This window comes from Quercus robur, chromosome 6 (genome assembly GCF_932294415.1).
Source record: "Quercus robur chromosome 6, dhQueRobu3.1, whole genome shotgun sequence".
NCBI classification, from domain to species: Eukaryota; Viridiplantae; Streptophyta; class Magnoliopsida; order Fagales; family Fagaceae; genus Quercus; species Quercus robur.
Window position 1 is genome coordinate 41,473,486 of NC_065539.1, and position 71,436 is coordinate 41,544,921.

General features: G+C 36.5%; 6 protein-coding genes across 11 annotated transcripts in view; 4 read left to right on the plus strand and 2 right to left on the minus strand.

The window, feature by feature from the left end:
- LOC126688793 (uncharacterized) overlaps positions 1–1,011 on the minus strand; it is a 2,818-nt gene extending 1,807 nt beyond the window's left edge. Inside the window, exons 1-2 of one of the 3 annotated variants that reach the window (XM_050383629.1) lie at positions 773–991; positions 547–670 (exon numbers count right to left, since the gene is read on the minus strand). In XM_050383629.1, coding sequence (XP_050239586.1) covers positions 547–670; positions 773–871 — 223 coding nt within the window. In that variant the 5' untranslated portion in view covers positions 872–991. Of the gene's footprint in view, positions 1–546; positions 671–772 lie in introns of all 3 variants that reach the window. The other 2 variants (XM_050383630.1, XM_050383631.1) reach the window with 2 other exon arrangements.
- Positions 1,012–27,045: 26,034 nt separating this feature from the next.
- Positions 27,046–27,837, minus strand: LOC126690201 (uncharacterized). Its single transcript, XM_050385326.1, has one exon. It carries the CDS (start codon positions 27,835–27,837, stop codon positions 27,046–27,048), a length of 792 nt encoding a protein of 263 aa, XP_050241283.1.
- Positions 27,838–33,330: 5,493 nt separating this feature from the next.
- On the plus strand, positions 33,331–38,471 carry LOC126688794 (CMP-sialic acid transporter 2-like). The gene is made up of 14 exons (XM_050383632.1): positions 33,331–33,612; positions 33,688–33,800; positions 33,905–34,016; positions 34,128–34,207; positions 34,539–34,614; positions 34,719–34,819; positions 35,258–35,329; positions 35,690–35,738; positions 35,858–35,899; positions 36,153–36,274; positions 36,452–36,511; positions 37,335–37,383; positions 37,839–37,933; positions 38,141–38,471. Exons 1-14 carry the CDS (start codon positions 33,586–33,588, stop codon positions 38,187–38,189), a joined length of 1,047 nt encoding a protein of 348 aa, XP_050239589.1. The 5' UTR covers positions 33,331–33,585; the 3' UTR covers positions 38,190–38,471.
- Positions 38,472–40,320: 1,849 nt separating this feature from the next.
- LOC126688795 (cysteine protease XCP1-like) lies at positions 40,321–42,354 on the plus strand. Its single transcript, XM_050383633.1, has 4 exons — positions 40,321–40,834; positions 41,052–41,287; positions 41,388–41,528; positions 41,810–42,354. The coding sequence occupies exons 1-4, from the start codon at positions 40,369–40,371 to the stop codon at positions 42,023–42,025; spliced, it is 1,059 nt and encodes a 352-aa protein (XP_050239590.1). The 5' UTR covers positions 40,321–40,368; the 3' UTR covers positions 42,026–42,354.
- Positions 42,355–47,210: 4,856 nt separating this feature from the next.
- LOC126688796 (uncharacterized) lies at positions 47,211–52,430 on the plus strand. 4 transcript variants are annotated; one of them, XM_050383637.1, is made up of 4 exons: positions 47,211–47,389; positions 47,866–48,215; positions 48,498–50,418; positions 51,855–52,430. In XM_050383637.1, exons 2-3 carry the CDS (start codon positions 47,869–47,871, stop codon positions 50,389–50,391), a joined length of 2,241 nt encoding a protein of 746 aa, XP_050239594.1. In that variant the 5' UTR covers positions 47,211–47,389; positions 47,866–47,868; the 3' UTR covers positions 50,392–50,418; positions 51,855–52,430. The 4 variants fall into 4 exon arrangements, with proteins under 4 accessions (XP_050239594.1, XP_050239591.1, XP_050239593.1 ...); XM_050383634.1 differs by having other exon boundaries at positions 51,858–52,430; XM_050383636.1 differs by having other exon boundaries at positions 48,498–50,414.
- An 18,312-nt stretch (positions 52,431–70,742) lies between these two features.
- LOC126689723 (late embryogenesis abundant protein D-29) overlaps positions 70,743–71,436 on the plus strand; it is a 1,024-nt gene continuing 330 nt past the window's right edge. Inside the window, exon 1 of the mRNA XM_050384914.1 lies at positions 70,743–71,436. This exon is cut by the window's right edge and continues 330 nt beyond it. Within this exon, the coding sequence (XP_050240871.1) occupies positions 70,811–71,436 (626 nt within the window). The 5' untranslated portion in view covers positions 70,743–70,810.

The window sequence follows — 71,436 nt, forward strand, 5'->3', positions numbered from 1 at the left end:
GATGTAGCCGTTAATAGTTTTCAATTGTGGACATAGGCTGTTAAATTAACCTACTTTAATTCTTATGTGCTTCTGCTTTCTCTTACTTTCTCAATCCTGTAAACAATTCTAACATGAACAATCCAAAATTACTGCCACAACAAGTGATGCCAAGTGCAGAGCAACTTATGTAAATTCATTATTTCCCAAGGCATTCCCAATTACCACTATATAAACGATGAAGATGCCTGAAAAGATTTCCCTGCGTAGAGAATATCATGAAGGCTTCCTAGCATTTCAAAGCTTCCCTAGGGTCCTTTGTTTGATTAATATGTCCTATAAGATAAGACTAGCCATTCATAGAATAAGAAACCAGTTTCCACTTTCCTCAATTGGGATTTATTTGTTGAAATGTTTACTTTGTTGTGTTTTTGTCTAATTATAATTTTGTTCCAAGAAAATAAATATACGAACATTAACAATTCCAACTAAGAAAACAAAGCGCAGAAGCAGCAACAACAAGAAATGAAGAAAATTGGTAAATGGGGGACCCAGAAAAGAAAAAACCTGAATAATGGGTGCCATCATATGCTATAACCAAACGCCACTTAAAACCAGAAGAAGCAGCAACTGTTACTGTTGGCTTCATAGTATTATGGTTAGGGTCCTCAGCACCACAACCCGTGTTCTGCTATAGAATATAAATTAACAAGAGTTCCACATCACACACAACACAGAGACAGAGGGAGAGAGAGAGAGTAAAAAGTAAATGTCAAATTTTTTTGTCAATTACCGAAGTATTATTGGGTGAAGGAAGAGACCCATTTGGATTAGGATTAAGAGGAAGAGAAGGAACAAAAGCTGACCCTACCACAACCGCAGCATAGCTCATCTCTTTGCTTTGCTAAGACTCACTGTGCTTCTTCTTCGAATTTGTCTGCTCAGCTGTGCAGTGCTATGCTAATAATGCTATCTTAAAAAATTGATATCGAAACGAGACGTTTTGTCCCTTGACGTACTATACAAATACATGGATTTTCCTAGGACGATGTCGTTTCATGGTCAAAGGCTGTTCTCTCTCTTTGGACTTTCTCTAGAAAGTTCTCTCAACTAAAGAAATTTTTGCTCCAAAATTTGGACTTTCTTCAAACTAACCAAACACCACAGGCACTCCTTATTCACCAAATTTTTCCTGTTCTCAAGTCTCTAGTATTTTGAGATATGAGTTTATGCAATGGATTCAGGTTTTTACATCAACCACATAGTGACTATGAGGCAAGACATATTATAATTTGGACAAAATTTAGCTACAAAATTTGTTGTAGTCTAAGACTATAACCTTATTCAATAAAATAGACATTACCACATATTTTAAAAATCTAACCATTGAATTGCATGTTCTTTACACTCTTAATACACATGTCAAATTTGTGTCAATCGAATATTATTTACTATGTGATTTATAAGCTTATATTTAGTACATAATTTTAAACTACAAAAACTTACAATTTAAACAATTTATTGATAACATAATTATTGATATTTAATTTTCCAAAAATTTTGTAAACTAGAAGAATATGTAATCTTTTTTTTTTTGAGAAACCCGTAAGCGGGGAATATTATTAAGGAATGAACTGAAGATCAACATTGTAGACATCAGCCGTGTCTGGAGGAACAGACTCCATCCAAACCTCAAAATTGTTAGACAATGCTCTTCTAGCCAACTTGTGGGCTAGACCATTACTTTGTCTTTTAACATGCTGAAAAGAAATACAACTAAAAAAAGAACTAAGGAATTTTATGTCATGAAGAATATGCCCAAACTCGGAGTGATCCATACTATTGCCATTGATGGAGTTAATAATGGTTTCTGAGTCTCCTTCAACCACCACTCTGTGAAAATCCAACTCTCTTGCAAACCATAGGGCTCGACGTGCTGCTAGCACTTCCACCATCTCTACCGACATAGGCAGCGGAATCTGTTGTGACAAAGCAGCCATAGCTAATCCATATTCATTACGGATTATTACACCTAAACCAGCAATATTTTCTTCAACAGAAAGTGCACCGTCAAAGTTGATCTTTAGCAGTCCCGTTGGAGGAGGGCGCCACCTTACTGATCTGGCTGTTCTGGGGATAGCTTCATGCGTGGGCCGGAGTTGATTATACTCCTGGAGAGCTTTCTGTGCCAAGGAGCTAATTTGGACTAATGGCGCCGTGGATTCCTGCATGCGTATCTTGTTCCTGCGCATCCAAATTAAGGAGGACGTCCAAGCAAACAGAGGAAAGCGCGACCAGTCCTGTTGAGCGGCTTTAATAACGTCCAGAAAGTTTGAAGCTGAGATAGAGGCTTCTCTTAATTCGTCGAAGTTGGCCCGCCAAACCGAATCTAACTGAGGGCAAGTCCACAGGGCATGAAAGGTATCTTCAGGTCTGGCATTGCACTGAAGGCACAGGTTCTCTGTTAGAAGCTTACGACGAAAAAGATTCACTCTTGAAGGGAGCGAATCATGTCCAGCACGCCATAATAGAAGTCGGATCCTATTTGGCACCTCCACTTGCCAAATTTTCTTCCAAGTGGACTTCGAATCTTCTAGATCGGATGAGTTAAGGACATGGTCACTTGTGTGTTCTGTTTCCATTAGTAGCTTGTAACCGGACTTCACAGAGTATACCCCATTATGGTTTCTTGGCCAAAATATCTTATCCCTTCTGTGAGAAAAGCTCAGTGGAATAGCTTTAATAGCAGCAGCCTCCCCTGGAAGGAATTTCCTGTCAACTTCATAGTCTTTCCAACAGCGCCGGTCTTGGTCAATCAGCGATGCCACCAATTCAGCTGGATTGCTGTCTAGACTGGGAGAGGTTACTCTACCATTCTCAACTGTTAGCAGCCAACTGTCTTGGTAGATGCGGACTAAAGAGCCATCACCGATTCTCCATCTCATACCACGCAAGATAACGTCTCGCCCTTTTAAAATGCTTCTCCACGCATAGGATCCATTTTTCTCCTTGGCGTCAAAGATTGAACCATGGGGGAAAAATTTTGCCTTAAAAAATCTGAAAAATAGGGAGTCTTCCTCAGTGGCCAATCTCCAGATTTGTTTGGCCAGAAGCGCATCGTTGAATTTTTGTAGATCCCTAAAACCCATGCCACCGTCAGTTTTTGCCCTACACAGCTTACTCCATTTAACCCAGTGCACCTTCCTCCTATCACCCCTTTGGCCCCACCAAAATTTTCGGATCATAATTTCAATCTCATTGCATAAAATGCTGGGAAGTTTAAAGCAGCTCATAGAGAAAGCTGGGATTGCTTGGATCACAGCTTTCAAAAGAATCTCCCTTCCGGCTTGGGATAATAGTTTCTCCTTCCACCCTTTCATTTTTGCCCACACTCGCTCCTTTATGTATTGGAAGCTAGCCTTCTTTCTCCGACCCACAAAGGAGGGGAGACCCAAGTACTTCTCATATTGCTTGATCTCCGGAACACCTAGCAGTGAGATAATAGCCTCTTGTAAACTTTGGTGCACATTTTTGCCAAAAAATAGAGTAGTTTTGTCTCTATTCAATTGCTGGCCAGATGCCTTTTCATAAGTCAAGAGGATGTCTTGAATATGCTGACATTCTTGGATAGAGGCCCTACAAAAGAGTAGACTGTCATCTGCAAAAAATAAATGCGTTAGTCTTGGCCCATTTCTACAAATGGAGATGCCCCTGATATCACCAGCAACCATAGCTTGATTCAATAATCCATGAAGACCTTCAGTACAAAGGATAAAGAGATAAGGTGAGAGGGGGTCACCCTGTCTAATACCTCTGCTGGGGTTGATTGTACCTGAAGGTTCCCCATTAATCAAAATGGAGTAAGAGACAGTGGTAATGCACTCCATCATCAAAGCCACCCATTTCTCATGGAAACCCAACTTCCTCAAAAGCTCATTCATAAAGCTCCATTCCACTCGATCATAAGCTTTACTCATGTCGAGTTTAAGGGCCATAAAGCCTGTTTTACCCGCTTGATGATTTTTCATATAATGGAGAGTTTCAAAGGCCATCAATATATTATCAGTGATTACTTTCCCTGCCTGGAAGGCACTTTGATTTTCAGAAACAAGGTAAGGTAACACTTTTTTCAACCGGTTGGCTAGCACTTTAGACAACAATTTGTAAATGACATTACATAAACTAATTGGTCTAAATTCAGAAATAAGCTCAGGACTCTTCACTTTAGGGATAAGGGTCACAAAAGTATGATTAAGATCATGAGGGATACGACAATTATTGAGACAATCAAGCACAGCAGAAGTAACATCATCACCCAACACAGACCAAAAAGATTGGAAGAAAATGGGAGGCATACCATCCGGGCCCGGGGCCGTTAAAGGTTCCATGTTTTTTAACGCAAGATCAACTTCTTCCCTCGTGAAAACTTTAGTAAGCTCCAGGTTCATGTCCGCTGTCACTTTCGGTTCTATAGCTTCCATAACCTTGTGCATATCAGTGGGGTTTGATGAGGAGAACAAGGATTCATAAAACCTTATGACAATCTCTGCAACTTGACTGTCTGAGGTGCACCATTCATTAGCACTATTCTTCAGTCCCTTGATACTATTCCGTCTGTATCTATGCGAAGCCCTGTTATGAAAGTACCGAGTGTTCCTATCCGAAGATTTGAGAAATAAGGAACGAGCCCTCTGCTGCCACATCAAGTTCTCTCTTTCTAATAGCTCATTCACCTCAAGCTGTATGGCCCTCACACTGTCTGAATCAACCCCAGTAGCTGCTGCCCATTCTGCCTTAATCAAGTCCCTAGTTTTCTCCTCCAATTGCCGCCTAATGCTGCCAAATGATTGCCTACTCCATTCCGAAAGCCTTAACCCACAGTTCTTAATTTTTTGAGACACCATAGGCATTGTGCTGTCAGCTGAAGACTCACCCCAAGTAGCTTTTACCGTCTCCCCACAATCTGCCTCCCTTAGCCACATTTGCTCGAACCGGAAAGGTTTGTTTCGACCAGCTGTGATACCTTCCGGTTTAATAATAATCGGGTTATGATCTGAAGCATGGGCTCTCACATGTTGCACTCGAGTTGCTGGGTTTTGCTCCAACCATGCCGTATTAGCGAAAGCCCGGTCTAACCGTTCTAGCACCATCCCTCCTGATCGTTTGCCTCTCCAAGTGAATTTGTGTCCACAATACCCCAAGTCAACCAGCTCACATTCATCCACTATGTCACGAAAAGCCTGCATGTCAACTTCTCTTCTTGGCGGACCTCCAAGTTTCTCATGCCCCCTTAGAATTTCATTGAAGTCACCGGCGCAAATCCAAGGAAGACTGAATTTTTGATTCAAACCACGTAGCAAGTCCCATGTTTCTGATTTCCTACTAGTTTCTGGAATTCCATATACCCCCGTGAACCTCCAAGCATCCTCCTTGTTCTTGTTTATGATGGCGTCAATATGATTGAGAGACGCCGAATCGACATCGATATCTACTGAATTTTTCCAGAGGAGAGCTAAACCACCTGCTCTTGTGATGCGGCCTACCACCCACACCTCGTCAAATTGTAATTCGTCACATAGTTTCCTCAGCCTAGCTTCATCTGCCCACGTCTCGGCCAGGAACAGGACAGAGGGGTCTTGCACTCGCACAAACTTTGCAAGCTCGTGAACGGTGCGTTGGTTCCCAAGCCCCCGCACGTTCCAACATACCAGACTCATGGCTCTCGGCGGGGCTGGATATCAGCCGCCGCCGTTGGATAATCGTTATCAGAACCAGAGCTTGCATCCTGAGCCCTGCGTTTCTGAACTGGTTGATCATGAGTTGTGAAAGAGTTGCTGCGTTTACCAAGTAAGTCACCCAGCGAAATTGTATCCTGGGGGGTGATGGGCCTGTTAATCCTAGTCCATTTAGTGGGCTTGCAAGTGTAGACTGATGGGATCAGGTCCGGCCCATTAGGGGAAGGATTGGAGGACGTAGCATGGGAGTTATTGTTTTTGAGCGTTGTGAGTACGTCGGGGCTCTCCTCTGTATCAATGCCCGGATTTAACTCCACAAAATCCTCTTTACCGTTATCCTCGCTTAATTGCACTGAGTCATTCACGGGATTGCAATCACGACGAATTAAGGGAGTAGTAACGTCTGCATTAAATGGTGTCCCCTGTTTTTCGCTACCAGTTTCAGGGGACTCCGTGGCTTGTGGTCGTGACGGCGGAATCTCCCTCGGCGCTGGTGGTTTGCTACTGCTCATGGGTGAGGCTTTGCCTTGTTCCTTTTTTCTCCCCTCAAAAAAACCCGGGACATGTACTACATTCTTACTGGACTGGTAGACCGGCTTCGCACGGATACTAGAATCGTAGTTCTTCTTACTTGCATCCAAGCTTCCTTCGCTTTGCACCCAAACCTCACAATCTTTATCATCGTGATCCAGCCGACCACACCAATAGCATAAGTTTGGCAGTCTTTCGTACCTGAAGGAAATCCAGATTTTTTTCCCATTTTCAAGAGTTACAACTCTTCCACGGCACAGGGGTTGAGTCACGTCCACAATCACTCTAACCCGAATGAACCCCTCACCTCCAAAGTCTTTGTCACCCGTCGATTTCACCACCTTACCTATTTTTGAGCAAATTTCTTCTGCTGTGTCTCTGTCCATGTATCCCAACGGGATGTTGTGCACTTGTACCCAGAAAGATGCTTCATTCAGAGCATAATCCTCACTGACCGTATTCTTGTTGTAATGTTGAAACACTACTAGGTGTTTGTCAAAACTCCATGGTTCATTCTGCAGTACTCTCTCCACATCCGGTTTATTATCAAAAATAAACAAGAGTTTGTGATCACCTAAGTTCCGTATCTGAAATCCGTTTTGCGTTCTCCATAGAGGGGAGAAGGTTCTTGCTATCGCATTGATGTTCAGAGTTCTACTAGTTAGAAATCTAGCTACCAGAGAGAACTCTTCTTTTGGGCCCTTCTTAGTGAGTGCCAAATTATCTTCTTCTCTATCCAATAGCGAGAGACTATTCCACCCTTGAGTGATTTCGTCCATTCTTGGTAAATGCCACCACCAAAAGTTGATCTCTCACACTGTTTCCCCACCCCTGAAAAAAAAACCCCACAAGCCCTAACAATACACTTGGTAAAGTAGGGAACAAAAATCTTGCCTTTCTAGAAAGGTACTTCAATTCTACTCTCGTCTGTCCAGAAGGGATTTTGGGGGCCTATCTTTCTAAACGAGAGAGAAACGAGAGGAGTTTCTCTCTTTTAACATATCATAACTACCAGTATTTGCACAAACACCTGAAGAATATGTAATCTAATGATGGATTTATCAAAATTCACATTCAATAAAAAGATATTGAGTAAGGTTGTAATTTTAGACCATAACCAATTTTGTAGCTAAACTTTGTCCTTATAATTTTGGCAAAATAACAATTTAACTGGTGACTTGGTCCATCACAATTAGCCTACAAACTTTAATTAATAACTCTAATGATTTTATTTTCGTCTAAACCTCATGCAACAAAGCATAAAAATTAAATAAACCACTCCTTATCTCATCGAGTATAATAAAACCCACTGTACAAATTTTAAGTTCATATTTTAAACATGATTGCAGGCAACTGAAACACTTGTGGGTTGAGAAAGTAACAGCACAATATGAGAAAGAGGGGAGAAAGAAGATTGCTATAAGTCTATAACAAAGTGCATAGTATACTTAGGAGAACACTCAACTTCAAAATATAGCACCAAACAATGATGCAAACTTTGAAACGAATACATCTTTGCTTGAAATGTAAAGAAATCGCAACATAAAATCCACTCCAAACCAATGAGATTAGTGGATTCAATCACCAATACAATTCTTGCTTTTATATATATATATATATAGACACACATGTAAGGACTTTTTTTTTTTTTTTTTTTTTTGAAAATGCAATAATTAGGACATAAGAGCTTTTTTTTTTTTTTTTTAAAGCACCTTCTTTTTGTGTACAGAGCTTTAAAAATGAAAACCATAATATGTGATTTAAATTTTTTTAATGACTCATATGGGGTGATGTGATAATTTAAGGAACGTTGTGAATTTTTATTTTGTCCTTAACATTACTCATATTTTTTTCTAATTTTTCAGTTTCATACTCTTTCTATAAACCTAAATTACTTCAAGAATAAAGAAGAAATCTTTAATTCAAAGCATTGAAACATTAATACAATTTTATAGATATATTGTTATATTTTTAATTCTCTTAAATTGATTTATTTTCTCCATTAATTTTAAATTAAATATTATGTATTTAAATTAATTAATCTTTTAATTTGATTGTTATTATTTTCTTTATTTTAATGATATAACATATATATGAGTAGTTAATTGAGTTTATGAAGAAACATGATTATAATAATGAGCATTGAGGTAACATTTAATCTTGCCCCCTCATTAGTTGAAGTCCTAACTCCGCCATTGCCAACAAGGACTAGTTGAGATATAAGAACTTACAAGAGATAAACACCAAAATTTGACATGCTTTTCATCAAAAATAAAGTTAATTTACAATGATTTTACAACTAATAAAAAGAAGCCTTTTTTTAAAAGCAATAAATTTAATTTTATTACATTCACTTCATGAAGATTGCTCGTTATCGTCAAGCCAAAACACCAATTTTTTGTGTAAATAGAATTAGTCTCTTATTTGACAAGAGACTAAATCAATTGAATTAAGTAGAACCCGATCAACCTGCCATAAACATTTAAAGCTCTATCACACCAATATTCAACCCCTTATAGAATCACCATCTTCTTTTTGAAAGACCCCAAGAGCTTGTTTGGATATCATGAAAACTAAGTGATAACACTCAGTTTTCATGATCCATCATCCAAAATGAGTGGGTCCCACAGATGACAAACTGTTTGGCTTGGTTTTGGATGACTGTTTCCATCACTCAAAAACTCAAAATTTTGAGTTCGGATGATGGAATATGAAACAAGATTTTGGTGTTTTCAAAAGTTGAAAACTAAAACTCAGTGGCAAATGTGGTAAATAAAATGACTTTGTGGGCCCCTTATCAGTGCGTTGTCACATTAGAGTCAGGTTGGGTTATTACCGTTGCAACTCCCTTGTTTCATTTCATTTCTCCCCCAAATTTTTCGACAAAACTTTTCCCTCTTCTCACTTCCCTCTCTCAGCCTCCTCTCACATCAAAGTCAAGCCTCTTCTCATTTTCACTTCCCTCTTCATCCCCAGCAAGTTAGCTTCATGACAAACACTCTGTGATCGAAGCACTGAACCAGGCCTGAGAAGAACACTGCATGATCGAAGAGACCATTTTTGAGGCAAATCTGAATCTTCACCGGCAAGTCCATACTGGGCTCTATCATTGGCGAGTCCATACCAAGCTCCGTCACTGTGTCCATACCAAGCCTTTTGTCGTGATATTCTCCCACATGCAATATATCTCTCTCTCTCCCTCTCCATTTTCCATGTCCATTGTCTGATTTGGGTTTTTTGCTAGTATTATACTTTGGATGTGAAAATGGGTTTTTTTCCATGGATTGATGTTGATGACCCTTTTTGTTTATACTAGTAATTACTTGCTCTATGTGACAATCAAAGGACAATAAACTGAAACCAGTCCATTTTATCTATCTATCCTTGCATATCCTTTGTTTGATTCTATAGGAAAAAAAAATGAACTACAAAATTTTTTGTTTTCCTCTTTCAATTTATGATGTATATATACAAGAAGTGTTGAACAATCTGATGTCAAAGGGGTAGTATGACTCCCATCTGTTATTAGCACTAAGCTATTTAAGGGTGGTGTTTTGGTAGAAAACCTTTAGTTCCACATCCCAAAATCTTGTATGAGCTAAGTAAGCATTTATATATAGTGAGCTATAACATTGTTATGGAGAAGATGCTTTTTCATTGGGAGGAGGTTATAACACACTCAGATTAAAAAAATATTTGATCTCATTTATATACAATGAGCTATAACATTCTTATGGAGAAGATTTACTTTTTCTGATATTTTATAACCTGCTACTCTGGAATAAAAACTAACATTCTGATCTTATGTTGTATAATATGTAGTAATTTTGCCAACAATTTCACTACAAAAAGTTCAAACAACAGGTTAAATTTCTCCATGCTACATTTTCTTATTGTAACGTCTGATGTGGTGCTTATGATGTTTTCACTCACTGGTACAACAGGTAGTGGGAGTAAGGTGGTTCAGGGAAGACAATTGCCCTCTGCCCCACAAAAAAAAAAAAAAAAAATATATATATATATATATATATATATATCTTGTCCCTCTAGAAAAACCTATAAAAACATATTTGATCCTCCCCAAACAAGTCTTGCCTTGCCCCAACTAATAGTAAGAGTCATGTTGAGAATCTGTTAGAGTTATTATTTGGGTGTTAAACGACTGCGTACTGTGTTAATTGCAAGAAAGTGCTGAATGAGTGAGGATACAATTAGAAGGTTGCTCAGCTGCATCAAGTAGTCCGTCTTCTAGGCTTGACTGTGTTTCTACTATAATACCTTTGGTGTTCCTCATCTTCTTGTTTATGAGCCACTTAAGTTGATGCAGTACAAATTTGATGCAATATTTGCAGCTCATGTCCATGCTTATGAAATTATAGGTTTTCTTGTCTTCTTCACTTAATTTGAGTGGTTGGTTAGAGATTCAAGTGGCCCATTCATAAAACTATTAATATACATATGTATTAACATATGCAATTGTGTTGGGAAATTTGTATTAGATGGCACAAGAAACTCAGGATGTTGACGACAAAATGTGGCCTCTCCACATTGAACAAATTTTCATTGACATTATGGTCGATGAACAACAAAAGGGGAATATGGAACATGGTGTCTTTAAGGGTAAAACTTACCCTAAATAAGCAAACTGGGAAGAGTTTCCTCCCTAAGCAAGTGAAACATAAGCATAATAGGCTCAGGCAAAAACAGAGTAAGTAGGGCCAACTTTTGAGGCATACCAAGTTGGGGTGGGATGAGACAACCCAAACGGTTATCGCTTTTGAGGAGGTGTGGGCTAATGTGGTTGCGGTATGTTATATTTACTACCCTAATTCTTTGCATATTTGTTTGTAATTTTCAATTTCATATTAACCGGATTTTAATGTCTATATTGTCATTTCAGGGGTATCCTAAAGCACCTGCATTACTGAAGAAAGGATGTTCTAATTATGACAAGCTGAGGCAACTTTTTACCCTTAATACTGCAACCGGTTCCCTTCAAATATCTTCAAACACGCTAGTCCCAAATAGTGATGAAGAGCATGCTCTGGAGGAGAAACTTGCCAATGAGGCACGTCGTACTTAGTTGGGTAATGATGATTGCTACAATCCCAACATGGATGGCATATCCCAAAACGATCCCCTTGTTTCTAAGCAAACCCAACGTGTGGAAGATGTCCCATCGAATAGCCTACTACCAAGGGGAAGAAGGTTGCCAAGAAAGTGGATAGAGCTAGTGAGATGACGATGGCTCTTCAAGAGTACACTGCGTTGGCAAGAGAAAGGTTTTCCAACAAAAAGGGAAAGTCTAAAGGTAGCTCTAAACATGTTGCACAATCTGCCAATGGTGGCGATCCTTGCTCGCTTGAGAGAGCTTTAGAAGTGCTCAACCAGTATGAGGATCTTGATGATGACACCTATGTTAACATCGCCGAGGTTCTCCAAAAGAAAGTGAAAGGGGTGTTGTTTATGGGCATGCCAGAGCATAGGAGGAGGAGGTGGATGGAGCATCATGCTTATCAGTTGGATAATTAATATAGATTGCTTTTGTAATGTTTTTTTATTGTGATTTCGATGTGAATCACTTGGTTGTAGTTTTTAAGTGATATTTAAGGACTTTATGTGTGTGTGCTTGGACAATATTCGACATTTGGTTCTATTTCTCTTATTCAGTTGAACACTTTTATTTAATGTAGTTTTATTGTAATGTTAATTGTTGTGAACTATGCACGTGAATTTGATGTTATTTAAATTAGTATGTGACCTTTGTTACTTGGTGCTCTGTAGTTGACATTATTAACATAAAGCACTATGTGTTTGGTAATTGTTGTTATGTACTCGGTGTTTTTTTTTATAGTATTATATTTTTTTTTTAATATTTGTTATTTAATTCATGTTACTTACATTGTAATGTGAGTTCAGCTAACATTATTGCAATTCCCTTAGTACTTTATATTAATTTGTCCGTTTATATATTGCAATATCTCTTAGTTCTAATGCTTTGGTTTTTGCAGGGTATAGGGTATAATGGTCTCCCCAGTGATCCTTTCTGGCAGTATGATTTTGACGATGCTTATTTTGACTCCGACAATGAGATATGGACATTGGTGGATGTGGTGATGACCTGGATAGTGGTTTCAGTTGTGATGACATGGATATCAGTGACTGTGATGATGACATGACCATTGGTGCAAACACAAACTCAGAGTATGACAGTGATGAGGAAGAGTTTTGGTTTGTATTTCCACTTAATGGCGAGATGATGGCATATTTCCAGTGACATTACGACTAGTGCCCAATGCATACTAGCATTTTGAGTGGAAGAGATTATATGGCTGAAGTGAGAGATGGCAATCCTACCAATTTTCATGACATGTTCCGCATGACATTAGATCTATTCTATCACTTGGTTGATGAGCTAAAACATCATGGGTATTTGAAAGAAGGGAAGGGGCGTGTTAACGTGCAGGAGTCAGTGGCCATTTTCTTGTACATTGTCAGCCATAATACACGTATGCGACCTATGGCAGATAGATTTTAGCATTCCACTGAAACTGTGGACCGCAAGTTCCGTAAGGTGTTGCGGGCTGTCCACACATATGGTCAACATTTAATCAAGCCCGATCCGAATGTGGTAGGCCTTCCAAAGCATTTGTGGGGGAACAACAAGTACTACCCTTGGTTTGAGGTAAATGATTTCATAATATAAGTTCTTCCAAAATGGTTGTTCACATATATTACTGTATATTATTTCAACTAATCATTGTAAAGAAGCATAAAAGCTATCGACGGAAGACATATTAGTGCTCAGCCTTCAACGGAAAGAGTCTAACCTCACAGGAGTAGCAAGAGCACTATTACAACCAACGTTATGTGTGCATGTGACCATGACATGCGGTTTACGTATGTCCATTCTAGTTGGGAGGGAAGTAGGGACGAACGCAGGATTTTAAGCCGGGGGGGGGGGGGGCCGGAGATAAGCAAAAAAAAAAATTTCAAATACGCATCCATATAGTATTAATAAACTATCAACCAAGACAAATACCCAAAAATCATTGTTTCTTAATATATTAAGATACAATCTACTAACAAAAACAAAAGATACGAAACACTATTGTTTCTTTATACAATCATCTATGAAAAGGGAACTCGACGCTCTTTCAAATCTTCAAAATCATATACTATTGAATCCAAACTAAATGTCGAAGCTATATCCTTTTCAATGTATAACATCAAAGAGTCATTCAAAAAGTCATCTTCCATTTTGTTTCAAAGTTCAGTTTTGACAAGTTTCATAGCTGAAAATGCTCGCTCTGTAGTAAAAGTAGAAACTGGAAGAGTAAGCACAAGTCTCACCATTCTATAAACAAGTTTGTAGTGTTCTGAATTTCTAGTTCTCACTAACCATTGAGACAACTCAGATAAACTTTTCAATTTTTTGAACTCTGGATCTTGGACTACATTATGCTCAAAATTATAAAGCTCTTTCTCCAACACTTGTTTGTCATAATCTGTGAAATCTTGTGGATAGAAATTCTTTACCAACAAACAAAGATCACTAATTCTGAAAGATTTTAATGCCTCTCGAGGTTCTAAAGCCGTGCTAAGCCTAAGTAACTCCATTGCATCTTCATTAAATCGATAATTTAGTTCCTATAGTTGAGAATCTATTGTAGCATAAAAAATATTTACTCGATAATGATGCTCATTTGTAACGTTATCTTGTTGATTACGAGCTCGACCTCGCTTCACAACATAACGAGCATTCATATCCAGGACATCAATGCGATGCTTCTCACAAAATGATATCACAGTGGTGAGTAAGCCATCCCATCCATCATCTCTAAATTTTTGGATAAGTGCTTTAGTAGATGAAACTAAATGCATGGCATTTAAAATGTCTTGAGATTGACTTTGCAAAGCTTGACAAAGTTTATCAGTGATCTCCATAGTTTCCTTCTCAAGATGCAAGATGAAAATAAATTCAAATGAAGTTAAACCTTCATAAGCTGACTCTCCTTCTGCCCGATTTTCTCCATCAATTGCACCATCAATTATATTTTGTAAAACTTCAACAGTTGAACTAAGCATCCTTAATAAGCTAAAAACTGATCTAAAATGTGAACTCTAACGTGTTTCTCCAGGTCGTTGTAAAGTGCCAATTTGATTAAGTCCACTTCCAGTCTTAAGCTCTTCAAGATCAATCAAACGTGCTATTTCATTAGCATTGGCAACTTTCAATTGCTCATTGTGCTTGCATGAAGCATTACAATTTTGATCAGAAAAAGCAATGTAAGAAAAAAATGACTAATGGGAACAACTTGTTTTGATGCTTTTACTAATGCCAATTGTAAGCGATGTGCAAAACAATGGATATAGTAAGCATATGGGCAATCATTCAAAATCAAAACTTGTAATCCATTCCACATACCTTGCATGTTGCTTGCTCCATCATATCCTTGCCATCGAATATTTTGTATATCTAAGCAATATTGAGATAACAAAGAATATATCACCTTCTTTAGAGTCAAAGCTGCAGTGTCAACAACATGAATAAGCCCAAAAAAGCGTTCTTTCACAAATCCTTCTGCATCAACATATCTAAACACCACAACCATTTGCTCTTTCATGGACTCATCACAAGCTTCATCAACCATTATGCAAAACATTGTATCACCAATTTCTTCCCGAATGGCCTTCTTCACTTTGGCTGAGAAAACATGTAGAATTTCCTTTTGAATCCTAGGTGATGTGTAGGTTGCATTTTTTGGAGTTTTTTCTATTATTTCAGCAACCTTCTCATTCCAAAAAGTCACAATACCCAATGATTCATGAAAGTTCCCACGATTTAATGAACTAAAACTTTCATCTCGACCTCTAAAAGTTATAGCTTGAAAGGCAAGATATCGGACAATAAAAATTGTGGCCTTTAGTTGTAACCGATTATTTGCAATTTGTTCAGTAGTGAAATGATCAACTACCCTTTACAAATGCTGCGATTGGTTCATCAAATCCTTACACATTTGCTTAGCAACTCTATGAGCTGAGTTAGGATCTTTTCCTATATGAACTTGAAAAGAACAATCTTTGCCCCCAACCTTTTTACAATTTCTAAATCCACCAACAATAAATGTATTTTGTCCCACAACCATATTTGGATTATGAAAGACAAAGCAGGGTAGACAATAAGCTGCATCTGTTGTAGGAGAATATTCAAGCCATTTTGAATTATTTCTATACCAAGAAGCTTGAAAGCTACGATTGCGCTTTCCACTTTTTTTGAATGTCTCTAGAGGAGGTTGGTGCAAACCTTTTTTAATGTAAGCCCGTCGAATTTCATCACGTTGAATAACATGATATTCCCATATTTGTTTGCGTGTTCTGGGATCATAATCCAAAGAATCAAGGTCAATTCTTTGAAATTGTGTTTGAGAGATTGGAACATCTGTATTTTCTGGAATTGGAACATCCACATTTTCCGGAATTGGAATAGCAACATTAGTTGTTGGCAATTCCACGTTGACTTCGGAAGAATTTGAAGTTGAACCTTTTCTTTTGAAAAAATCAAGCATTGTAGTTGATTTTTTCATGATCTACAAATAAAATAAAAATTATATAAGAATCACCGTTATTTTTTTAAATTTGTGTGACAATTTTTTATATTATATGATTTAGTTTTTTTCTTTTTGTCTTTGGTCTGCCTTTAATGTCTTTGTGTTTGGACTGCCTTTATTTATGTCTCTGTGTTGTCTCTTCCTTTATTTATGTCTTTTATGTCTTTTGTATCTTTGTGTTGTCTCTTGTCTTCATCTTCCTAATTCTGACCCACTAACCCAAATACCCAATGAATCCCACTAGCACTACTAACAAAAACTTTTCTTAACTTTACCTTTTTTTTTTTTTTTTTTCCCTATCACTTGCTTGTTGCCCAACAGCAACTCCACTTTTCCCTATTATTATGTCCAACTACTAGTCAACAAAGAAAAAACCATCTGACTATCACTACAATCTCTACTCTCTCTATCTATCTCTTTTATCTATATAATGCAAGAGTCATAAACACAGAGTCACAAAGCCAAAAAGCTAAAAAAAAAAAAAAAAAAAAACACCACAGGCAGCAGCTGCAGCACAGATTCAAATCACCAAATCAGTTCAGTTCATCAGTAAAAACACAAACAAGAAACACCACAAGCACAGTTTCTTTGATTCTCAAATCACAAGGTTTTGAAATTTGAAGGAAAAGATAAGAGTTAAAGAGTAAATACCTGTAAACTGTGATTCTGTGAAGGCTCAAAGCTGGGCTGGGCAGATCGGGCAACAGCAATCGGCGGCAGCGGTGGCAAGTGGATCTTGTCTCGCGTGGTGGTGTGGGTCTCGTTGTCGCCGGCGTGGGTCTCGCTCGAAGCTGGGTTCGCACTCTCTCGCTCTCATCTCGCTCTCTGTCTCTCTCCGTCACGGTGACACCGCTCTCTGTCTCTCTCCGTCACGGCGACACCGACCTGGGCCTCTGAACTGATCACTGTACTCTCTATCTCTGTCTGACTGTCTCGCTCGCAGCTCTCGCCTCTCAGTCTCTCACTTTCCTTTCTTTTTTTCTTTTTTTTCTTTTTTTTCCTTTGTTTTTTGCTTTCTTCGTTTGGTTTTGGACTGCTGAGAGCTGAGATTTTTTTTTTTTTTTTTTTTGGATTGACATGGGTTATGGGCTCTGCTCTGAGCTGGCCGGATGATGGGCTAAGGGAAGGGGGGTTCATGATTTTTGGGAGGGGGCCAGAGCAAAAATTTCAGGGGTGCCCAAGCCATTTTTTTTTATTTTTTTGGAAAGATTTTACTTGCTAAAATTTTTTTTTTTTGGGCCCAGGGGGGGCCCGGGCCCCTTTAGCCTTCTACCTAGGTCCGTCCCTGGAGGGAAGTGCCAACGACTCAAGGGTGTTTGAAGAAGCTATTAAAGAACTAAAGCATGGATTCTCATGGCCACCAGAAGGTTGGTATCTTTAACTTAAATTCTGCCTCATATGTATTGCAACCTTTAAATTTTTACTACTACAAGCAAGCAACAACTATAAAATGCCTTTGTGACCAAGCTGTGCCCTTAGGCTTTAAAGATTGAACTTTAAATCTTAATTTCTGACTATTGCTTCTATGAATTGAGCTGGTTGCTAGGTGTTAGTACTCTATATTTATTGTTTTTTTTATGCTTTGACTGTGTTACATTCATGATTTCATTCATGCAAAGAAATGGCAAACCAAAAATGAAAGAGATTGTTCCTTGAAGTTTGTCAGCTTTGGTTATTTCACTATGACTATGAGGTTCCACTAGTGTAGAGTACCATGCAATGTCGGTTGTCTTTCCATATTGGCAGCACCAATAAAACATGACAAAAGTCACAAAACAGGGTAATGAGTCGTCAGTATTTAATGAGTAGGGTGCTCAATGTATTTTGTCAGGTGCTACAATGGCTCCTATCTGTAAGGTTGAATAAGCATGAAACTTAGAAAGCATAATTATGAATTTATATATTTGTTGGACTGGAGTTCTGGTTTTAATTTGTATATTTGTTGGACTGTCTCTGGTACATGGAAAATGCCTCTAGTAAGTAACTTAGATGGATGTCATTGATGGAAAATGGGATTAACTTAATTATATGGGTTGCAATCTCAGCCTTAAATCAGGCAATTTACATGTAAGAGTGCTGAGATCAAATGGAAAAAAAATAATAAGTTCCTATTTTTAGTTTTTTCTACCTTTCACTGCTAAATGCTAAGTAACTACAGAATTGCATGAAGCCCATAGATAACCATTTTTATAATCATGAAAATTATAAAAATGGTTTGAAACTTGGCCATTCAAAGCAGCTTAGGTGGACTTGTCCATCAATTTACTATATGTCTAAAGAACACACATTTGCATGTATTTTCATTAGCTATCATTTGAAAAAGTCTAGAGTAACTTCTTAAACTAGCTAGAATGGTAACTTGTCAAACTAGCAAGAATGGTTACTTTAGGCAAGCATATCATGGTCTTCAATAATGATCTTTATTGAAAATATATATATATATATATATATATATATATATATATCATGATTAAATTTATAATGACTTGTGGCTGTTATGTAATATCATTTTTATTATGATCCTAAAACTGTCTTATGGATGTCTTGTGGCTGAACCATCTGTTGCTACAATAAGAATGGGTCACATTTGATTTAATTTGTAATATCATTTTTATTATGATCCTAAAACTGTCTTGTGGTTGTCTTGTGGCTGAACCATCTGTTGCTACAATTAGAATGGGTCATATTTTTATTAGACAGACCATCTGTTGTAAGCTGTCTTGTGGCTGAACAAGTAGAACATCTAGCTTTGCTGGTACCTGAATTAGGATATAGAGACGCTGCTAATTATTACTGATTTAATCCCCTGATTATTATTAATCTATTACTGATTTAATCCCCTGATTATTATTAATCTATTACTGATTTAATCCCCTGATTATTACTAATGTGTTACTTTTAGCAATATGTGTAATTTTTATTATTACTAATTTAGATATGACATTCTTGTAGGTTCCTATTACTTGGTTGATTCGGGGTATCCCATTGGTGCATCATTTCTTCCACCACATAAGGCCACCCGATATCATGCCCAAGAATTCAGAGGAGTAGTAGGCAAACGAGATCGGGGAAAGAGTTGTTTAACTATAGACACTCTTCATTACGCATGTTAATTGAGAGGGCTTTTGGAGTCCTGAAGGCTCGCTTTCCCATCTTGAGTTGCATGGCAAACTATAAGCAATATCGTCAGCGTTTGGTTGTTTCTGCGTGTTGTGCGTTACATACTTTTATATGCATCAATAATCGAAGAGATGTAATGTTTTAACACATGGGAGAACCTTGACGTTGATAGGGATGATATACAAACTGGAAACAATGAGAATTCTTTTGAGTCAAGTGCAAGTGCCAAAAGGAGGCATGTAAGGGAGATGTCTAATGTGGCGAAGAGAGCAATGGGTAAGTTCAGGGATGATATGACTGAACGCATGTGGGAGGAGTACGTGCGACGTCAAGGTTAATGGTTGGCATGTCTAAGGATTCACTGCTTTTTGTTGGGACTTTTGTATAAAGCTATTACCCATTCCTATGACTTTTTGTTGGGACTTTTGTATAGGTCTAGGTACCATGACTAGAAGTCACTTAGCATGATAGGTGATGCATTCTTTTGGACATTACGATGCATTTTTTGTAAATTTAGATTAACTGTGGACATGCTTACATGTAATAGCTAATGTCAATAACCTATTGACATTTATGATGTAATTCCTTTTAGCAATCTTAGAATAGGTATATATAATACCTATTGGTAATGTAAGTACAGGTAGACATGCTTATATACAATTGTATGTAATATCTTTTGGCAATGAAGTATTTATCAATGACCATAATTGTGTATGTGATATAGTTACAGGTGGATAATTATAGACAGTAATATATTCTAGTGATATTACAGGTGGACATACTCATATTCTTGTGATATTGTATATGTCATATGATGATATTATGAATTTCATATACCACCGTCTTTGTTTAAGAAGATTGGAGTTTATACTAATATGGAATATTATGGATTTGATATGTAAATAGGTGTTCACAGTTAATACTATTACGCATTCCCCCTTACTCATTCATCCAAGAAAGATAAAATTCATTCCCCTAGTAGTTAGTTTTAGGGGTCCATTTTGGTGTACCACAAGTAATATAATAGAGTTTACAAATCCATTTTAAATAAAGTTGAACATTCTCAACATACAATAGAAGTACAACGTCATACATATCATAACTTTTATACTTACAATACAAAAGAAAACATCACATTGTACAGTTACAATACAAACGATCTTAAATGTAATAATACAAGTTATTCAGGCAAACATCTTTGTCTGCTCCTAACTTCCCCAAGTCTAGTAGACAAAATAAGTAGTACTCCAAACATCACCCATGATAATACTAGAGCTATCTTGAACTTCTCTGTTTTCTCTTCAGAAATCCTGCGCACAACCTTGGCTCTTTCAACCTTTCGTTTTGCAGCTTGCTCTCTCTTGAATGATGCTTCTCCCATGGCGCGTGATTGATGGAACTCGAGTACCCAAAAAATGGTATATCCCTAAGTATTTCCGAAGCAGTGGTAGATTGATATATATTTCGGTAAACAGTGCTATTGTGTTATTTTGGCCAAAAAATTTAAGTAAATCCCAGAAAACATGATTTCCCAAAACACGCTTGTTTGGTTGTGTTATTTAAACAACAATTTTCGTTGTTTAAACAACAGAACACGTATTTCCACAACACTTTTTCATCCACACGTATTTTTATTTTTCACAACATTTAAACCAGGTTACTTAGAACAAAGCTACCAAATGGGGTTCCAAAAAAAAGTACAACTTTGTGTTATAAGACTAAAAAGTAAAAACTCGAGAAGTATCTTAGCTTAGTGGAGAACAAAGAAGTCTTGGGCACGCTCCTCCATTTTACCACTGAATGCATGCACTAGTGATAACTCTTCGTCCCTATATAAAGAGAAAGGATTCCTTGTCTCTCTTTTCTCTCTCTCTCTTTGAAATGATAAAACAGGTCACAACACACTGCCACTGACACTGATATAACAAGTCACAGTAATAAGAAGGGTTGGTACGTATATAATTAAGTGGCAGAGACATTTCAATGGCAGGCTTGTGACTTTGTTTAATAGCCTCACCGTCACTATAACTAAAGTAGATTCTCAAGGACGAGAGATAGTTCAGAGAACAGCCAAAAGCAGTGATAAAATGGGAAGTGGTTGGAAATGAGAATATAGTCATAAACAGAGTCACAGAGATGTAAACACTGGTCCATCATCTTGGTCAGTGGACAAGAAAGTTGTTACAGGTCCATTTTAAACTGTAGTAGGTGATCTAGTATGCAAATACCGGCCCAATATTTTTTATAGGGTCTGTTTGGATTGAACTTATTGTTGCTGAAACTCAAAACTAAAAACACTGTTGCAAAATATTTTTTAAATGTGTGAATAGTGTCGTGGGATCCGTGAACAGTGCGTGAACAGTACATAAACAGTACGTGAACAATGTTTTTTCTCATGAACAGTAAATTTTGTCTCTCCCTTAAACGCGTGAAAGCAAAAAAAAAAAAAAATAAATAAATAAAGAGGAAAATGCGACGCAGGATTCAGCGGAAACGTTGAATCCAAACCCACACAGTCTTCTTTTTCCTGAAATATATTTTCATCCATAAAATTTTATCCTTCAAATTTTGAAAATACAACTTTATTCTTACAACAATGAATTAGAGCTACTATAGAAGTTGATATAAACTGAGATTTTGAACCCTCATTTGTTAGTTTGGATGGAAGATGTTCCACTAGACGTTCTATCTGTATTACAGGCTGATTTAGACGGCCTTTCTTAATAAAATGCCGAGCCTTTTTCTCAAAAAAAAAATAAAAAATAAAAAAGTCAATTGTATATTCTACAATATTTAAGGATTTAGCTTGGGTCCAAACTGCATCCTGTTCACCTAAAATCATTTTATTATAATTAATTTTAAGTCATATATATAGTATGGGAACTTTTTTTTGAGGAAACTGATAAGGATTAAGACTATGTAAAATTCTTAGAGTAAATTTATCTTAAAATTTTTAAAACCACGTCAATTCATTATTGTAAAATAAGAATGTTAAATTTTGTTATATTATTATTTGTTAATGCAATTGATCATACGGTCTAATTTACACCCATGGACAATAGAATATAATTAGGATTTGTTTGGATACCATTTATTACTGAAAATTGAAAACTTATTGTTAAAAACACTGTAGCAAAATAATTTTTAAATGTGTGAATAGTGTCGTGAGACTCCGTTTAAAGTTAGATTTGTGTTTTTCCGTACTTACGAGTCCCATGAACCGTGCACGGGACCCAGCCAAAAAAACACAGTCGCACAAAACACCACTCCTACCGCTATCCAAACTCAACTTTTTTTTTTTTGAGAAGCAAATTGAATCGACTATTATTAATATGTAAGGTTAGCCGGCGTCGGCTAAGAGTACAGGTAAAATGTGGGATGGAACCTCCTCCATCCAAACTACTAAACCGCTAACATGTCTAGCATGTCTAGCAAGGCTATGTGCTACAGAATTCCTATTTCTTCTAACATGAGAAATTCTAAAACTGAGAAAAGATTCTGCATGCAATTTTATCTCCTCAATGAGGTTACCATCGGAGGCTAGGGACTGCTCCTCTGCTTGAATTGCTCTGTTGATGACTCCGAATCACCCTCTAAGATTATCGAGCTAAGGCTGAGCTCCCTTGCAAACATGATGGCTCTTCTTGCAGTTGCTACCTCCACATCTGCCACTGTCTGAGGAAGAGGAATGTTCTTTGCTAGTGAGGCAAGCACCTCTCCCATACTGTCACGGACCACAACTCCTAAACCTACACTGTTTAAGTCCCGGAACACTGCCCCGTCATAGTTAATCTTCAGGAATGGACTTCGTGGGGGAGATCAGTTCACTGCTGTGTGGAGATTTGCCGTTTCAGTCGCTGACTTCGCTGGTTGCACCCAGCTGTAATCTTGCAACTGCTGTCGAGCATTGGCAGCTATATGACCGAGCGGAGTTGCTGAGTTACTACTAACTTTGATTTGGTTTCTTCGATGCCATAACAACCAAACAACCGTGGCAAACAATTCCAAGTCAAGCCCGACCTCATGAACATGCAGTATGAGTTTTTGGAAATCATCCCAATGGCCTGTGTTCCTGAAGTTCCAACACATATCCGTTTCCCAGACTTCGTTGAAACAAGGGCACAACCACAAGGCATGAATCACGTCCTCTGAATGTGCCTTGCAGTGATCACAGATCTCTTCCTGAAGCACCTGTCGTTTGACCAAATTGGTTTTAACAGGGATGGCATTTCTTGCAGCCCTCCACAAAAAGTTTCTGACTTTTGGTGGTACCGAGAGGCTCCAAATGATCTTCCATAGTTTCTGTGGTGGGGCAGGATTTGTATTAAGAGGGTCTAAATTCTCCTTCTCCTTTGAAAGTAAATTATATCCTGATTTAACCGTGTAGGTTCCAGATTGTGTATGAGGCCATACCATTTTATCTCTAGCTGAAACATCACCAAGTGAGATGCCTCGAATCAATTGGACCTCTTCTGGCTTGAATAAAGCATGCAGCAAGTCCACATCCTAGTTTCGTGTTTGGGCATTGATCAAGGAATTAACCTTTACTTCTAGAAAGTCAATCCCCATCGGATTACTCACCCTTGGTGTAGAGGTAGACGGCAGCCAAGCATCACTCCAAATGCTGATGTCCTTGCCATTTCCCACTCTCCATCTCCCTCCTTTTTTCAAAACTTCCCTTCCTTTTAATATGCTGTGCCAAGCATATGACCCTTTGGCTGAATTCGAGGCTTCCAAGATAGAGCAATTTGGGAAGAACTTAGCTTTGAAAACCCGATAGAAAAGTGAGTTTTTATTGTGAAGGAGCCGCCAAGCCTGTTTTACTAGGAGAGCATCATTGAACAAAGCCAAGTCTTTGAACTCCTTTTTCGATTTACACATAGTGCTCCACTTTACCCAATGGATCTTGCGTCTATCTCCTCTTTGGCCCCACCAAAATTTTCTAATAAGACCCTCAATTTCATTACATAATCCCACCGGAAGTTTGAAGCAAGACATAGTGTACGTGGGAATGGCTTGAACAACGGCTTTTATGAGCACTTCCCTCCCGGCTTGAGATAGCAATTTTTCCTCCCATCTTTGAAGTTTTTTCCAAACTCTCTCCTTGATATATTCAAAACTTGCTTTCTTCCTTCTCCCTATCAAAGAGGGCAGGCCCAAATACTTTTCATAGCTTCTAATTTCTGGAACTCCTAGGGCATTTTTGATGTATTGCTTTCTCTCTGGCTTAGTTGATTTGCTAAAGAAAATGGTGGTTTTGCTTTTGTTGATGTACTGCCCCGAGTATTTGCTATAGGTATCCAAGAGTTCCAAAACTTTGTCACATTCCTAAGGAGTAGATCTGCAAAATAACAAACTATCATCTGCAAAGAAAAGATGGGTTAGTTTGGGACCATTTTTGCAAAGTGAGTATCCATGAATTTCTCCTTGGCCGGCTACTTGTGAAAAGAGACCATGCAAACCCTCAGTGCACAACAAGAATAGGAAAGGAGAGAGAGGATCTCCTTGCCTAATTCCTCGGGTTGGCTTGATCATTCCTTTGGGCTCACCATTCACCAATACAGAATAGGATACAGTTTTTACACCCACCATCATCAACTGGATCCACCTTTCTGTAAACCCCATTCGCCTCATAACTGCTTGCAAGAAAGACCATTCCACTCTGTCATACGCCTTACTCATGTCTAACTTAACTGTCATATATCCATCCTTTTTGGATTTGTGATTCTGCATGCTATGAAGACTCTCAAAAGCAACCAAAACATTATCAGAAATAAGGCGACTCTTTGTAAAGGCACTTTGATGTTCTGTTATGAGATTGGGCAAAATTTTCTTCAACCTATTAGCCAATACTTTAGAAAAAATCTTATACAGCACATTACAAAGGCTTATAGGTCTAAATTCAGAAACTAATTCCGGGTTTTTTACTTTAGGGATTAGGGAGATGAAAGTATGATTCAAATGACAAGGGAACATGGTTGTATTAAGGAATTGTAGGATAGTGGTTGTTACCTCATCACCAACCAAAGGCCAAAAGTGCTGGAAAAAGAGTGGGGGCATTCCATCCGGACCTGGTGCCTTAAGAGGGGCCATCTGTTTCACTGCTTCATGTACTTCCCAAGCCTTGAAATCAGCTGATAGCTTCTCATTCATTTGTGCACTAACTCGAGTTTCAATGGTCAGCAAAACTTCTTCAGGAAACGTGGGATTAGCGGAAGTGAAGAGATCTTTGTAATATTGGATGATGATATCTGCTACTTCCTCACTATTTGCACTCCATTGCCCATTAGGATTCCTAAGCTTATGAATAAAATTTTTCCGGTACCTGTTGGTTGCTTTACTGTGAAAAAACCGTGTGTTACGGTCTCCTTGTACTGCCCATTGAATTTTGGACGTTGCAGCCACATTCGGTTCTCTCTATCCAAGAGAATTTCAATTTCACTCTTCAATTCCCTCACCCTATTGTTCAATCCCGACTCCATTGCAATTTTTTCCGCCTCAGCTAATTGTCTTCTCTTTTTTTCCAACTCATTCCTCACACTACCAAACTTCTCACGGCTCCACTTTGTGAGTTCGACACCACATTTCTCAATTTTCCCAAGGATCTGATTGTTGGAGTGATCGGAATCATTGGTTAGCCATACGGCTTCAACTGTATCAGAGCAACCCTTGTTGGACAGCCACATCTCCTCAAATCTGAAAATTTTCTTCTTACGAACCACCTCCAATTCTGTGAGGGTGATCAGAAGTGGACGGTGATTAGATGAATCCGAATGAAGATGATGAACTTGTGCCCCTGCAAATTTTGTGAGCCACTCATAATTGGCTAATCCCCGATCAAGTCTTTCCTACACTGAGTGTCCCGCTGCATAATGCTTGCTCCATGTAAATTGAGGTCCTACAAAACCGAGATCAAGAAACCCACATTCGTCAACAACATCTCGGAAAAGCTGCATTTGGGGTTGTGATCTCATGCTTCCTCCATGTTTTTCATTGCTCCTTAAAAGCTCGTTAAAATCTCCTGCACAAAGCCAAGGGAGGTTAAAATGGGAGTTTAAAAGTCTTAACTTTGCCCAAGCTTCATGCCTCAAATGTGTTACTGGTTCCCCATAAAAACCTGTAAATCTCCATGCACCATCCTTTCCTTTGTTAATAATTGAATCAATATGGTTTTTTGAGAAAGTCTCCACTGTAACATCAATAGTATTTTTCCAAAACAACGCCAAACCTCCTCCCCTATTTTCTCGAGTCACAACAAACACCTGATCAAACTCCAATTTTCGTTTAATATCTTTCAGCCTTGCTTCATCTAACCATGTCTCGGCTAAAAACATAATAGAGGGATCTTTTGCCTGGACTAAAACACCAAGCTCCTTCTCTGTACGTAGGTTCCCAAGCCCACGACAGTTCCACACTAGGCAACTCATTGTTCCTGGTAGGGCTGAGCACTAGCCTCCACCATTTGAATAGAGATTTTTTCATCATTCTTCAAAACCTGTTTCTTACTACAAGGTAAATCGGAATGATCATCAATTGTTGAGAAGTTTCATTTGCCTAGACCTGAGAATGCATCCTGAATTGGTTGCTGCGTGATCTGACCCCTGTCTAGCCGTGTCCACATGCCTGTTTTTTTTTGTTACCCTAGCCACTTCAAACTCCTCACGTGACATAGGGTTTGAGATAGAAGTATTAGCATTAGTTTTAGTATGGGTCGCCTCTCCTCCTTGAATGCTATTGGTGGACTTTCTCGGACCATAAATTGAATTAACTCCAAATTTTGTCGTTGGGGTTACTGACTTCATGGCGCCAGATTTTTCGGGATCATTAATCTCTATTATTTCTGAATTCAATTGGACCGAGAATTGTGGGAAATTAATGGGGTCTTGAGAGTTAATATCCCTTTCACCATTTTCTGAAAATTGAGGGACATTAATGTTCTCGGATTTTTCCTTTAATTGAGCATTCAATTCCTTGTCCCTAGGATCCGGAATTTGCACCACCGTGGGCTCCTCCCTGACTTGTGGAGTAGCATTGGGTTCGCCCCCTTCCTTTGGCCTGGCTTCTGTTGGCTACACGTTTTGGGCTGTTCGTTTTTGACTGAAAAATCCGGGGATAGCCACCACATTTCGTTTGGACGGGAAAAAGGGTGGAGCACGTAGTGATGGCCTGAATTGCTTTTGTGTTTCTTCTAAGCTACCATCGCTATCTAGCCAAATTCCACAATCACGGTCTGTGTGATTCATTCTACTACACCAATAGCAAATGTTGGGAAGGCGCTCGTATTTAAAAGTTACCCAGGATTTCTTACCATTCTCCATAGACACCACTCTACCACGACAAAGAGGTAGTGATATGTCCATCTCCACACGGATTCTCATGAAATTACTTCCCTCCGTTTCAGTTGGATCATTAGAATGAATCACTTGTCCAACAACTTCACAGATTTTCTCCGCCGCCTTAGTATTCATAAACTTATAGGGAAGTCCATGGACTTGTACCCAAAAGCGAGTCTTCTCAAATTTCAATTCCTCCAAGGCCCTACTCTTATCGTATTTTTGCATTATTACCAAGTGCTTATCAAAACACCATGGTTCGGCATTGAGGACTTTCTCTACTTCAGTTTCGCTTTCAAAAATGAACAGTACCACATGATCTCCCAAATTTTTAATCTTGAAACCATTTCTTGAACGCCATAGTGGAGTGAACGTTTTTGCAATGGCCTCAGTGTTAAGAGCCCTTTTTGTGAGAAACTTAGCTGCAATGATATGTTCGTTCGAGATGAATTCTTCTTCTAATTGACATCCCGGTCCTTCTCTCTCCGATAATGATAGTTTCATCCAACTCTGTGATAATTCCTCCATTATCTCAAATTATTCTAGAATTATTCTAGGCAGTAGAAAAATTAAAGAAGAAAAAAGTGTTTCCCTATTCCCTTGAAGAAAACCCAACTAGCCACCGAACTAACACTGTTAGTGCGGGGAGAAACAAAGAGCCTTCGTAGAAGGTACGGCTATTCTACTGCCTAAGAAGAGTAAGGGGAACTTTCTTAGTTGCAGAGAAACTTTCCTCTATCCAAACTCAACTTAGTTGCTGGAATACTTACTTTTGTTGATGCCATGAGATCCTTTATATATTATATGGAGCCTAGAGGCTTATCATATTCCTTAATTTATGGTAGTAGGTATAATTTGAATTAAAGCATATATTTTAGAAAATTACATCCCGTTAAACCATTCTTAATCTCTACGATTGATTCACAAAATAGTTGTTCAAGTTTGCTCAGCCTTACTTGATAGTTAATATATCCAAATAAAACCATCTATTCTCTGGCTTGGTTTCAAGGTTTCTTACTGGGTCGGGTTAAGGACTGAGGTTGTGCTCATCATTGCCACATCATCAAGTTAACTAGTATAAGCTTTTCTTCTTCTTTCTTTTATTTTTTATTTTTTTTAAATCCTAGAGAAACAAGTCATATTTGTTTCACCAACAAGGCAATATGGCCTATTTGTTAAAAGGGTTACGCAAATTGTGTCGCTTGTTTGATTGTTAGGGTTGATAGGTTTTAAAATCGTTAATAAAGGGGTCATGTTCAGGTTGACTTATTTAGTTGAATAGAAATTGCCACTTGTAGGTAAAACCTAATCATCCTTAATTTTTGTACCCTTATTTACTACTCCCTCCATCTCAATTTGTTTGTCCTGTTTGAAAAGTTAAACTTTAAGAGAACATCATTTTATTATCTTGTCTGTCTTATAAAAATGTATAAGTTTACAAAACTATCTTTAAATAAATTTATCAGTTTTTTTTTTAAGAGTTATTCTTAATGAGGCAACTAAAAAGATGCCCTAATTAGATTGATTTTTTAAATATTTGTTAGTTTTCTTTTCAAATAGTTTTGAAAATAACTTAGGGGTACAATAGGAATATTAGTAAATTAATGACTTTTATTTTTAGAAACATGACAATATTTTGGGACATCCCAAAATAAAATAGAGGACAAACAAACTAGGACAGAGGAAGTATTACATATTTAAATATAGTGATTGTAAGAGCTCAAAAACAGCCCTAGACCCACTTAGAATAGTGGTGCTAGGTATCTCTGGCCCAACACAATTAATTTATAAGTGAATGGGCTTGCTAGGTCAACTATAATACTCTATATGATCTAGATATAAAATTAATGGAATTGAGCCTCGTAATATGATAGAGAGAAACACAGAACAAGTATAAAATTCTTCCTTGGGCTTGTTCGAGAAGGTAATGTTCAAATATTTTTTGTTCAAGTCTTGGTGAAAGTTGATACTTTTTTCTCTCTAATTCAAGTTCTATCTTCCAACCCCTTTCCTGGAAGGATTCCCTTCCTTTATATAGTCCCTCCTAATGCATCTGAGCCCTCCACCTGTACCTCTCTGGGTAGCAATTGGGATGCTTGTCCCATCAGGACCTTGCTGGAGGTGGTAGAGAGTGTTGTGAGCTGTGAAACTACTATTCAGGTGTCTTTTCCTCATTAATGCGACCGGCTAAGTTAGTGCAATATATTAAATGTGGAGGTGATGGCTACCTTTCCCAGATATTTCCTCTCTTCTTTACTTGCACGTCTCTAATGTCTTCCACGGTGCCTAGCCTTTTAGTGCAGGTGTCCAACTAAGGCATTCTCAAGGTGCATTCGTTCCTCGGTCTCCTTGGACGATGGGTAGGTCCGTTTCCCATCCCTGGACCTTAGTCCACATGTTAGGTTTGGATTAGTGTGGTCTCTATGTCTTCCCTCCTTGGACTTTAGTCCACGTGTTGGGTTTGGATTAGTACACGAATGGGCCTTTGCCCATGCTCGAACTGGGCCCATGGGCTCTATGTTGTGTTCGGATTCTTCCCTCCCATAGTACTCAATATTTTTCTATGTAGTACTTAATTTGAATTAACCTTTTAAGTCATTAATACGATTGTGATTACAAGGTTTGCAATGTTGTGTTTAATGGGGCGCTTAAGATTTGACTAAACAACGCTTGAATTTTTTTTTTTTAAAGGATTGGGCAAAGGTGGAGGTGGGGTGGACAAAACTATGTCCGCCCTTAACCTAACTTGTTATATTCGAAGGGAGCTTGAAGAGAACTCTATTAAGTATAATTATTTTTTATTAAGAATTTTTTTTTTTGAATCTTTGGTACATTTATTGGAAATATTAAGAGATACTTATTAAATTACTTCAAAACACTTTATTATATATATTTTTTAAATTTGATATATTTTTTTAGAAGCTTCTTTTAAATTCGATATTTTTTAAAAACTAAAGAGTAATAAAGCATATAGAAAAATATTATTATTGAATTGAGTTGCACTTTGGGTCCATTTGAAAACACAATTTTAAGAATCACAACTAAACCATTGGTAAAAAACTTATAAAAATTGCTGTTAGAAAACTCTAAAATTTTTGTTGTGTTTGCAAATTACCAAAAAGCACTTTAAATTGTGATGTTAAGGCTATACTATCATTTTAAATGTTAATAAATTTGCTAAACAGGTTATAACACAGTAAAGCATCACTTCCCCAGTGTCCCACTACAGAGATTTTTTTTTTTAATACGAACCCAACTACAAAGCTAAAGACTTTCCCTTTCCCAAGTGCTAGTATCTCAGAGAGAGAGAGAGAGAGAGAGAGAGAGAGAGAGAGAGAGAGAGAGAGAGAGAGAGAGAGAGAGAGAGAGAGAGATTGCTGAGTTCACAATTGAACTCACTCTTGTAGCGCTTGAGAGTCAGACATGGGTGAGGAATTTACAGGCTCATAAATTTGTTATTAAGCTTTGTTTGGTTAGAGGGGTGAAAAAGTGGAAGAATAGAAAATGGTGGGAAGATGAAAAAGTGGGAGCATAAAAAAGATTTTAATTTCTCTCATTTTTATTTGGTTGGGGTGAAAAAGTGGAGGATGAAAAAATTGAGTTTGTATAACTTTATTTATATACCCTTGTTAAAAAGTAATGCCCAATTAAAGCAAAAAAGTGACAAAAAAAATACAATCATCCAAATTTATTAAAAAATAAAAATCATGTCCTAAAAAAAAAAGTCTAAACAAAAAAGAAAAGAAAAAAGAAAAACAAAACAAAGACTATCACACTCAGCCCAAAAAAGAAAAAAGAAAAAGAAGAGGCAATGTCAAGTGGAAAGCAAAAGAAAAAAAAAAAAGGATGAGAACAAAAGGCAAACATTTATTATAGCTGGAATTGAAAAAAAAAAGAAAAAAGAAAAAAAAAGAGCAATGTACAAGCCATTTTTGTCATTAACCATCCAATTTTCCCATGAAGTTTTCTCCATATTTTAAACAGAAAACTTTTTGGTGGGCCTATGAGAAAACACCTAGGTGTTATCATCATTTTTCTCTCTCCTCCAACCAAACACATTTAAAAAGTTTTCCCTCCTCATTTTTATTTTTATAGAAATTGAAAGTATAGAAAAAATTTAGTTTTTCCTCGTATATGTATGGTTAGAGGGGTGGAAAAATGGGAATGTGGAAAAGTCTTTTATTTGGTTGAAGAGAAAAGTGGGAAGATAGAAAATGTAATTTATATAAATTGACTTTTCTCCAATGTTTTCTCTCCAAATCGAAGAGAGTTTTTTTGTGGGCTCGGGTGGAAAGTGCTTGGCCCCACCCAAAATTTTTCTCTCCTTCTCTCTTCATTCTTTTTCAAAATAACACCCATTTTCAAACAATTTTGTTAGTTAGCATCGTTTTCAAATTATTTTGGAAACTAACATCTCGAGTGTGTTAGACTCGAGTTTACTGTAGCAAATCAACTATCAAATTCTCGATTTTTATAAAAATCAATGTGGAAATCGAGTCTCTAAGACTCGAGTTCCACAAATTCACTAAGAAGAAGGAGGCAGATCACAAAGAAGAAGGCAAATCAACAAAGAAGAAAGAAACAACAAACCCATATCAATCAAAAACAACGAATCCACTCCTCTACTCTCTGAACTTCTGTGGCTGAGCTCTTTGGCTCTTCCTTCAACCATCGCCACCATTGGCGGTGGTCTGATCTCAAGCTCATCTCTTTCAACCCGAACCAAAACCATTTTTGTGATTTGTGGGTTTGTTCCTAAAGTGGGTGTGGTTTCTGACATAGGTGGGTGTTTGTGGGTTTGTTTTTGGGTTCTTGAGGTTGTTCTTGATTTGGTCTTTGTGGGTTTGTTCTTGATTTGGTCTGGAGAAATGGTCTTTGTGCGTTCTTGATTTGGTTTGGAGAAAGGGAGCCTCTAGAGAATGAAAGAACGAAGGAAAAGGTAGAAACAGAGCAATGAAATCGAGTTTCTAAAACTCGAGTTCCATCCAACTTGACCCTCTTGCACTTGATTTGCTACAGTGAATTTGAGTCTTACAAACTTGAGATGTTAGTTCCCTAAATAGTTTTCAAACAATGCTAACTAATGAAATTGTGAGAAAAATGATGTTATTTTGAAAGAAAAAAAATCCCTTCTCTCCTTACCAAACAACACCCACTTCTATTTTCTCTCCATTATTTTCCATCCACCCTATTTCACTTCCAACCAAACATATCCTAAAACTCACTTTAGCAAATTACTCGGGATTTTTTTTCAAACTAACACCAATTTTTAGACAATTTTGTTAGTTAACACGTTTTTAAAATTATTTAGAAAACTAATATCTCGAGTTCTATATACTCGATTTTAGTACACTAAATCGAGTCCCTTGAACTTGATTTCTTCAGCAGACCCATGGAGACCCAATTCCACGAAGAAGAAGAAGAAGAAGCAAATCCACAAAGAAGAAGAAGAAGAAGAATATGCAACCAACCCCACGAAGAAAAACCCAAACCCATTTCTCAAAAACCCAAACCCAAAAATCAGAAAAAACATCCCCAAATCAAAATACAACCCCACAGATGTTTTGATTTCAACATCAGAGCGGTTTGGATTTGATTTCAACCCCACAGATGAAGGCTTGCAGAATGCAAACTATCTCAGAGCTGTGGGAATGAACAAATTTGGTTTTCAGGTGAGACAACCATTTGGGTTCTCTTAAGCTTGTTAATTCTGGGAGAATTTTTCTGGTGCTTCTATTCTTTCTTTGAAGGCATTGATGTAGTTTGTTGAAGAAATCGAGTCATATGAACTCAAGTTTCATATGACAAAATGTTGAAATCGAGTTCAATGGACTCAATTTAGCAATCCAAAATCGAGCATGTATAACTTGAGATGTTAATTTTCTAAATAGTTTTGAAAACATGTTAACTATTGAAATGGTTTGAAAATGATTGTTATTTTAAAAAAAAAAAAAAATCCAAATTACCTGAGGGTCGAGGGTATTTTAGGTATTGAAACCCCCAAAAAAAAAAAAAACAAATCTGTGTTGCAAAAACATGATTGAGTTTTAAACCGACGTTTTCATGAAAAAAAAAAGATCAGTCGGAGCTACTACGATTTTAAAACAGCGACTCCCTCGAAACCCCGTTTTTCCTGAAAATCGCATGTTGTATCTCGTTTTCTTCTGATTCTGAAAACGCGCCTTATCCATTAACATCAGATCTGTCAATGTAAAAAGAAAGCGAATTCATAGCAGAATCTGAGACACACACACACACACAGAGATTTCTGAAGACATGGAATACAGAAAACTCAAAGATCAGGTACCTTTCTTTCCCTCTATTTCACTCATATCCTATATACCCATCAATTTTGTAACACTTTTTTTCTTTTTTTAGGATGAAGATGGAAATGGTGGTGGAGATGACATAGAAAGCCGGAAACCTCTTTCAGTGACTAATGTGCCCACCTTGGGAGGTACCACCGTTGACTGGTCCAAATGGAAGCTCAAGTATGAGTTCTTTTTTTTTTTTTTTCAAATTCTAATCAAACCCCATGTTGTAATTAAGGGAGATTAGTAAGTAAATTCTATAATTTTGTTTGTTCTTGTTATAGGATCGTTGTGGTAGTTGCATTGACACTTCTTACTAGTTCGCAAGGCATACTTATTGTGTGGTCTAAGAGAAATGGCAAGTACGAGTATAGTGTTACCACTTCTAATTTTATGGTAAGCATAATTATAATTTTACCCCATTTTGTGTGTAACTTTCAGTTTGGTAGGTCTTTTTAGGTGATCAAAGAAATGGGTATTGATTTATTTCTTCTTTTATTGAATTAGGTGGAGGCTTTGAAATGTGGGTTATCACTTTTAGCCTTGGCAAGAATATGGAGAAGTGAAGGTGTTACTGAAGATAACAGGTTTTCCTTGTTTGTTTTTATGCTAAGTTTTCATAAAACTTGTGATTTAATGCTCTCATTAAGTTGAAATTATCATATTCAGGAGAAATTATTCTGTGCACTCGATGTAATTCACATAATGGTGGGTCCCATCTGTAGGAACCACATGTAGAGCTCTCACTCTGACCTGAGAGCAGGGCATATTACACAGCGTGCACCGAATGATTTCACCATATCTAGGATGAAATGCACATTTTGTTTCATCCCATTTAACTGTGTTTTTCTTTTAAGTTCACATTCTTATTCCAATCATATCTAATTATTATTGTTGCTTGTTCTGCCTTTGAACTAGGTTGAGTACAACATTGGATGAAGTTATTGTATACCCCATTCCTGCATTACTTTACCTAGTCAAAAATCTGCTCCAGGTTAGTTGTGGTAATCATGTTTTTATTTTTGGGTGTCACAATTCCATCAGTATTCTTGCTTGCTAAAATTTGAGTAACGTGTATTCTTCGCTTTTATGTTGCAGTACTACATCCTTGAGCATGTGGATGCCCCGGGTTATCAAATACTGAAGAATCTGAATATTATTAGTACTGGCGTTTTGTATAGAATAATACTTAAGAAGAAGTAAGTCCTTGCCATCATTTACATTGGATTTTTTATCATTTCATCAGGGAAAATGTTTGCAAAGCCTCTTAACAAATACAATGAAGATGGATGAGTCATAATAATTCATTTGGTTTACATGTCATCTCATTGATACTCTTAGAAATATTTAATGTTAAGAATGTTCGCCCAAATAGGAGAAAGAGATCAAACTAAATTGGTTCCTTTTTTTCTTTTTCTTTTTCTAGTTTATAAATTGAAGAACATATTGGGAATGTGAAAAGCATCCACGAGCATGAACATATGTACTAATTCAGCTGCTCCTGGGCTATGTGTCTGAGGATAGAGAGTGAAAGATCAAGGAAAAAAGCTAATTTAAACAAATTAAGAATTTAAGCCAAACCAATGAGGACTGCAAATATTTTTTGAGCTTTGTGTTCCAATTATATATTCTTTCAGGTTAAGCAATATTCAATGGGCGGCTTTCATTCTACTATGTGCTGGGTGCAGTACAACTCAGCTAAAAACAAAGTAAGTTTGCTCACACATCTTATTTATGGACCGTTTCAGACTCAGTTGTGTTTTGAGTTTTGGAATGTTGACCTTAAAAAGATTCTATTGGAATTGTCACATGTACAATCCATACTGATTGATGTGTGCTTCACGTCTATGGTACAGGACAGGATGTAGTCTACTACTGAATGAAAATATTATTTTCTAAATCTTATATCACTTTTAGGAAGTGATGATATCTTGGTGCATGTAGCCATGTACTTGAGAAGTAGGAATTAGTGAACATTGTTTCTAACTATATTATCATTTCTTGAAATTCAATTTTTGTCTACTTTGAACTTATTGTCTGTGCCTTAGAAAATGACATTGTTTTTGCAGTTCTGATGATGTATTTCAAACTCCTGTTCAAGGTTGGGTGATGGCCATTGTGAGTTAACCAAAATTTTTGACACTCTTAATACAACAGTGAAGAAAAAAGAAAAACCAAAGGAAAGCATTTTATAGCTTAAGGTTCTTGTTATCATAATGTGGGTGATTTCTTTGCAGGTCATGGCACTCTTAAGTGGTTTTGCAGGAGTGTACACTGAGGTGAGTTTTTTAAGTACACAGTTTGCACTCTAGTTCTTCAGAACTACAATTCATGTTGGTCATTTAGTCATTTATTGTTTGAATCCTAACCCAACATAACTTTATCAATGATTGGGTGGAATTTTGTTAATTGATGGATTTTGTATAACTGATTGAAGTTTTTTAGTGATCCACTGAGTTAAAAAAGTGAAAACTCTCATTAGAGTGATCTAGATAACTGTTCTGTTAATTATCTTGTTTATGATTTTTACAGGCTATAATGAAAAAGCGACCTTCAAGAAACATAAATGTGCAAAACTTCTGGTTATACGTCTTTGGTATGGTGTTCAATGCTGTAGCTATAGTGACCCAAGATTTTGATGCGGTGATGAACAAGTAATTCTAGCATTTCTCTGTTTCTAATTCGCCTCTTACCATTGGTCTATTCTCTCCATTTCCCCTAGTGAAGTCATTATTTAAAAGATTCTTTACTGCCTTATAAGTGGGATATTCTTCTTTTCTGATTAGAATTGAAGAAGTTTTAATATAGAAGTTATTATTTCTTTTGTTCAGGGGATTCTTTTATGGATACTCATTTATTACAGTTCTCATGATTCTCAACCACGCACTAAGGTATCTCTATTATCTTATTTGGCTTCATAAAATGAAGCTTATTTGCATGCTTTAGCTTTTGCTTTTTCGTAAATTTCTCACTCCCAGTCATAAGGAATCCCTCGTGATTTAGTAAGGTTTTTTTAATAGTTATTCTATACAACTTCAATTTGTGATTCTAGGGAATATTATATAAGTTAATTGACATTATATATCAATATTTCAGCACATGTTAGAAGGGTGCAAGGTTATACTTTTATGATTTTAAATATTGTCATGTGCTATTATCTCTGGTCAAGATAGAATTTTCTATCAAATGTCAATAATTAAATAAATAAAATCTTGTTAGGCTGTCTTGAAAATCCAATTGCCCATAGACTGATTGAAATCCTACTTTGTGGCTTCTTGGTTTGCCCTTTGCATTTGTCTCAGAAATGTATAAAGTGATGGTTTCACTCAATCTGAAGAGAGGCAAAAGTAGGAGTTCAATTCTACTATCATATATAAATTATAATGAGATAAAATAGAAGTAAATTACCAAATATGTAACAAGGGCCCCCTATTTGCACATAAAGTTCTCTTTTGCAATTCTTACTTTCTTAGTGACTTGTTTCTATATCATGCTTAGGGTTTCATTCTTTAGCACAACTAATTGCTCTCTCTCTCTCTCTCTTTCACACACCCACACACCCACACCCACACCCACCCCATCTCAGGGTATGTAATATTTATATGATACTAAAATCTGTGCAAAATATCTTCATCCTCAAAAAATTATCCATATTTGTTTGTCACCTCTCCTATTGTCCTTTAATACAATCTGTTTAAATTGTCTCTTGTGCAGTGGCCTCGCTGTATCTATGGTAATGAAGTACGCTGACAACATTGTGAAGGTAAGTTATGGAAATATGACCTTGAATCTTGTGAGACATTAACAGAAATGCATTTAAATGAATTTATATAATTTCCTGGAACTATTCCTTGGCATATCATGGCAAGATTTCTTTTGCAATCGCCAGTTATTGTTTGGCCCATAAAAGGGAAAGGCATCTGCCCATGCTTCTTTGCTGATTTACTGCATCGTACTTTACATATTTAATTGTGTACCTGTTGTATACCCCTTGTGTACATTAGGTAGCACTCTTTGTGATTATTTAATTAATATTTACTTATAAATATGTTAAAATATTTCTAGCACTTAATGCAGTTAAATTGGTCTTTATAATTGCTTAGTCATTTTTAATTGCATTACTCAAGAAGAGAAGCATACGTTACCATCCTGCTGCAAACATTTTCTTCACTTTGTGATTGAAGTTCCCATTTTAATTAGCTTCCCCATGTTGTGCAGGTGTATTCTACTTCAGTGGCAATGCTTTTCACAGCATTTGTTTCTTTCTATTTATTTGGCTTTAATCTTTCACTTGCCTTCATCCTTGGCACAATGTAAGTTACTTCTGGTTACATGGTTCATCTCCCCCCTATATATTCTTTAATCATATTATGAACAACCTGGTCATTTTTCTGTTGTTCTGGCATGCATTTATATAATGTTGGGATTGATGAATTATGCCACCATCATTACTTGTTTATAACAAAAATAGAAAGCATGATGGTAGTTATGTTTAATTACTTTATCTCTCTTGCTTCCAGCGTTGTAATGGTCTCTGTATATCTACATGCTGTTGGGAAGCAAAGATAACTCCATACCAGCTCTGCAGTGTATAGGCTCTCATCCTTCGCCTCACCTCTCCTCTATGATGATTTTGAACAGATTATCATGAAATCAATGATATACCTTTACTTTAAAGTTACGATTAATTCAAGATCAGTAATCGAACATTCTGGATTCCAGTGTTTGCTTCGACTTTTTTTGTAAAATTACAATGACAAGTTTACTCAAGTGTTGGTATATGATTTGACAAGCTTCATCTGTAAAACATTTTTGATTAATTACATCTGCGAATTTTGAGGCTTCGACCTTCGTTTTGCTTGTTTTGCCAAACTGACTTGCTGATTGAGTCATGCTTGAGATTTGGTTTTAAGGTAGGACTGTGAGATGGAAAGCTAAAAGCAATAATAATTCAAGCAATCAATGATAATATTCACAATGGATAATATTCACTGACAACTTGCCTTGTTAATGCAAAGAAATTGATAGGGTTTTTTTTTTTTTTTTTGAGTAAAGCGGTAAGTCACTTTTATTGATGTATAGATAAGCTTTGGTATAGAAGAGGGGGTTCCTCGAACTGCACCATATCAGTAACACAGGATTCAGTAGGTTAATAAAAAGGAGCTTTGCTTTGTTCTGACTTTAAATCTTATTTGGGTGAATGCATCTTCTTTAATTAATCTCAAATGCATGGGCAAAGTGGAAAAGAAGTTGAATACAATATATGGAACTATACCTTGGTTGAACAGTAGCTCTCTGTAGACTTGAATGGCAGCTACAAGGAGAAGCAAATTAGTTATGAGTTAAAGACTTGTGACAATGCATTTCGTGTATTCCTTTGAAGAATAAAGGAGGTACGTAGTGCAATAGAAGTTCCCTACATATGGAAAAATACCACAAACTTAATCTATAAATTGGTATAAAAAAAAATTATAAAAAGTTACAATCAATTTTATTATAAAAACTTAAAGAGTTAACGTGATAATAAATTTAATTAGTATTAGTTAAAAAAATATTAGAATCCTTCACATCACTCAAAAAATAATCAGGAAGGTTTATGTAGACCTCCAACCACACAAACTTGCTACGCTCATTAACTTTGCTCAGAAGGTGAAATTGTGGATTCCAACTTAAAGCAGACATATGGTCTTTGTGTCTTAAAATGGGAATATGGGAGCATTGCTTCGTTCAGAAACATTGAATCATTGAATGAGAAAATAGTCAAAATACCATAATTCAATTTTTTTATTATAAAAAGTATAAAGATAAAATTTAAGTACAATTCTTTTAAGCATTGTAGGTAGGTTTTCCATTATTGAATTCAACCATATAACATATTATTAAGCAATAAAGCAGGACTACCTTTTGTAAATATTAGTTACATTCAACCTTGTAGTTTATTGGTCAATGCAAAAGTAAAAGTACAACACCTAATAAACTAATTGTATTTAAGTTTTATCAAATTATAATATTATATAGGCTTTGATCTATATTTGTCTACATGGTTGTTAAGATTGGGATTCGATTTTGTGAATATTATAGGATCGTCGAAGGGTTGGATCAGACATACATCATAAGATTCTACTTTTGTTATAACAAAGTTATAAAAAAAAAAAAAAAAAACACATTGGTAACAAATTTGTATATTAAATAACCTTTAAAATCCATGGTTTTAAAAGATGATTTTGTAATTAATTAAAACATAAATAATATTTAATTTTCTAAAAAAATAATAAAGTTAACTAAACAAAAAAAAAAAAAAATATGGAGACAAATACACAACTTTTGAAATGCATTTTACAATTTTTATAAATCAAATAACAAATAAATGAATTATTAAAAATTAAAATTTTATGCTAAAAAAAAAAAAATGAATTATATTTATAGATAGTGGTGAGGGAATCAAGTTACATAAGGTAAAAAGTTGCTCTCTCTTACTGACTCAAGAGTGGCTGGCGATGGCGTGGTCAAGCTTAGCTGCTCAAGCATGCAACTCTTAATCTTCAGCAAATGAGCATGCTTGGAACAAAAGCCTGCCAAAAAAACCAACCGTGAAGACTCCGTATGCTAACAATATATTTTACTACTTCACTTGAAAGCAACCCATGAAACCATGACTATATATAAATAACTTGCAAATCTCCTTCCTCACATTCACTCATCCATTCCTCTTTACCTCTTTCTGTCGGTATTGAATTCTTAAGCACAAATGGCTTTCTCTTCACATTCTAAGATCTCCTTTCTGGCCTTATTTTCTGTGTCTCTCTTTGCATGTTGTGCTCTGGCTCATGATTTTTCGATTGTGGGTTATTCACCGGAACACTTGACTTGCATGGATAAAATCATAGAGCTATTTGAATCATGGGTGTCAAAACATGGCAAAACTTACAGGAGCATTGAAGAGAAGTTGCATAGGTTTGAGATATTCAAAGACAACTTGAAACACATTGATGAGAGGAACAAAGAGATTAGTAGCTACTGGCTTGGGTTGAATGAGTTTGCAGACTTAAGCCATGAGGAGTTCAAGAAAAAGTATCTAGGATTGAAACCTGCTTTGCCAGAAACAAGAGGGTCCTCTAGAGATTTCAGTTATAGAGATGTGGTGGATCTGCCCAAGTCTGTGGATTGGAGAAACAAAGGAGCTGTTACTCCAGTCAAGAACCAAGGTTCATGTGGTATGTAACTCTCTCTCTCTCTCTCTCGCAATAATTATATCATGTATCGGATATATGGATCTTCATTTCATAGCGTGGATCCTACTATATCCTCTATGTTTGTGTGTACTGTGCCTTTTGCATGCATATATACATGACTATGCATGTGTATGTGGTTAGCTAGTGTTTTTTTGTTGATCATGTAGTGAGTATAGATGATGATATGATGAGCATGCAGGTAGTTGTTGGGCATTTTCAACTGTAGCAGCTGTCGAGGGCATCAACCAGATAGTCACTGGAAATTTAACTTCATTGTCCGAGCAACAGCTAATTGATTGTGATAGAATTTTCAATAATGGCTGCAATGGGGGTTTGATGGATTATGCATTCCAATTCATTGTCTCCAATGGTGGATTGCATAAGGAGGAAGACTATCCATATTTAATGGATGAAGGAAGCTGTGAAGAGCAGAAGGTAAATTACAGTAATTAGCTTAATTTGTTCTATACCAAATTCAGCCGTTAACAAACTCTTATAATAGAATTATTGATTGCACATGTTTATCTGTCTTTAGGAAGAAATGGAGGTAGTGAAAATTAGTGGTTATCAAGATGTGCCACAAAATGATGAAGAAAGTCTTTTGAAGGCACTTGCTCATCAGCCTCTCAGTGTAGCTATCGAGGCCTCCGGTCGAGATTTCCAATTTTATAGCGGGGTAAGCTGGAAATAATATATAGGGAAAATGTTCAAGCCACTATCACTTTTTTACCTGAAAAAAAAAAAAAAAAATTATGTGAAAATGAATGCGATTAATGTCAATTCAATGTCCAATTTTTTTTTTTTAATGACACATGTATGATTTGCATATATAGGAAAACCTGACATCCCTAACATCACTCTAATATATATCCTCTCATTCACACAATTATATCCATACACATTTCTATGCCTACAACTTGCTTTCCCAAATTATGCATGGTTTTGTTGGCTTGGCAGGGAATATTCAATGGGCATTGTGGAACTGAGATAGATCATGGAGTAACAGCTGTTGGATATGGTTCATTGAAGGGGTCAGATTACATCATCGTGAAGAATTCATGGGGACCTAAGTGGGGGGAGAAAGGGTACATAAGGATGAAGAGAAACACTGGAAAACCAGAGGGGCTTTGTGGTATCAACAATATGGCTTCATATCCTACCAAAAAGAATTGATCTACTAATTCCCTTCTCGTGTCAACTTTAATTTCTTCATTCCATGTATGAAGATTTTTATTTGTATGCCCATATTTTTCCTCCAATAAAATGGCTTTCTCTAGAAACTCTCTATAAGGAAAAGCAATTGTCATCCAACTCTAGAAGACACTTGAAGAGCCTTTGTTGGCAAGCAGAGGGCAGCTCAACTTAGCCAAATGGAAGAAGGCCCCTAAGATAGAATATATTATATATATATTTATTTGTTTTATAGTATTGCAAAAAATGTTTCAATAAAATATTGCAAAATAATATTAATAATAAATGCAGAAACACTATTTTGGTCCTTATATTTTGGGATCATAATCAATTTGGTTTTTATATTTTGGTGACAGTTAATTTTATCTCTGTTATTTTTAACTTGCAATCAAATTGGTCTCTAACGGAAAATGCCTACGTGGTAAACGGTGTGCATCATTGGTGCACATGTGGCTAATAAAATATTAAAAAATTATTTAATTGCTACTTAAAAAAAGCCACATCAGCAACTTTATGAATAAAAAAAATTAACATCAGAGAGGAAAAAAAAATTGTAGGATGAGTTTTTTTTTTAAAGCCATCCAGCTTTTCTTGTACTTTCTTGGTTGTTGGGGTCGGCGATGGTTGTCAAATAACAATTTAGGATTTCAAAGTTTCTAGGGTTTTAGTCTTTTAAAAAAAAAAATTTAATTTGAAATTGTTATTGTCGGTATAAGTAAGGAACAATTATTTAATAATAACCTTATGTTTATGAATTTTGAATTAATCAATTGATTGTGTTAGTGTAAAATGAGGAGCAGTTGTTGAGTACTGTATGATTGTTCGAGTTCATGTGGCATGGGATTTGCTACTTTTGTGTTTCTGAATACATATTCAAAGGGTCAGTAAGTGATAATGATAAGTATTATTGTGAGATAATGAATGTATTTTCTGGGTTTAGCTTGATTTTTGTGTTTCTAGTTGCTTTGTTTGGCTAAAAAGATAGTCCAAGAAAAGTTTGATAATTTTTTTTTTAAAGGTAATCCTTTCAAAAAAAAAATTTCTAATGTGGATTTTTTTTATTCTTAAAAATTGCTGATATGGCTTTTTAAGTAGCAATTAAATATTATTTTAATATTTTATTAGCCACATGTGCGCCAAATATGTACACCATTTGCCACATAGGTATTTTCCATTAGTGAGTTAACAGTAAGGACTAATTTGACTGTAAGTTGAAAATAATAAGATCAAATTGACTGTTACTAAAATGTAGGGACCAAATTGATTGTGACCCCAAAATGTAGGGACCAAAATTGTGTTTTCGTCTAATAATAAAGTAAGTAAGACCTCACTTAGCCAAAAAAAAAAAAGAAGAGCTCTTCTATTGGCTAATAGAATGTTTTGTCTACTTGTCTTATAATTTAATTAAGGCCTAACAATTAATGAATGAAAATTATTTTCAAAAATATATTATACTTTTTCAAAAGTGTAAAAATTTTCAATCTCTCCAAAATTTTACTCTTCTTTTCTCTTTCTATCAAAATTAAAATTAGAAGTAATAGTTTTCCAGAGAAATTCATTATTGAAACCCATTGTTCAATACCTGAAATCTAACATTGCCAAGACAGACAAGGGACCATTTCAAACATGATATTTTATTTAGATACTTATTTTTTATATTTATTTTTAAATTAAAAGTTTTAAAATACATTTTATATAAATAGATGAAAATAGTCCAATTAATGTATTAAATTATATAAAAATGCTAGATTTTTCTTACTAATACATGTATTGCTTTTAAAATATTAACTAACAATACAATTTAATTTTATGTCTACAAAAGTGGTTATCCAAAATTAAAATTGATAAAATCATATTTAAAATTAACTATGTCACAAGAAAGATTAATTAGCGAAATTACCAATTGAAAAGAAAATTTTAGTGGAACTTGAACTCAAAAACATAATTAGTAGTAATCTTGCACCTCAAAAAACAAGAAAAATGAGCTTTTAAATGAAAAAAATATTAAATCATAAATATTATTCAATTAATATTTAAAAATAAGAAATAGAACACTATAAGTTGTTGCCTTATGCCTAAATGTGTAGAGGCATCCCTAGATTGGGCCCTATTATTGCAAACCATGAACTTGAGTGGGATTGGAAATGAATTTGTTTAAGGTATTCAATAAAAATGATACAATTTAGAATTCACAAGTTTTTTATATTTTTTAACTTATATTTAAAATACGCTAATTTGTATCATTTCTATTGAATATTAAAAATCTTCGTAGCAATGTGGCCATATTTTGCATGAAAGGTGTAGGGACGCAGGCCCAGATATATATTGGGTCATGGGCCTAGTCCAAGGAGGTACAGTGGCCTGAGAATAGATCAACAGTAAGGAAAGAGTAAGACTCTGAAATTCACAAGCAAGCTATGACTGTAAAGGCTGGGGGAGGTAGGCCAAGGAGGAGTATCTCCTCAGCTAAACAAAGAAGGGGTCAGAAGGTGAGTTCTATTATCAAGAGTGGCGTTCCAGGAAGTTCTGTTGATAAGGATATGCATTGTGAACGTACAGAACAAAATGGAAGTTGAGAAATATCTAAAAGAAAAGCTGTTACTACCACATTGAATGCTCTGCAGCTAACTCTCTGACCGCATTTATGTGGAGAAGACCCCTGAACAGTGCTGCCTTGGTTACCCCAACTCATAGAGGGCCTGTGAGGGTGTCCGATGGGACAAGCACTCAAGTAGTGGCTTGGACGAACGACAAGTGGAGGGCCAAGATCATTCAAAGAGAGATATATAATGTAAGAGACCCCTGATGAAAAGGGGATTGAGAAATAGAAAGAAAAACACTGTAGCAATCAAGAACTGATCTTGTAATCAAATTTGAGAAAAATATATAAGAACTGATCTCCTCGGACTGTGCCGAGGACAGTTTTCTTTAGATTAAACTATTCTATATGCATTTTCTTGTCATCTGAATCCACTTTGCTTATTGTCTAATTCATTAAAACCTAGTTTTACAACCCACTCTCTACAAATTCATTGTATTGGGTTTTTTGGGTCTGAATTCATTTACAACTTGGACCAAGGACCCAAATTGCGCCCCTACAAAAGGCATTTAACATGCTAAATATTTCATAATTTTGACACGATCATCTTAGTATTAGTACAAAGAAACCAATTTAATTGAGGCTAAAGTTGTTAAAAACATACATATCAAATTGATGGCTTCACAAAGAAGTGTTCAACGAGTACCACCATTGGGATATCGGAAAAAGCTAATAATTCTTCACTTCCTACTTTATATCGTTACCTTAGGCTTTAAAATGTATTGAGTCGGCTTTGGTGGCAAGTATTTTGTCTAGCTGATAAATACACACAAGAGAGTGGGAGGAAACTAACATGGAAGCATGTTGAGGAAAATAATTTGTGGTTCTAATAAGCACTTTTTCTTTTTCTTAAAATTGGAAAACTCTAAAAATTAACAGATATGATTGTTCCAAACAATAATACCAAATCCCCTAGTGTCTGAAATGATTAATTCTAAGCAAATAAGGATAATAGCGGAGTCACAGACTAGAATAATATCATTAACTCAAAATTTTGTTAACACAAATAAACTTGATATATTGGAAAAAGCAACAATGATATAAAAGAAACCATTACCTATTTAAATTGTGCATAAAGATTTGTCTCTATTTCAACTGTTAGAAGCAATCACAATTTTACTTGTACAACTAAAAACATTTAAATTACAGATACAACAGATCCCAATTGTATCATATATATAAAGAGTTCAATCCATTATGGTTTACTTCTCTAAACTCTCAAATTTGAGGAAAATATATTTCAAGTCAATGAAGGAGATGTTTTTTAATATATTTAGCAAAAAAGTATTTATTTTCTCATGTTATTATAATTTCAAATAATGTATTTTTTGTTAATTTTAAATTTCATATATAGAATATACATGACAATAAGATCTAATAAGTCAAATTTCTGTGTTTCTTTTTTTAGTTAGCAGTTGAATTGTCTTCTCATCTTAGTTGCCATTAACAAGACTTATGTTGACATCAGGGGCGGCTTGATGCATTTGGGGGCCTAAGGCGAAAATTGATCATCTTATTTAGATGCAAAATTACTACTAATTAACATGAACTACATAGAATTTTTTTTTTTTTTTTGAATTTTTAAGACAAAAAAAATTTGACAAAATTTTTCATACTTGTTGATGTGGTAGATTGATAATGGTAAGTAAAACAGTGGTGTTAGTGGTAGATTTAGATAAAAACTAGTAAAAGTTTGCTAATTAAACTCTTATTATTATTATTTTTTTTTAGAAGTGCAACATTCACAATATTTTTTACAACAAATCCTAGATTTTAAACTGCTTTTTGTTTTTTATTTGAAAATATCACTATAATTATTTTTTTGCCATCAACAATAGGCTGTAATAACTTGCTACTTAGCATTAGTTGTAAAAGTGTTGTGAAAAATATTGTGGACGACGTTGCATTTTTCTCTATTTTTTTATTTGTTTTTCATCTAATAAAAAAAAATATTTTATTTATTGATTATAAATAATCCTATTGGTTAAAATTTAGGAGCCTTTTTTTTACTTGGGGCCTTAGGCGGTTGCATTTTTTGCTCCACCATAGAGCCGGCCCTGGTTGACATGGATGAGTACCCTGCAACCACCGACCTTCAAACAAGTCTTTTTTAACATGTTATATGCTGGCAATTGACATGGAAATTGGTAATATATAATTATGTAATAATGAATAGTCATTCATGTAATTTTGATTTCTCAATAAAAAAATTTAATATTAAATTTTTTTTTATCACTTAATTGACTTAAGAATGACAATCACTGTGCCAAAAGTCCTATAACTCAACGCACACCTATTAATATTTCCCACTAAAACAGCAAGGGTTCAAACTTCAAATCCAATCTCAACTGTCTGTTGTACCTATCGAATTATTAAAAAATAATACTAATAAATAAGTTTTACAAAGGGGGAGATTCTAATAGAATCTACGACACCCCGTTTAACTTGCAACAAAACAAAGTCAAGCCCGAGGCTAAGGTAAGGAACAAGGACAACACCGAGAAACAAATAGTAACTGCAGCTATTTTTTTTTATTTTTTTTTTTTTTTTTATATATATTTTATTTGCGAGAGTTTTGTAACACACACGGGACAGGGCTTTAGAGTTTTAGCCAAAAAGCTCTGCCTTTCTTGTTTGTTTGAATCTGCTTTGTGGGTTTGGCCTCTTTCTCTTCTCTCTTTCTTTCTCCTATTGGAAAACACCACCAAAAACAACCCCATCTGCTTCTCTCAACTCTGCCTTATAAGGTAACATTGTTTCCTAACCAAACCAATTCTAGGGTTTTTTATCTTTCACTCTCTTTGACTATTATTTGTAATTTTTTTTTTCTCTTTCCTTTTAATTCTTAATAGGAGACTAGGATAAGTTTTTTTTTTTTTTTTTTTTTTTTCCTATTGCCTCATATGGGTGTTTCAAGTTCTGATTTTTTTTTGCTAGTATCTTTGTTAATTTGGAATTACTGTTCTGATTATGCTGGTTTATTTGCAATTCTGTGTGAATTCTGCTATAATTTTGTAATTTTATGGATACCCATGTGTAAAAGTTTCAATCTTTGTGAATGAAATCTTGAATGTAGGTTTAATCTCATATGTAGTTAGTGTTTTTGTTTTGCTCCATATATAAACTTTTGAATGCACCCAATTGTAAATATTGGGTTTTGTAAAATTGTTTGTCCCTGATTATTTTAGAACTTTCTCTTTTTTGCTCTTAATATCTTGGCTAGGCCATGGCTGCGAAGAAAATTATAGCAATTTGTCAGTCAGGTGGGGAGTTCGTGACGAATAAAGATGGGTCCTTGTCCTATAGTGGGGGTGATGCTTATGCCATAGACATTGATCAGCAAACGCAGTTAAGTGATTTCAAGTCAGAAATAGCTGAGATGTTCAGTTGTAGTGTTGATAACATGATTCTCAAGTACTTCCTTCCCGGGAATAAGAAAACCCTCATCACAATTTCCAAAGACAAGGACTTGCAACGAATGGTGAATTTCATTGGCGATTCTGTCACGGTTGATGTCTTTATCATGTCGGAGGAAGCTGCTGCTCGAAATTTATCCATCATGCCTTGTAGTAGGTAGTTATCACTGTTCTCGTGTGTAATTCAGCTGGAACCACAGCTGCAGCATTCACAACACAGTACAGAGGTTTGAGGATTGTGTTTTGTTATTTTGAAAACCAAAAATTTGCCTTGTTTTCTTGTTTTTTTGTCAAATTGATAAATGCCTCTCCGTACCCTGGTGTGAATTGTCATGCACTGTGGCTGTGAACCAAAATGACTATTAATTGGAAGTGTCTATAAATCCTACATGTGCCTTGGTTAAAATAATAAAATCTCTTGGAATGCTTGATTATGCAGGTCGAGTAGGACAACTGTATCAGAAGCTGTGGTTCCTGTTGTTGCCCCAATTGATATTCCAGTCGATACAGCTCAAGTCATTGAACCTATAGAGATTGGTATACCTAATGAAGAAGCCCCTTTAATTTGTCATGATGGTTCTAATGATGACAAGCATCGGAAAGCTGCACAACAGTGGGAAAACACCATCACCGGTGTGGACCAAAGGTTTAATAGTTTTAGTGAATTCCGAGAAGCATTGCATAAATACTCAATTGCCCATGGGTTTGCTTATAGATATAAGAAAAATGACAGCCATCGCGTCACTGTCAAATGCAAATCCCAAGGTTGTCCGTGGCGGATATATGCATCAAGGTTGTCTACCACCCAATTGATTTGTATCAAGAAAATGAACACAGAGCATACTTGTGAAGGAGCCACTGTGAAAGCAGGGTATAGAGCAACTAGAGGTTGGGTGGGAAGTATTATAAAGGAGAAGTTGAAAGTTTCCCCAAACTACAAGCCAAAGGATATTGCGGATGACATCAAACGAGAGTATGGGATTCAATTGAACTATTCTCAGGCATGGCGTGCAAAAGAGATTGCAAGGGAGCAGCTTCAAGGATCCTATAAAGAGGCATATACTTTGTTACCCTTTTTCTGTGAAAAGATAAAGGATACTAATCCAGGGAGTGTCGCCACATTTACCACTAAGGATGACTCAAGCTTCCATCGTTTCTTTGTATCATTCCATGCCTCAATATCTGGTTTTCAGCAAGGATGTCGCCCTCTCCTTTTCCTTGATAGCACTCCTTTAAACTCAAAATACCAAGGGGTATTGCTATCTGCAACAGCTGCTGATGGTGATGATGGTATCTTTCCTGTAGCTTTTGCTGTTGTAGATGCTGAGACTAATGACAACTGGCATTGGTTCTTAGGGGAACTTAAATCTGCTGTGTCAACACCTCAGCAGCTTACATTTGTTGCAGATTTTCAGAATGATTTGAAGAAGTCATTGGCTGAGATATTTGATAAATGCTACCACAGCTATTGTTTACGTCATCTTGCTGAGAAACTTAATAAGGACTTGAAGGGGCAGTTTTCTCACGAGGCAAGACGATTTATGATTAATGATTTTTATGCTGCTGCTTATGCACCCAAACTTGAGGGTTTCCAGCGTAGTGCTGATAACATTAAAGGAATTTCTCCTGAAGCTTACAATTGGGTAATACAAAGTGAGCCAGAGCACTGGGCAAATGCGTTCTTTGCAGGAGCAAGGTATAATCACATGACATCAAACTTTGGACAACAATTCTACAGTTGGGTATCAGAGGCGCATGAGCTGCCAATCACACAGATGATTGATGTATTACGAGGTAAGATGATGGAATCCATCTATACACGTCGGGTAGATTCCAGTCAATGGACAACAAAGTTAACTCCATCCAAGGAAGAAAGGCTACAAAAGGAAACTTCAATAGCTCGATCACTTCAAGTGTTAATCTCACATGGTAGCACATTTGAGGTTCGAGGAGAATCTGTTGATATTGTTGATATTGATCATTGGGATTGTAGCTGCAAAGAATGGCAACTTACTGGTTTACCTTGCTGCCATGCTATTGCTGTCTTTGAATGCATTGGTAGGAACCCATATGATTATTGCTCTAGATATTTCACAGCTGAGAGTTACCAATTAACGTATGCAGAGTCCATTCAGCCTGTTCCAAATGTAGACAGACCAATCCCAGATGAATCAGCTTTGGCGATAGTTACTGTAACCCCTCCACCTACTAAACGACCACCAGGCCGACCAAAGATGAAGCAGTCTGAATCCATAGACATAATTAAACGCCAGCTCCAGTGTAGCAAGTGCAAGGGCCTTGGCCACAATAAGAAGACATGCAAAGATTCCTAGTACACATGTTAGGACATTTTTAAGTAGGTAACTATGCTCCTGCTTTCCAGCTGTATATCTTGCAATTTTTGGTTGGCAGGTTGAATTTGTGCTTTGATAACTTAAGATTCTTTATCATCTCTTCTTTGTAAAGAACATTAATGTTGATCATGGGTTATTGCGATTTGCATTATATTAGTCAACTAGTTCTTATTCCCACCCCTGTAAATTGTGCTGATATACTTCTTTTGTCTGCCAAGTTAGTTGTAGGCATATACGTGCATATCGATTTAGTCATATGCTTCTATGAATTGTCAAGTATGTTCATCCCTGTTGGCGTTGTGTGTGCTGTTGCATGCACAAACATGAATACATGTGCATAATATAGTTTGTGGAAGTATGCATCCGCAGATATACATATGGCTCAAGCATTAACTCGTGATTTTGCATTTTTCATGTTATTGTTATCATTGTTTGTCTTTTATTGTGATGATGCATTTATGTTGTAAGTTTTATAACGTGTTAAATATAGGGTAAAGTAAGCAAACAATGCATTTGAGTAGCAGTGTACTTGATGATTGTTATCATAATGATTATTGTTTGGGGCTGTTAATGACCTTTATTTTATAAGTACAAATAATTTTATTCAGGAGAGGGTTTGGGGTGTTCATGATTTTAAACTTTGTTTCTTAGTAACTTGATGTGAAACCAGATAGAGAAGCTAAAATAGGATCACATAATGAATGGGTTCCTTCTTTTATTTGTTAAAAAAAGGGTTGTACCCAGTGCACAAGGCTTTTGCATCTGTGGGGTCAGGGTGAGGTGGTAGGTGTGCAGATTTTCTAGAGGATGATTCCTTATTTTATTGGTATTGTTAATTTTATCTAAAAACCCTGTGCTAGAACAAAGGGGGTCATTGTGTCTTGTTCTTTGCATATGAAGGTGTAATAAGGGTTTTTTTTTTTTTTTTTTTTGCTTTTGTCTCACCAGTTTTAGTATTTCTTAGAATTTTCATGTTTCTGTTTATGTGTTTTTGTGTGCTCCACCTGCTAGTTATTATGTGAAAAGGTGATCTATCAATTCTGTTAATTGAGGACTAGAATGATTAATATATGGAATTTGAATAAGAGTGAAATAGTTTAGTTAGGCTGCCAAATCTTTTGAAGTGGTTGTCTGGTTCTGCCAGTGCCATAGTTTAGTCTTAGATGTTCATCTTCAAGTGCAACACCTGTTTCTGTATTTATCCTCATTTGTTCTGCTGGCACTGGCAGATTGTAACTTGCTCCATATATTATTTGCTGGGAATTTAAAAATATTGCGGTAACATTTTATTACATACTTGTATTAAGCAGTAATTAACTATTGTAATGCATTCATGCTTCACAGAAAGTTGATTTGCTTATAATTTCCCTTTTACTTAGGGTCTGACTTTATAGATACTGTTTTGACTGAATGACAGTATTTTTTTTTATTTTATCTGTAAGCAGATTCAGCAACAAAGCATGAAGCATTTTGTTCTGAAGCATTAACTAGTCTGACAGTTAAAGGGACATGGCAAAGACATGATGCTAATAGTAATTGGATGCCTTTGATCTGCAAACCCATGTGATGACCTGGGAAATCAGATGTAATTGGAGCTAGTAGTCAGGTTTTATCTCTCAAATTTGCTTCTTGCTATTAGACAGAACAAACTCTCGTTCCTTTTCTGAAATATATGAATTCTATGCACTACAAAGAAGTCAAAAGGTGAAACTTGAGGCAGAAGTGATCCATGGCCACACAGGCATTTATTATTATAATCTGGTGTAGCAATATATATTTTGTTTAAGTTGATCTTCTTGCTGAAGATCTGCATTTTGGTTGCTGACATCGGTTGCTTATTGGTGATTTTGCGGGGGTCTGGGAGTGTTCATTGGTGATTCTTGTTCCACTGTACTCAATTTGTATATAGATATGTTGTGGACATATGAAAGGTTCATGGTGCTCCTGTTAATCCACCTTATTTGTTCACCTTTGAAAACATAATAATAATAGCATAAATGAAATTTTGATCGATATAACGTTGTCCTTGTGTTCTACGGTCGAGATGTATGAGCAGAACTTGAGAGTTGTAACTTTCTTTTGGCCAGGAATTAACTTGCAGATGGCTTTCCTTTGTGATAACCTGCGAAGATGACTGTGATGACTGTTGATATTTTTCCACAATTGTTAGAGCATTCACATCTGAGGATATCAAAAAACATCTATTTTACACTCTCAAAACTTACTTTATCTATTTTATAATCTCATTTTACAACTCATCCAATATCTCAGTTTCTATTTTTACATAAAACTCATTAAAATAATATAAATTACACCATCAAATGATATAAAAAATTCACTTCTCTCTCTTCCTCTCTCTCCATCAAACCAACACAGCTTGCAATTACCACCAAATCTAGCAATCCCACCACCGCTAGCAGCCACCTACCACCATAACTCAACCCAACTACCAAAAGCTAACCATCACCACCACCATTGAAACACCACCAAACTGTAAAAACAAAAAACAACCACCCAACTGAACCAACCACCAAACTACAACAACCCACAAACCACTAGCCATCACCACCATAGCATCACTGTACCACAAACTCAAAAAAATCAACAAAACTTCCAGTCATCACTACCAAACACTCTACGACCCATACTCACTGCCGCTTTACATCCACCACTGCCAATCACCAACACTGTTAGTCACCCACTACAGCCATAAGAACACACACCAAAACCCCAAAATATATTTTTGAAACAATTCCCAAAACCCAAGACAAAAATATTTTATTTCTTAAACCCTCAAACTCAAAAATCCCCAATCCTCAAGCCCAAGCAAATCTAAAAGCACAAACAATAAAAAAAAAGGGGGGGGGGGGGGTGGGGGGCGCCTTTCGGATCAAACAAAAAAATAAATTAAAAAAAAAATAGAGAGGGAAAGGAGAAAGATCGGCAGCCACCAATGGTGGCTCCACTGTTGTGCACCATTGCCAATAATGGTGGTCATGGGTTCGACCCCCAATGGGCTAAGCTCGAGCTAAGAGAGAGAGAGAGAGAGATGGTGAGAATATAGGTTGAGGAGAGAGGGAGGCCCATTGTTCGGGGGCCTTTTTTGGTTGCCTAGCCATGTGTGGTCCGTTGGAGGGATGACCTTACTAGGTCCGGGTTCTTTTTGGGGAGTTGCCTCTGGAACTCAACATTGGGCCACGTGGTCCAATGGCTACGAGCGTATTTTTAAGCCTACAAAACAATTAAAGCCAAAATTTAAGAATCATGATAATAGTCAAATAAATATACAATAAGCATTTGATATAATAACTTTGATTAGTAGTTGTAATAACAGTTGAAATAAAGTAGTATTTATTTAAAGATAAAGTAATCATGTACTTAATGATGTAAATTTAAAGATATGGAAGTAAAGTCACTTATCTTTGTATGGTTTATAGCTCCAGCTGTGTAGCATCAGTGAGCTGATAGGATTTAAGTAGAATGCCACGGTAGAGTCTAGTTAAGCTTGCCCCTTTTATCATGCATTTAAATGAGTTTAAGTCTTGGTTAATAGTTGTAATAGTAGTTGGAATAAAGTAATATGTATTTAAATGTGAAGTAATCATGTACTCAATGATGTAAATTTAAAGATATGGAAGCAAAGTCACTTATCTTTGATATTTTGCAGCCTTAGCGGTGTAGCATCAGTGAGTAGACAGCATCCCAGCAGAATGACTCCAGCAGTAAAGGGGGAGTTTGCCATGATAACTTCAAGATTAAAGGGAAAAAATGGGTGCAACTGGAGGGAGAAAGAGTATGCCTAACTGTGTGTAAGGCTGGTTAAGCTTGCCCCTCTTATCATGCACTTAAATGAGTTTTCCCCTTTGACAATGCTCTTTTAGTTATTGTGAAGTTATGAATAGTGTTGCCTTTCGTGAGAAGGGCTTTTGTATGGAGTACTTGTGCCTTCTAAGAGAAGGGTTTTTTATAAGATAGATTTGTGCCTTCCGTGAGAAGAGCTTTGATATGAGATCTTGGTGCCTTCTAGGAGAAGGGCTTTAATATTAGAAGTTCGTGCCTTTCATGAGAAAGGCTTTTATAAGATAGGTAGAGAAAAGAATTGAGATGTGTTTATGGGTAGCAAAACATTAGAATTTCATAGTGAGAGATTATAAGAGTGGAACTTAGAAGAGTTGTGGTGTGTTATATGTAATAGTGTAGTAAGTGTGTATGAGATTGTGTAAGAGATTGTGTAAGAGAAGTAGAGAAAGAGATGTTTAGAGATATGAGCAGCAAAATATATGTATTTTTAGAATATGGAGAGTGAGATAATGAATATAAGAGAGTAATAGTGTTGTAGTGTGTTTGGCAAAGTTGCTAGGATTTACTGCTGGGATTTTCTGCTAGAGGATGGATGAGGGCTTATAAAGGCATTTATGAGCTAAGGGCTGAAGAGTTTAGTTCCTCATTTAGAAACTAAAAAACTCAGAAGCTCAGAACTTCATTGAGTGCTTAAGAAGATCATTAGAGGGAGAGAGAATAGATAAGTTCATGAGAGAGTTGTTCTTCCCCCTTGGTGTCCTCCCTTGAGGTGTTGATGGGGGGTTCCTTTAGAGCTGAGTTTAAGGGGGGATTTAGCAAATAATCTCAACCAAAATTTGTCCAAACTAGCAATGAATTTTCAGAGAATCCATCCTAAAATTTGGCCAAAAATGGTTTGTTTAGGTTTAAGGTGTTCTTGCTGTTTTAGGTAAGAGTTGCTGGGGAAAGAGTAGCAGAAAATGAAGGTATTTTGGCAAGAACAAGATAGTTACTTTAGTTGGTTTTGGTTTTAGCCAAATGTGGAAAATCAGTAATGCTAAGGCTGCTGAGTCAGTTGTTACATCTGTTCTGAAAAGGTGTCCCAGCTGTTAGGAAAAGCTGTGATAGCTATCATGAGACAACTGTAACAGCTGTCATAAGACAGCTATTGCTTTGGGTAGAAGCAGATGAGGTCAACTGGGTGATTTCAGATTGCTGGAGAGGACATTCAACATTTACTTAATGGATTTGGCTGAAAATGGTAAGATCTCTTTTGAGGGTATCTCGCTATTTTGGGTATAGCAGCTGGTTGCTGGGATTTCAACATTAAATGGCTGATGATATCACTTCCAGCCAGGTGTAAAGTGCTGAATACACTGCTGGGGTTCTGCTGGAAATGTTTCATTTTTTGGGTGTTTATGTTTTTAGTCCAAGGTTCTATTACAACACATTTTTAGCAAGTAATAGAATGATTGGTTGAAAGTTAATGAAGTTTTAGAGATTTAGTTAAGGCCTCATTGTGTTGTGACATAATCTTGGTAAGCAAGAAGAGTATTTAATGCTCTGCTCTAACAGTTGGTAGAAAAATATATGGTCTGATTGTGGCAAACAGCAACTGGGTATAAGAGATGTCATGAATATTTTGTATAGAGTTGGAGATTAAAGATAGCCAATCAGATTAGGCTATGTGTTTGAGTTGGATTTTATTTGAAAGTAGTAATGTAGTTTATGTAGAATAATATAATGAAATTTCTAAATTTGTATAGCAACAACTGGGGATTGAATGAACAATTATTTTCTCAATAGTTAGATGGCTGGAGATATTGAGTATTTGTCATATGATGAAAGTTAAGTTTTAGGAAAAGAGCAATGGGGAGTTTTATCATTTTAAGTGCTATGTGATAAGAGATGCTTATCATATGTTATCTGCTACACACGGACTCGTCAAAGTTCAGGGAGTTGAAGAAGACACGCCAAACAACATGTTTCCTTTATCAACTTTGAACCGCTGGAGCTTTACTAAACATACCTCTTGGCCCTCCAAACCACGACTCTCAAAGTTTTCCCGAAGAGACTCATGAGCTTGGATCATAAGTCGAAAATGAGATGACGTACCTTGGGTTTTGTTGTTATTTTGTGTGAATATGGGTTTTTGTTGAAAACCCGCTTTCCATGAATATGAGAGAGGTAATATGGGCTGTGAGTTTTGATTCCTTATGTGAGCCCGATCCATCTATTGATGTTGATAATATCGTGGGGTTATGATCCCAGTTGATGAAGAGAAAATGTGGACTATGAATCTGCCTCTTGAAGTAAGGATCTTGCGGGTTATGTGAGCCCAATCCATATAGTTGAATAAGATATGAGCTTATTTTAGGCTTTAAAGAGATTTACCCAAAAAATCAATAATATGTTGATGTGGCATGAGTTGCCAATGAAGTAATGCCATGTGGGTCGAAAAAAGAGTCCTCAACATTTAGCCCCCCAAGTGCATGGGCTTGTATTGCAAAGGCATGCACGAGTAGAGGGTTTGCTTGAAGACTTTTTTAGATGAGCTAGTCTGAGATTATTGACCACTGGAGATGATGCTGTTGGATTGAAGGCAGTAAGACAATGTTGTAGTTGGTCAGGATTGCAGCTGGGTGTGGTGCTGCTGGAGTGAGGGCAGTAAGGTAATGTTGCAGCTGGTCAGGATTGCAGCTGGGTTTGGTGTTGCTAGATTGAGTTTGTTGAAGTCGATGCATTTAGAGCTGACTTCATTCTTGTTGTTGTGACCGTGGTCGGTCCATTTAGAAATAATATGAGCGCCACTTTCAATGCTACAACTGGAAAGGATACCACTCTTGATTCAGCGGTTTGAAGTTGTTGCTGCTGAAAGTATGAATACTGAGCTTACAGCTGGGGCAGTCTAGAATGTATTTTGACATCATAGCAGATGAATATTTTACTGATACTGCTGATTGTAGTTAATTCTTGAAGAAATTTGATAGAGATGGCCAAGATAATATGAGCTTTCCATTGAGATTCCATCCTTGTTGGAAGAATTGCTTTAGGAAGCATGGCCACTTGTAGGATTGGCTACATGATTATGATCGTATTGATAGAGTCGTAAGTGATGATCATATTGTTAGATCTAATAGTACTGCTGGAGTAATAAAATAGGTGTTGCTAGACATGTAGAGATTCAATATAGCAGAAAGTTCCATAGCTGGAGTAGTAGCTTTGATTTAATTGGTGGAGTGACTGGTCTTCATGTAAATCTATATGTAGTCTTCTCAAATAGATAGTGAGAGACCAAGTCCCCAAGTGTAACATCACTGCAACTTTAATAATGACGTTGCAAAGATCCCAACGGTGTGATGCATAAGATTGCTAAGATTCCAATAGTGTAGTGCGTGGGACTACCACGGCTTTGAAGAGGGTGCGTGGGACTTCCATGGCTTTGAAGAGGGTGCATGGGATTGCCACGGCTTGATATAATAGTACTCCAATGAATAGAGCTTCATTTGTTGCTTGTAATTTTGTGAGAATGCCAAATTGATGAGTAATGTGTTCTTGAAAAAGGTTGGCCGCTGCTGGACCAGTAGACATGTATAATGGAAATGCCTCTATTGATGATAAATATCCAATTGTAGCCCCCAGAGATGGAACCTTTGGATTGATAAGACCAAGCCCCCAAGTGTAGAGAGGCCTTGGATATGCATATGTTAGCAAGTGAGGAGTACCTTGACAAATTCAGTAGTGAAATTGGCACTTTGCTGCCTGAAATAGTGTAGGTACTTGTGGTAATGATCTTGTGTGATGATCGATTGATTGAGCATGCTAGATCAGCAAGTTTGTCTGCTGGAGGCATCTGTATAGACTGATGGCTCTGCTAGAGTTCTAAATATGAGTAGCTGGGGTTTGTTCTGTCTGTCCAAGCAAGCTGCTCGGTGTGTGTCAGTTTATTGTTGGGGTAATCTTTTCTTGATTTGAATAAGTGGTTCATCTATCCGGATGACTTTGTGGTTTGCTGAATGTAATGACTGTTGAGTAGATGATAATGATTGAAAATATTTTATCTTTGTGTCATTGTCGATGAAGGAAATAGCATTGGCAGCTTCTAGGAAAGTATGGCTGGCATGAGTTCCAGCGGTAAGATAGGAAATACCAAATTGATGGCGACAGTCTGGATCCAGCAATTGAATAGTGTGGTGGCAGCTTTCCCCTCGTGTTTAGGAAGTAAGTTCAGTTGAACCTCTTGTTGCCCGTAAGTAAGAATCAAGGGTGCCACTTGAAAATGTTGGTAGATGATTCTTTGTTGGACTTAGATAGTTTGGAGACTACTTCATCTTTCCCAGCGGTAGGTGGATTCTTGTCAAGTTGTTGGCCATTGGCTTCTTGCATTTTTCACCATTCGCTGGGTTATGATCAGAAGTAACAAGGACTGTGGAGTACTCATCTTGCTTCCCAGTGGTGTAAGGCTTTTACTGATGCAGTAACTTTTCAGACCTTTGCAGCAGTTGGGTAGATTGTGTAATGTGAAGATACAACAGTAGGTAGTTTGGAATAGTGCCATGGAATTGCTGGATGTATTCAAGTAAGCCTTGGATCTGATTTTTGCTTGTGAAGGGCAGCAAGAGTGATCCTTAATTCTTCATGAGAACATTCTTTAGCAAAGATTCCCCATGTAGCAATGGAAATAGGTTGAATAGTATTGTAGCAAAATGTTGGCATAATCCGAGATGGATTAAGAAAGTTCTCTTGCAAAGTTCTCCATTTCTTGGATATAGGCCACGAATGATAACCTGTATGTTAGTGAAATGGAGATAATTGTCATTAGATTTACCATGGGCTTTGACAAGTAATTGCCATGGGCTTGAATCATGGGCTTTTAATATGGGATTGAATTCCATTGATAAGATAGTTTTGCCATGGACTTGAATCATGGGCTTTGAAATATGTTGTTGCCAAATTATTAACTTTGGGCTTTGAGTATAATATAATATTATTTGCCAAATAATATTTGGGCTTTTATGAAATAATTATTTGTCAAAAAAGTAGTAGTTTTGGGCTATTGATAAGATGTTGCCCAAATAGTATTGGACTTTTGTAAAATATTGCCAATGATAGTATTTGAGCTTTGTAAAATTTTTCCAAAATAGTATTTGGGCTTTTGATAAAATATTTCCAAGGGTAGTACTTGGGCTTTTGAGTATTTGTAAAATTTTGCCAAACTAGTATTTGGGCTTTTAGAAATAGTTGCCAAAATAATATTTGGGCTTTTAGAATAGTTGCCAAAATAGATTTGGCTTTGTAAAGTAGTGCCAACATAGTACTTGAGTTTTATAAAATAGGTGCCAAATTAGGATTTAGGCCTTGTAAAATAGTGCCAAAATAAATATTTGGGCTTTGCAAAATAGGTGTCAAATTAGTATTTGGGCTTTGTAAAATAGGTGCCAAAATAGTATTTGGGCTTTGTAGGATTTTGTAAAAATATTGCCGTGTCGTAACAAGTGTTAGAGGTGCTGTATCATAATGAGCTTTAAAGGTGCTGTATCGTAATGGGCTTTTAGAGTGTCGTGTCGTAATGGGCTTTAGAGGTGCCGTGTAGCAACGGGCTTTAGAGGTGCCGTATCGTAACGGGCTTTTAGAGTGCCATGTCGTAACAGTCTTTAGAGTGTCATGTCGTAACGGTCTTTAGAGGTGCCATATCGTAATGGGCTTTAGAGGTGTCGTATCGTAATGAGTTTTTAGAGTGCCATGTCGTAACGGGCTTTAGAGGTGTCGTATCGTAACTGGCTTTAAAGGTGCCATATTGTAATGGGCTTTTAAAGTGCCATGTCGTAACGAGCTTTAGAGATGTCGTGTAGTAACGAGCATTGTAGAGAGTTTTGTTGGGCTTTTTGGGTTTTGCCCACAAGGTAAATGAGTTTGGGCTTTTTATAGAGATGGTATAATTTTGTGGCTCAAAATGGCAATGGTATGGTAAGTATTTATGTGGGCCCAAAATAATTTATAGGGCTCGTATAGATAGTATTTGTGGGAGCTCAAGTTGGGTAATATATGGGAAGTATTTGTGAGGGTTATTTGAGTATTTTGTATTTGGTGAGTGGGCAAATAGGGATTTGAGATGTAATAATTCATTCCGCTGAAGAAGTGTTTTCTGCTAGGGCCTTTTTTGAATGAACTGCTGGAGAAAATAGATTGTTTAGCAAAAAGAGGGTTTTCTGCTGATGAGGCCTGCTGCTACAGAAGTGATGGATAATAATGTGTGAGAGCTTACTGTTGATCGAACCCTTTGTTGCTAGGCTACTGGATCATAATAGATCTACCTAGCTATATGAGGGTTTGCTGATAAGGCCCTCTGATGTTAAACTGCTGGGTAATAGTGCAGCCAAATAAGGGTAATTTATTGCTGAGGCCCTTTGCTGTCGGAGAGATGAATATGTCCAGCGATAAAAAGGGTTGTTGTTGATTAGAACCTTTCTTATTGGACTACTGAATAATAATAGATCTACCCAGTTGTATGAGGGTTTGCTGATAAAGCCCTCTGATGTTGAATTGCTAGGTAATAGTGCAGCCAAAAAAGGGTAATCTGTTGCTAAGGCTCTTTGCTATTGGAGAGATGAGCATGTCTAGCAGTAAAAAGGGTTGCTATCGATTAGACCATTTCTTATTAGACTGCTGGATAATAATAGATATGCCCAGTTGTATGAGGGTTTGCTGATAAAGCCCTCTGATGTTGAACTGCTGGGTAATAATGCAGCTAAAGAAGGGTAATCTGTTGCTGAGGCCCTTTGTTGCTGGAGAGATGAACATGTCCAGCAGTAAAAAGGGTTGTTGTCGATTAGACCCTTTCTTATTAGACTGCTGGATAATAATAGATCTACCCAGCTGTATGAGAGTTTGCTGATAAGGCCTTCTAATGTTGAATTGCTAGGTAATAATGCAGCCAAAGAAGGGTAATCTGTTGCTGAGGCCTTTTGCTACTGGAGAGATGAACATGTCCAGCGGTAAATAGGGTTGCTGTCGATTAGACCTTCTCTTGCTTGAAGTAATGATACACATTTCCAGCGAAATAAGAGGTTTTATTTATTTATTTTTTATTTTATTATTTTTTGTGTGTGTGCAGATAAGGCTCTCTCTTGCTGAAGAGATGAATATGCCTAGCGGTAAGAGGAGTTTCTACTGATGAGTCCATCTTTCACTGGAATGATAGATAATAATAGAGACCCTCAACGGTGAGAGAGGTTTTTCCTGCTGAGGCTCTCTATGGCTGGAATGACAGATAATAGTGAAGATCTCCAGCGGTAAGAGGGGTTTCTGTTGCTGGGGCCCTCTGTGACTGGAACGACCGATAGTAGTGAAGATCTCCAGCGGTAAGAGGGTTTTCTGCTGCTAAGGTCCTCTGTGGTTGGTATGATGGATAAGAGTGAATATCTCTAGCGGTAAGAAGGGTTTCTACTGCTAAGGCCCTCTGTGGCTGGTATGATGGATAAGAGTGAATATCCCCAATGGTAAGAGGGTTTTCTGTTGCTGAGGCCCTCTGTGGCTGGAATGATAGATAATAGTAAATTATTTTAGCAATAGGAGGAGTTTCTTTTGATGAAGATAAGCTTGCTTTTGGGGAAGAGATCAGCTTTTATGGGGTCAATAAGCTTGTAATAAGTATGTTGCAAGCCTTGGTGCAGCTCTAATGATAGAGAGACACGTGGAATAGCATTTTCTTGAATAATAATGATGTAATATTATTGTAACTTAGCGTCGTGAGCTGCTAGATCAAGAGATTTTGAGTATTGGGAGTCAAGTTCTCCTCCATGACATGTGATTCTAGACTTTGGAGGCATGACATGGCAATACATGCAACTCCCCAGTGGAGTCGCCAAAAGTTCGAGGGCCTTTTTCGGTTGCCCAGCCACGTGTGGTCCGTTGAAGGGGTGACCTTACTAGGCCCATGTTCTTTTTGGAGAGTTGCCTTCGGAACTCAACATTGGGCCACGTGGTCCAATGGCTATCAATGTTTTTTTAAGCCTACAAAACCATTAAAGCCAAAGTCTAAGAATCACAACAATGGTCAAATAAATATACAATACGCGTTTGATAAGATAGCTTTGATTAGTACTTGTAATAACAGTTGAAATAAAGTAGTATTTATTTAGAGGTAAAGTAATCATGTACTCAATGATGTAAATTTAAAGATATGGAAGCAAAGTCACTTATCTTTGTATGGTTTATAACTCTAGCCGTGTAGCATCAGTGAGCTGATAGGACTTAAGCAGAATGCCAGCGGTAGAGGCTAGTTAAGTTTACCCCTCTTATCATGCATTTAAATGAGTTTAAGCCTTGGTTAATAATTGTAATAGTAGTTGGAATAAAGTAATATGTATTTAAATGTGAAGTAATCAAGTACTCAATGATGTAAATTTAAAGATATGGAAGCAAAGTCACTTATCTCTGATGGTTTGCAGCCCTAGTAATGTAGCATCAGTGAGTAGACAGCATCCCAACAGAATGACTCCAGCAATAGAGGGGCAATTTTCCATGATAACTTCAAGATTGAAGGGAAAAATGGGTGCAACTGGATGGAGAGAGAGTATGCCCAACTGTGTGTAAAGGCTGGTTAAGTTTGCCCTTCTTATCATGCACTTAAATGAATTTTCCCCTTTGACAATACTCTTTTAGTTGTTGTGAAGTTATGAATAGTGTTGCCTTTTGTGAGAAGGGCTTTTGTATGGAGTACTTGTGCCTTCTAAGAGAAGGGCTTTATGTAAGATAGATTTGTGTCTTCCGTGAGAAGAGCTTTGATATGAGATCTTGGTGCGTACTAGGAGAAATGCTTTAATATTAGAAGTTCGTGCCTTCCATGAGAAGGGTTTTTATAAGATAGGTGGAGAAGAGTATTGAGATGTGTTTATAAGCAGCAAAACAGTAGAATTTCAGAGTGAGAGATTATGAGAGTGGAACTTAGAAGAGTTGTGGTGTGTTATATGTAATGGTGTAGTAAGTGTGTATGGGATTGTGTAAGAGAAGTGGAGAAAGAGATGTTTAGAGATATGGGTAGCAAGATATATATATTTTCAGAATATGGAGAGTGAGATAATGAGTATAAGAGAGTAATAGTGTTGTAGTGTGTTTTGCAAAGTTGATAGGATTTACTGCTAGGATTTTCTGCTGGAGGATGGATGAGGGCTTATGAAGGCATTTATGAGCTAAGGGCTGAAGAGTTTAGTTCCTCATTTAGAAACTAAAAAACTCAGAAGCTTAGAACTTCATTGAGAGCTTAAGAAGATCATTAGAGGGAGAGAGAATAGATAAGTTCATGAGAGATTTGTTCTTCCCCCTTGGTGTCCCCCCTTGAGGTGTTGATGGGGGGTTCCCTTTAGAGTTGAGTTTAAGGGGGGATTTAGCAAATAATCTCAGCCAAAATCTGTCCAAACTAGCAATGAATTTTCAGAGAATCCATCCTAAGATTTGGCTAAAAATGGTATGTTTAGGTTTAAGGTGTTCTTGCTGTTTTGGGTAAGAGTTGCAGGGGAAAGAGCAGTAGAAAATGAAGGTATTTTGGCAAGAAAAATAAAGTTACTTTAGTTGGTTTTGGTTTTAACCAAATGTGGAAAATCAGTAATGCTAAGGCTGTTGGGTCAATTGTTACATCTATTCTGAAAAAGGTGTCCCAGCTATCAGGAAAAGTTGTAATAGCTATCGTGAGACAGCTGTTGCTTTGGGTAGAAGCAGATGAGGTTAGCTAGGTGATTTTAGATTGCTGGAGATGACATTCAACATTTATTTAATGGATTTGGTTGAAAATGGTAAAATCTCTTTCAAGGGTATCTCACTATTTTGGGTATAGCAGCTGGTTACTGGGATTTCAGCATTAAATGGCTGATGATATCACTTCTAGCTAGGTGTGAAGTGCTGAATACATTGCTAGGGTTCTGCTGGAAATGTTTTCTTTTTTGGGTGTTTGTGTTTATGGTCGAAGGTTCTATTACAACACATTTTTAGCAAGTAATAGAAGGATTGGTTGAAAGTTAATGAAACTTTAGAGATTAGTCAAGGCCTCATAGTGTTGTGACATAATCTTGGTAAGCAAGAAGAGTATTTAATGCTCTATTCTAGCAATTGGTAGAGAAATATATTGTCTGATTGTGGTAGACAGCAGTTGGGTATAAGAGATATCATGAATATTTTGTATATAGTTGGAGATTAAAGATAGCCAATCAGATTAGGCCATGTGTTTGAGTTGGATTTCAGCTGAAAGTAGTAATGTAGTTTATGTAGAATAATATAATGAAGTTTCTAAATTTGTATAGCAACAGCTGGGGATTGAATGAACAGTTATTTTGTTAGCAGTTAGATGGCTGGAGATATTGAGTATGTGTCATATGATGAAAGTTAAGTTTTAGGAAAAGAGCGATGGGGAGTCTTATCATTTTAAGTGCTATGTGATAAGAGATGCTTATCATATATTACTCGCTATACACGAACTCGTCAGAGTTCAGGGAGTTGAAGAAGACACGCCAAGCAACATGTTTTTTTTATCTACTTTGAACCGCTAGAGCTTTACTAAACGTACCTCTTGGCCCTCCAAACCACGACTCCTAAAGTTTCCCCGAAGAGACTCATGAGATTGGATCATAAGCCGAAGATGAGATGACGTACCTTGGGTTTTGTTGTCATTTTGTGTGAATATGGGCTTTTGTTGAAAAAGCCGCATTCCATAAATATGAGAGAGGTAGTATAGGCAGTGAACTTTGATTCCTTGTGTGAGCCCAATCCATATGTTGATATTGATGATATCGTGGGGTTATGATCCCAATTGATGAAGAGGAAATGTGGACCATGAATCCGTCTCTTGAAGTAAGGATCTCGCGGGCCATGTGAGCCCAGTCCATGTAGTTGAATGAGATATGAGCTTATTTTGGGTTTTAAAGAGATTTACCCAAAAAATCAATAATATGTTAAAGTGACATGGGTTGCCAATGAAGTAATGTCATGTGGGCTGAAAAAAGAGTCCTCAACACTCATTATCGTGATGGTGGTGGTGTTTTGTGGCAATGAATGAAGGAGGTTTTGCTTTGAGAGCTTTGGCCATGGAGGTTTGTGCATTTGAGAGTCAGAGAAGCAGGTAAAGAGAAAGGACATAGAGTGTTAGTGGAGAGAAAGGACACAAAGTGTGATTGAAGAGAGAGAAATACGAGATATTTTTAATAAAATAATATGTTTTCTTTTACATTCTAAGCTACAGTAGGTTGTATATATGAGAACTAACTGTTCACAGTTGCTAAAAATAAAAAAACAATATCAACTGGGATAATGCCAATTTTTTGCTTGTTGGTTGGTAAAATAGCAATTGGGGGGGAGGGGGGGGGGGGGGGTTTACACCCTCCCAATGCTAATGCTCTTATAAGTTATAACCACCTCCTTGATGATTGTTATGACATTCTGAAACTTGGGCGGCTCAACCACTCGGCCATTTAAGCAATTGATTAATTCTTACAAATGAAAGGAGGCTCCTCCTAAAATAGAATATATTTTATTTATATGTCTTATAGAATTGTAAAAAATGTATTGAAAAAAAAAAAAAAAAAAGTAAGTGTTGACATTTTCTATTAGCCAATAGAATGTCTTGTCTTACAATAAACATTTAATGAATAAAAATTATTTTTAAAAATCTATTACACTATTTTCAAGCATTCTATTAATAGGTTTTATTATGTTTGCAATAATTTCGAGTGTAAAATTTTTCAATCTCCCAATTTTTTATAAAATTTTTTTGGTTAAAGGGATAATCTATTAGACTAAATAGAAATAGAAACAATTTTGTTACAAAAATTATCTATCTTATCAAGAGCAAGCACATTCACCATCACAGATGGATCCCATTTTGGCTAGTGCATTTGCACACTGATTAGCTTCCTTGAAGACATGATCAATCCAAGGCCTAGGTAAGGTCCTCAATAGGTTTTTGCAATTAGATAGTTGGGGTTCTAAAGCAAGATTAGCAATATAATTTCTCATCAACAAAAGCACAAAAGATAAAGCATCTAGCTTAACAATTAGATTTTTTATTCCTAGAAAAGAGGCAAGGGCAATGCACATCAAGGGTGAAACCTCTTGAACCCAAGACTTCACAAGGGATGCTATTATGACAAACTAGATGGAAGAATAATATTATTTTTGGATTAGATTTAATTTTCCAAACCCAAGAGTTACTCATCTTTTCTTTCTTTATCAAAATTAAAACTAGAATTAATAGTTTTCCAAAAAAAAAAAATCATTAATAAAATCTGTTATTAAATACCTAAAGTCCAACATTGCCAAGAGAGATAGTGACCATCTCAAACACGATAATTATTCATATACTTATTGTTTAGATTTATTTTTAGAATTAAAAGTTTTAAATTACGTTATATGAAAATAGTCTAATTAACATATTAAATTATATAAAAAGTGCTAATTATTTTTTTGATGCATGTATTGCTTATAAAATATTAACTAACAATACATTTTTACATTTGGGTATGCAAAAGAAGTTATCCAAAATTAAATTTGATAAAATCCTATTAAGATTGACAATATCACAAAAAATATTAAGTGAGTGACGGGAGGGAAAAAATTTTCCTTCCAACAAATAAGATTTATGTTGGGTTGGAGGGTCTAAACCGAAACTTGACGATGGGCTTGATACACAACCCAAAGGCTATCGGTGAAGATCCAAGGAATTCACTATATTTTATGCCTTGGGCCTAGATTGGAACTGACAAGAGTAGCCCATAAACAATCCCTACAGCGGACACATTAACACGGTTAAAAAGCATACTGCAAGAAATAACCCAGCAATAAAGTGTTTCTGCAGAAAACAGCCCAGCGGTAAGGTGTTTCTGTAGAAAATAGCCCAGCGGTAAAGTGTTTCTATGGAAAATAGCCCAGCGGTAAAGTAAGATAAAACAGGATAAACCTTCAGCCATTAGCTACTTCACAAACTAAGGAAAATATCTACATTTTCAAACTCATCATCTGTTAGCTCTAGAGAGGAGTCTTCTAATACAACAATATGAGAGAAAAATTTTATAGTAACAGTTACATCATAACCATTGATAGTAAAAGAATAAGTAAATATCATGGGTTCCATTATGACAAATAATGAGGAAAACTTAGTGTAAGATGAAGGGAGAGAGAAAGATCCCAACTAGCACAGCAAGATCATTATGGTGCCAAGACATGCTCGTGAGTATAGTGAGTAATGGGTAGAGAGAGTCATTTGTGAGTAGTATGAGTAATGAATGAGAGTGTATAGTAAGGCTGCTAGAGCTTTCCGCTGGGGGTAGATAAGTGTTTATGAGTAGAGTTATGAGAAGTGTTTTTGAGCTAGGAGCTGGGGAACTTTGTTTCTAGGCTTGAAATTAAGAACTCAGTAACTTTTTCAGAGCTTAGAGGAGGCTTAAATAGAGTGGTTAAGGAAAATTCTTTCCTTGTGTATGTCTTAGTGTATCTTGGTCTCCTTAGTGTGTTGGTTAAGCATTAATGGAGAGTTCTATTTATATCTGGGTTTTTAAGGGGTGATTAGCAAATAATCTCTACTAAATCTTTCTCAATCCTCAGAAAATCCTTAGAGAATCGTTCCTAGAATTTTAGCTAATAGTGGTAAGCTCAACTTTTAGAAGGTTGTTGCTGTTTTGGGTAATAACAGCTAGGATTCTGACTTAGTACTGAATGTTGATGGGCCTTGGTTGATGGGATTAGAGCATGCTTTAGGCTAATGATCTTGGTTATGCTGCAACTAGAATCAGAGCTCCCTAAGGCAGATTAGATCACCCCAAGCCAGGTGTTAACTTTGGAGCCCTTGTTGGGAACTCTACTAGGATCCCCTTGGTGCACCTTAAACCACATTTCCCTAAGTTTCCTTATTTGGGATTCATGTGCTTGGTCCATAAACCAGAGAATACACATTTTTAGTATGAAAATGAGCTGATTTCATGTTATTTCAGGAGCTTTAATGGCTTGATCATGGCTGCTCTTGATTTTTGACTGGCTAGGTTGGAGAAGAAAGAAGGGACAGCTAGCTGAAGCTTCCCAGATTTTTGTCACATCCCTCTCAGCTTTATGTCACATGAGAAATGATGGGATTTCAGCTTGTGAAGGAAGGATTCAACCCTTGAGGGACACGTGTCCTCTTTTGATCTAATTGGACAAGTTGGGACCTGATGGGAAGGGGCTCCAGCTGTTCAGTTGTTGCTGAAATTTGGCTGGTCAGCTCATGTGACCAGTGACCTCCAGCTGCTAGGATTTGTGTATAGGCTGGGCCGGCTCAGCTGGGCTTTGTAGTTGAGCTCCTTTGAGCTTGGTTATCACTACAAAATGAAGAGTTTTGCCATGGGTGATATTCATGGGCTTTTGTAATTAGTTGATTATGGAAAAAAAATAGGCATAGTTCCCATAAATTTTGTGGAAGAGATATTTTTTGAGAGATGAGTAATTTATATTTCCCATGAGTTAGGGACTTAGTATATGTAAAGCTAGTGTTGAAATAATACTTGATTTTGTAAATATGTGCCAAAATATCATTTGGGTTTTATGAAATAGTTACCAAATTAATACTTGGGCTTTGTAAAATAGGTGCCAAATTAACATTTGGGTTTTGAGCATAAAGTAATTGTTTTTGCCAAAATAATATTTTGGGCTTTGTAAAATAGTTGCCAAAATAGATTTGGGCTTTTGTAGGAATAGTTGCCAAATTATTATTTGGGCTTTTAGAGATAGTTGCCGAATTAGCATTTGGGCTTTGTAGGATTTTGTAAAAATATTGCAGTGTAGCAACGAACTTAGTAGAAGTGCCATATCATAACGGGTTTTAGAGGTGCCGTATCGTAGCGGGCTTTGAAGTTGCCGCATCATAGCGGGTTTCGTAAAGGTGCCATGTAGCAATGGGCTTTGGATGTGCCGTGTAGCAACAGGCTTTGTAAAGATGCCGTGTAGCAACGGGCTTTGGAGGTGCCGCATCGTAGCGGTGTCGTGTAGCAACAGGCTTTATAAAGGTGTCGTGTAACAACGGGCTTTGGATGTGCCGTGTAGCAACGGGCTTTGTAAAGAGACCGTGTAGCAACAGGCTTTGTAAAGATGTCGTGTAGCAACGGGCTTTGGAGGTGCCGTGTAGCAACGAGCTTTGTAAATATGCCATATAGCAACAGGCTTTGGAGAGGGTTTTGTTGGGCTTTTTGGATTTTTCCACAAGGTTAGTGCTTTTGGGCTTTTTATAGAGATGGTATAATTTTGTGACTCAATATGGTAGCAATATGGTGAGTATTTTTGTGAAAGCCCAAGTTGGATAATATGTGGGCTATAATGGGTAATATCCATGAGAGGGCCCAAGGCAGTTTATGAGCTTGTGTATAGAGTATTTGTGAAGGCCCAATAACATGGAGAATATTTGGGTAATATATATGAGGAATATTTATGTGAGCTCAAAATAATTAATGGGCTTGTGTGGGTATTTTTGTGATGGGCTAATGAAATTAAAGCCCGAAAATTTGTACCTCAACAGTGAGTTAGTGATATTACCAATTGAAAAGAAAATTTTAGTGGAACTTGAACACAAAAACATAATTAGTAGTAATCATGCATCTCCAAAAGCAAGGAAAATATATTTTTAAATGAAAAATATCAAAACATAAATATTACTTAGTTAATATTTAAAAAATAAGAAAAATTCCCACTATAAATACATTTATTCTATTATATTAATTATTTTAAGTTTTTCAATATGTATTATTTATTTAAGTATAATAAAATTTTGATGTCATTTTTCTAAAATTTATATGAGAAATAATTAATTTGAAATATGATATTCTTGCTCAAATTGAGTTGGTTTTAAAACAATTGAAACAAACTCTAACAAAAGAAAAAAAAAATTAATAACACAATCAAGAAGTAAAAAAAATAATTGAAGGATATTTTCATTTTTATTTTATCAAAACGATATTTGCATTATTGAGTAGGCAATAAAAAAATTTGGTTTTACCAACTACAGTGTTCTTTGTTAAACAACTTGTACTGTTTCCATGTTATGTCTCCTAGTTGTAGGGTTTTGATTGTCTCGCACTTCTTTTACACACCATCCCGATATATAATGTGTTAAATATGGAAATTCTTGAAAAATGTGGATACCTAATGTGAAAGAAAGTGTCCATATTATGAATATGGAGTGCACATTAGGACCTAATTTTCCTTGTTTATTATTCTTCTCTTTATAATTCCATTGGAGAATTGGCTAAACTAAGCTAATTCTAATTTAATCATGCCAAACAGGGAAAACCAAGGAGTTGCTATTAAAATGTTGTCATAAACATGTATGAGTAATGCTAGAGATACATAATTTTTTACAAACTACTTATGTGAGGAGTAGTTATTGATAAATGAAAAAGCGATATTAATGGTAAGTCCAGATAAAAATTAATCAGAAATTGGCCACATCAACGGTTTAAAATGGTTTGTGGCTGTAGCATTATTCAACATGTATTGCTGATTGTGGCCACAATGGATATGCTGGGTCTGTTTTCTAGTCCAATTTAAGGACAATGAATAGGTTTATTACATGTGTTGAGCCTTAAGTTTTTAAGCCTTAAAAGATTCTAATATGATTATATCACTAAATCCACTGAAAGAACTTGGATTTTTTAATCACCACTTCATAAATGGTGAAAATAGTTGTAAAATTTGTGTCAATAAAAATGGTTGCGTGATGGATGAATGGGCAGGAACCAGTCAATACACTGCAGAAAAGGCCAGAGACATCAAAGACTCGGCAAAAGAGAAGGTGAACACTGCTACAGAAAAGGCTAGTGATATAACAAACGCAGCAAAAGAGAAAGCCAATGAAGCTGCAAATGCAGCAAAGGAGAAGGCTAGTACCATAAAGAATAAATCAGGAGAAAAAACAAACGAGGCAACACAGAAGGCTAATGAGTCAACGGAAAGAGCATCCCAAAAGGCAGAGGAGGCAAAGGAAAAGACATCTCAGACAGCAAAGGAAGCAGCAAATAGAGCCTCAGAAGCAAAAGAGAGAGTAGCCCAAAAGGCAGGAGAGACCAAAGAGAAGACATCTCAAAAGGCTGAGGAAGCCCAGGAAACAGCTAGGGAAATGGGAAAGAGTGCTGTAGGGGAAGCCAAGAAGAAGCAGTATGATACAGAGGAGCATCTAAGTTGGGCCACGGAAGAAGCTAAAGAAGCTTATGATGTATCTACAAACAAAGCAGAAGAGAC

Coding starts and splice junctions, on each gene's coding strand:
- LOC126690201 (XM_050385326.1), bottom strand. CDS start 27,837: ATGGAGGAATTATCACAGAGTTGGATGAAACTATCATTATCGGAGAGA.
- LOC126688794 (XM_050383632.1), top strand. CDS start 33,586: ATGGAATACAGAAAACTCAAAGATCAG. Junction 33,613..33,687: donor ACAGAAAACTCAAAGATCAG/GTACCTTTCTTT, acceptor TTCTTTTTTTAG/GATGAAGATGGAAATGGTGG. Junction 37,384..37,838: donor ACGCTGACAACATTGTGAAG/GTAAGTTATGGA, acceptor CATGTTGTGCAG/GTGTATTCTACTTCAGTGGC.
- LOC126688795 (XM_050383633.1), top strand. CDS start 40,369: ATGGCTTTCTCTTCACATTCTAAGATCTCCTTTCTGGCCTTATTTTCT. Junction 40,835..41,051: donor CAAGAACCAAGGTTCATGTG/GTATGTAACTCT, acceptor ATGAGCATGCAG/GTAGTTGTTGGGCATTTTCA. Junction 41,288..41,387: donor GAAGCTGTGAAGAGCAGAAG/GTAAATTACAGT, acceptor ATCTGTCTTTAG/GAAGAAATGGAGGTAGTGAA.
- LOC126688796 (XM_050383637.1), top strand. CDS start 47,869: ATGGCTGCGAAGAAAATTATAGCAATTTGTCAGTCAGGTGGGGAGTTC. Junction 48,216..48,497: donor TCCATCATGCCTTGTAGTAG/GTAGTTATCACT, acceptor TTGATTATGCAG/GTCGAGTAGGACAACTGTAT.